The sequence below is a fragment of the Populus nigra genome, chromosome 17, assembly GCF_951802175.1.
Source record: "Populus nigra chromosome 17, ddPopNigr1.1, whole genome shotgun sequence".
Classification (NCBI taxonomy): Eukaryota; Viridiplantae; Streptophyta; class Magnoliopsida; order Malpighiales; family Salicaceae; genus Populus; species Populus nigra.
In genome coordinates, this window is record NC_084868.1 from 6,465,814 (window position 1) to 6,526,761 (window position 60,948).

At 35.0% G+C, this 60,948-nt stretch overlaps 1 pseudogene; it reads right to left on the bottom strand.

The window, feature by feature from the left end:
• Positions 1-49,434: 49,434 nt before the first annotated feature.
• Positions 49,435-55,339, bottom strand: LOC133676683 (uncharacterized; annotated as a pseudogene).
• Positions 55,340-60,948: the final 5,609 nt, after the last annotated feature.

Below are 60,948 nucleotides of genomic sequence, written 5' to 3' on the forward strand. Positions count from 1 at the left end.
TATTTGGAGTTCTATAACTCCAAATGGGGTCAAGTTTATTTCCTACAAAAGCTAACATCATTAACCACATTCTCCATGAGACATATACCCCAAAATTTCTTACTTGCTAATCTCAAATTTCAGTTGAAGGTTTGATGTAAATTATGTCCAGTAATTTCCAACCTGACCTGCTTTCAGGTTTTTATCTATATTTAGGGTTTTATAACTCTGATTTGGGCAAATGCAGTCTTATTAGAAAGTTAACACTCTTAACTACAACTTTCATGAAGGATAATATATATCAAATTTTGTCTTTAACTAGTTCAATTTCTGGCCACAATTTAGCTAATAACACTATCTAGATTTTTAGTTTATAGGTCTAACACACAACCAATCATTTTCATGCATTTCTTTCACTCTTTTTATCACCATTATATAAAAAACATGTCATTTCCATATAAATAATCATTCATGAGATTTTAAACACTCATAATTAAATTTCACTAGAGCATGTACTACATGAATTTATTTAGATGTTTAGATTTTAGTATATATAATTTCTTGCATGCTCATAAACACTTGTTCTTTTAACATACACACACAAATCAATATTAAAAAGTTTTTCCCTCTTCATTTTTCCTGTTTGGCTGAAGGTTTCAAGGCCTTGGTATTCATGTTTTTCTTTATTTTTTTTTAAACATCATCATGTCTCCTTCACTCCCATTACACACTTTATCCTTAATTTTCATTTACCCTAAAAATCCCTTTAAGAACCCTAATTTAAGAAATTGTATCTTTGTATAAAACTTACCTAAAAGTGTTAGAAATTGATTTAGGAAGGTGTTAGGTTTATTCCTAGTTGTGTTTTTGCTTTCGAAAGCTCCTTCTCCCTTAAAATTTTTTGTCTCTCTTTATCTTTTTTCTGTTACCGCTAGCTTCCTCTCCTATTCTCCCTACAATTTGTTTTGTTTTTTGTGCTAAATCTTCACTTAAACCCCCTAAAGACTCTTAAGTATTGGTTTGTATGTGTTCTCTCAACATGTTCTTTAACATAAAGTGTTAAAGAGAATAAATGGCTCCCTTTATTTTCCTCTTTCTTTTCTATCATCAACCTTTTTTTGTCTCTAGGGCTGATATGTTTTCTTTCTTTTTTTCCCCTCACTTATTCATGTCTTTTTAATTTAGTTCTCTAATTCCTTATTTTTCTCACATTATACTCTAATTCCATCCTTGTACACTTAATTTTTCACTTTTGACTTATGTTTATCTTCACATTTTAATTAAAATTCCATGCCTCACTAATGGGTTCTTCAATTACTTAAATTCATGGATTCATTTTTTGGGGGTTTACATTCTTCTCTCTTTATAAATTTCATCTTTGAAATTTTAAAAGACGTACATGTGATAGAGAACAATTTAGGATTCTTTCTCCTTATTTCTGACTCTCCCCCTATGTTTCTTTGAGTTTCTCCAAAGAACTTTTGCTAATGGGACTTTCTTGTTCCTTAGCTCCTTGTCGTTTCGATCTAAGATCCTCACTAGCTTCACTTGCAAAGTCCAATCTTCTTTTACCTCTATTGGAACTTGTGGTAGTAGTCGTGATGGCATGCATATATATATATATATATATATATATATATATATATATATATATATATATATATATATATATATATATATATATATATATATATATATCCAATAAATCTCACACTCATTTTCATCAACATTGAACATCCCTTTTTTAATGAAAATATTTTCAATATTTTAAGTATGATGGTCACAGTCGCGGGGTCACGCCGCGTCGTTCGGCGACGGTGGAACCTTTTATCGTGCCTCCTGATGAGGTGTGATGTGTTAGGAAGAGTTTTTGGATTTAATCATAAAATTATGGTTAATATACAGGAGTCGCCACCTAGTATTATGGTCACTAGGAACCTATGGTTTGCAAGAGTCTAGGAAAGAGACTGGTTGTGAAAGGAGAATATGCATGAACCCCCATTGCACCCTATCTAAGGTAAACTACATTGTTGTTTGATTTTTTTTTTAAGTCGGATTTCTATTCATTGGTCTTTTCTAAGGTTCAAGGTAGATCTCTTTTCGTGAGAAAGTCTATACCTTATTGGTTAAATCCTAACCATTCTAAAGCCTGAATTTTAGCATCGTATTTTTACACCTTGTATCTTTAATACCTGAGGGTGTACTTTATCATGTAATTTTACACCCCACAGATATTAAAGTCTACATCTTGACCCTAAAAAAAATTGAAGAAAGGATTTTTTATATTTTGGCCAAACTCTAATATAGATAATCATAAACTGGTTACAATATCTATTTTTTCTTTGATTTTGAAAACATGAGAAAGATGCAATTTTTTTATGAAAATATGCTTGGAAAATTTTAGGGTTTTAGCCGTATGCATGGAAACAAATATTTTTTTATTTTTGTTTTTGAAATGAGAAATTAATTTAAAAGTTTTGAGATTTTTTTTGAAATTTTGAGATTTTTTAGAAATGTTTAGGAGAAAATCAGGTATTTTAATACCAAATCTGTATCTTACAGTGTAAGTATACAAACCTGATATTATGCAAAATTGGTGGAAAAATATGTGAGAAAATCACAAATTTTTTCAAAGGATTTTTAATTTTTTTTTGGAAAAATTTTGTTTTTTTTAATATTATAATATATAATATAATATATATTAATTAAATATTATTAAAACATGTGGGCTAGGCTGGCCCAGATAACTGGGCCGAGCTCAGACCTAGAAAAGAGGGGGCCAATATTAGCCCAAGAGGACTTCTTTCTTTTTTTGGGAGGTTGGGTTGGACTCGGCCAAGCCATTTGGTCTTGACCAGAACTAGTCCGGCCCAATCATAGGGTGAATTATTTTGCACCCCGCGTGCAGAATGAATTCTCGTTCTGCACGTAGGGTGACGAAGACGAGGGAGGGGACAAGAAGAAGGAAGAGAAGGGGAAAGTTACCTGGCGTGGAAGCTTTTACTGCGAAGAGAGGGTCTGACCGGTGGCTGAGGAGGCTTTGGTTTTAGGGTGAGTGGTCAACGCTAGTTGTGGGGTGAAGGAGAGAGAAGAAACAAAAACTGCAGAAGAGAGGGGGGGAACAATGGTGTTATTGTTCACTGCGGTGGGATGGGTTGGAGGAGAAGGTCGTGCCGCTCCTGATCATGGCAGTGCTGAGGTGGTGTGGCTGAGATCAAGGTGTAAAGAGAGAGAGAGTGAAGAGACAGATGACAGAAAAGGAAAAATTCTGGGGAGGAAGGCTGGTTTTTTGCAGACTTTGGATCCGATTTTCTTCTAGTTTAGGCTATGAAATCTACCCTTATTTATAGGAGGTAGAAGAGGGTAATCTTTTCTACACATGAAAAACATTTCAGCCCTTGATTTGGTTGGTAAGGATCCTAACTTTTGGTTCAAAGTAGGCATTATGAATTGTCAAATCTAACAGTTCAAGGCTGCCTGACTTTGCCTCTTTAGGCCGACGTCGGGGCCGCTGTGATGTTAATAGGTTTGAAAGAGGCCAAGTCAGGCAGCCTTGAACTGTCAACACATGAACCAAAATGGTCACCTGACAGCCCTTGATTTGATTTAATTGCACCCCTAATTGACCCTATACTTTTGATTTAGTGCAATGTAGCCCCTGTCGAACTTGAATTTGAACCCCGGATTTACGCGCCTTTTGCACTTTGGTCCTTGGTCTCGAATTTATGCAATTTATCCCCTAATTGACCATTAAACTTTTAATTTCTTCAATTTCACCCCCAGTTTTTGTCAATTAAACCCCCAAAGTGTGATGCTTTTTACAAATTGGTCATTGGCTGCGAATTTCTTCAATTTGACCTTTAATTGACCCCAAAACTTCAATTTTCTTACGATTTTGCCCCTAATTTCAATCAATTAACTTGGTAAAAATTAAATTTGGTCTCTTAAAATTTCAATCTTCTTAATTAAGCCCAAATTGGGCTCCAAAACTTAATTTTTTACCAATTATACCCCAAATAAAACTTCAATTTTCTTGCAATTTTGCCCCTGATTTCAATCAATTAACTTGGTAAAAATTAAATTTGGTCTCTTAAAATTTCAATCTTCTCAATTAAGCCCAAATTAGGCCCCAAAACTTAATTTTTTTCCAATTAAGCCCTAAATAAAATTAATTTGGCCCGTTTAAAGTATAATTAAGTCCTTGCACTTAATTAAATCATTCAATTGGACCTCAATTAATTCTTAAACATAATTAAAATTTAATTTGGGACATAATCAAATTGGCCTATTATAAATTTAATTATATCTTTGGACTTAATTTTTAATGCAAATTCATCCAATAATCATTTAATTTGACCTTGAAGTTACATTGTTTCTCTATTTTTTGGCATAATAGGGTACAATTAGGTCTTGAATTTCTTCCAAAATTGCAGTTGTATTCCTTGGTTTATGTTCTCCATGTTGCCAGCCTTTATTTTATTTTATTTTATTTTTATATTAAAAAAATAGTGAATTTTAGGGAATAACCCAAAATTGAGTTATTACAATCACCACTTAAATAATACAGCACCATTAAGAGCCTTCTGCTTTTACAAGAGCTTGTTCATCTAAGAGTTCACTTCTCCTTTCCTCTCTCCTCTTCTAAACTAGGAGTTATGTGTTACACTCTATACCAATCTTCTATCCAAGAGTCCAACTAGCTCTTCATTTTATCTTGTAGACAATAATCATGAGAGTTCAACTAGCTCTTCATTTTGTCTTGTACACATCAACTATGAAAGTCAATTCACATTATCTATATGATTATCCTAGCCAATATTATGTAATTGGCTATGCAAACACTTGTCATATGTACTTATACCTAGTCCAACCAGTGGCTTTACTACCACTTATTAGAGAGATATGCATTAAAAAGTCATTTGGACTCGCACATGATTATGCATGTTTGAGAGCTTATATACATTTGAGAGCTTATATACATGAATAGATAATACATGTAACCCAAAACCTAGTATAGTGGGTTAGGGATCCATTTTATATATAAGCAAATCATTTTTTTTTAATATAAGATATTTATCACTCATTTATGCATTAAAAAATTAATAATTATTTTATTTATTGTGTACTCATTGAGTTATGTGTATGTATGCGTGTGTGTGTGAGAGAGAGAGAGAGAGAAAGAGAGAGAGATTGAATATCTACTAGTAGTTATGTTAGATGATTGTGTTATTTTCTTTATACTTGAATAAGTGAAGTACTTGTATATAACAAATTATTTAATATTATGAAGTACTTTTATTATGTTTATGTAATAGTCATTTAAGCATTCATACATTGTAATAATTTAATTGATTTATCTATTATTTATTTGTTTTTCTCTTTAACTTATAGAATCTTTCAATTATTAACTTTAAAATTTTTAGTTTTTTTTTTCTGATTTTCTTAATAGTATTATAGGATAAGCTGACAAGGATAAAAATATTTAAAATATTTCTAAAAACAGTTACTTAAAAATTTTACAAAGTTGTTATAATATATCAATCAATATATTCATACCAAACATCCATATACACTAGGATAAAACACACTAGGTTCCTGAATTATTAGTTGAAGTGCAAAGACTTCCTAAATAAATTATTAACATGATTTTACAATTAACCTATGAACTTATAAGTTACACATGTTAGAGAGTAAATTGAGAAACTTAGTCAAACAAGAAAAAACATTATATAATAGGTGTTCGAACAAATGTCATGCCAAGTAACTGATTCAAGCTTCAAAGATGAACTTGAAGGAAGGATTCGAATTGTTCGAATCCTTCCTTCAAGTTCATCTTTGAAGCTTGAATCAGTTACTTGGCATGACACTTGTTCGAATATATATATATATATATATATATATATATATATATATAGGTCATGAACAAAAAGCTTATGTAAAAATTGTCAAGACAAACTCCAATCTAAATTCCTATCATAATTGTGGATTCATTGGATGGTGTGGGCATATCAATCTAGGTTTTAATGATGGTAAGAGTTTTGATTTTGTATTGACAAGACTCGAAGATGTTATGAGAACTTTGAAGTGTTCAATCATTTTGTTCGTATGATTGAGGTTGTTTTAATAGTTTCAATGAAGAAAAATCATGGTAACAAAGTTAGGTTTGGTGATATGTATGTAGTATTGAAATTAGTCAAGGGTTAGTTATAATTGTGGTGATGAATGCAAGGGAAAAAAATGATTTTTGTTTTTGGTTTAAATTGAAATTAATGAAGGATTAGGTTGTGCATCATGGAGGCAATGAAAATATATGAATGTTTTTTCCTTATACTTTACTTATAAATATTGTGGCAATTCATTTTCTTGAATGAAAACAACCAAGTTGTTTAGCATTAACATTGGCCTAGTTTCCACCTGTCATTATGTTAGTTGTAATGCAAGTCTACATGAACTTGTAACTAAAAAAGTAAAAAAAAATGATCTATTACAAATTAGAACTCATTATAGATAGATAGGCTAGCATATATATATATATATATATATATATATATATATATATATATATATATATATAAGGTCATGTTTTTGCATTGTCATAAAGATTAAATAATAAATATGTTTCTAGATTAAAATAAAAACAAAATATCACATCATTGTTACATAACATATGGTGAACTTTTAAGGCTTTCAAATATTTGATGATTTATTTTTTGGTCTTGTCTGATTTTGTTTTCCAGCCTTCTTGTTTTCGCTCTTTTTGGTCACAATTGGTGTAGTTGTTTTTTACCTATTTTTTATTATTTGTTATTTAACATGACACCTTTTAATAGATACCATGAACCTAGATTGTTGATCACTTCCTTGTCGTTTGCCTTGGGTAGGCAAACTAGAAAATTTATGTAATAATGATTTCAAGTGGAGAGCCTCATATGTCATGGTAGTGGATGTCCTGGTGAGTTGTGGGCAAAGACGTTGGGTGCCTTTGGTAGGGATCATAGGTTATGTGAGTTATGCTCCTCCCTTTGTGATAAGACAACTTAGGGGCATACAATTCATTCCAAGAACTGTGGGAATTGCTTAATTCTTTGGGTTGTTTAAAGATCCCATTGCACAACTTGTTTTGGAGATCATCAAACAAGATTGGCAACATCTGGTTTTGGTTAATATGGAAGGTTTGAGGGATCCAATTGCAAGTGAAGTATATACAAGATGGAGAGACTTAGCTGTTTTAGCCATGCCTTATATAGGAGTTAGATCTTCCCAAACTGTGGAGGAGCCGATTAAAAGGAAAAGGATCAACAATGAAGAAGAATTGAGAGGACAAGTGGAAAAACTTCAGATAGAGTTGAGCAAAAGCAGAAAAGACAAGGTGATGTTAGAATAAATGGTGCTAGAAGGGGATAAAAGGAGAGCCTTTCTAGATGAGCAAATACAATCTAGAGATGCGAGAATAATAAAGCTTGAGTTAAAGTTGGGTAAGGAGAAAATTGCTAAGGAAGAAAGTGAGAAGGAGCTAGGAGGGATGAGTTTCGATTGGATGCAAAGTTGCTCTGAACTTGAAGCATTGAAGATTGACCTCAATGATTGTCAAAGAAGCGCAGAATATTACCAAGAGAAATTTGCACAAGTTCGGGCTGAGCTGATTGATAGAATTAGGAAGTATGAGGAGTTGAGCAAGAAATATGTGGAGGTGGAAAGCTAGTTAATTGAGATTGCAAAGGAGGAAAGTAAAAGAAAATGTGTTGAGGCTGTCGAAGCTGTTGAGGCTGAGTTAGCGGCTAAACTTCTCTTTCTTTATCAAGATTTAGTTGGTCTTCAGTTCGGTACAAGATCAAAAATCATGCATTCCATTCTATCGGCATCATTCTTCTTCACTTGCGCACTTGCATCAACATCAAAGAGCTTATGCCATCCTCATTCCCTTCCCTCACAACTCCAAGAGCGAGCGAGCTTCTGAGGTCCTTGGCTAGTTTAGAAGTCCCTGCCCTGCTTTGGCTCTCTCTTTCCATTCTTATAATCTCAGATGTCCATTCAAAAGGCATCATGAGAGACGTATTCTATGAATAGTTAATCTATCGCCCTTCCTCGATGACCCACAGCTGATACGAGAAAAGGGGACAATAGTAGCAGTTGATTCAATAGCCAGTCCTCCCGACTATAGAGGAATGAGATGAAAGTTCTGAGGATAAAGTTTGACAAAGAACGTGAGAAGGTGAAGTATTTGGACGAGAAGCTAGCAACAATGGAAAAACACAACGATCAAATCGACGCCAACAATGCTGCTTTAAACAAAACCAATATATTACTTATAGAAAAGATGACCAAGATGGATGAGCAAATGGATGAAGTTGTTGCACATGCTTGGATTGTTAGAATCAATGCTCAAAATATAAAAGGGGACATCATTTGCTATCGTTGAAGTTTAGCTGAAACCGATGCCTTTTTAGGAAAAATTGAGAACCGTGGCTTTGCCTTCTTACTTTTGTCTAGAGAGGTGGTAGAAGAAATAGATTAATGTATTTTGTATCTCCAAAAATGTAATGAACTTATCAAGCATTAATGAGAAGGGTATTGACCCATCTTTTGTGCAAAATCTATCTCTTGGTGAATATGATTCAAGCTTACCAAAGCAAATAACTCGAAAGGTATTACTCCTAATGATTAGTACTTAAAAGTGCATTTTTATCAAGGTTTTATATCATCATTTTGCACTTGAAGTATCACTAACTCCTTAACTAGAGCATGTTTTATAGTAACATGTCTAATAATATAAGATACCTTTAATTTATGGTAAATGTTCATCTTAAATGCAGGTCTATCACATAAATGAAATGATTGATTGATGAGTTTAACTAATGAAATTGAGACGACAAAGAGAGGGCTAAGCTTGGAAAATAGATGTTGGTTCATTCCAAACTGGAACACCATTTGGTTATTGGAGCATAACTGGAGCTGTAGAACTTGGATTTAGGCTTGGTTTATATGTATGGAAAGCTAAGATATAGGCCTAAAACTTTCATGAAGAGTCCAAGATTCAAAATGACCATTTTCAAGTTCAAATTATAGTAACAACGGAGAAGTCAGAATCTGTCCAGCAACCCAGACACTGTTCAGTGTTCAGCCCATATCTCAAGTTCTAGAAGTCCAAATGCACCAATTATTATTTTGTTGGAAAGCTAAGATAATTTCCTAGAACTTTGATGAGGACTATCTGTTCAAATTCTAATGTTAGCAATGACGTTTAGTTCAGACAAGAAGATAAGGATTGTCACCAAGTCATCAAATCAATAGTTCCAAAATTTTTCCTATAAAAGGATGCATTTGCCATGCATTTAGACATCTTGGTTTTCAGATCAAGATCATGTTTTTACTCGCTCTCTTTATATTTTTGTAATGCTTAAGTTTTGCTTTCATTAATGTATTGTTTATGCCTTTCATTTCCTTTATTATACTTATATAATCATGTTCTCCTCTTGTTTATCTATGTTTCTCTTATTCATAATGTTCAACGAAGTTTATTATGTCAAAGTGAAAAGGTTACACTAATGGTGTAAGAATAAATATAGTATAAACTCTGGAGGGTGTTGTTGCCGCTATTTAGCTTTGGCATTTGGTTTTATGGAGGTTGCCTCCTTGTTCTGGATCCCCTGCGTTCTAGTGGATGTTGTCTAGTAGTTTTCCTTCCTCAGGGTCGTGGGTATGCGCCTGCTGGCTTGTCTTGCCTGCTTCTGGGTTGCTGGATGCTACTGGTTTGTTGCAAAGGATCTCTTTACCTGCTACGGGGCATTGTTTGGGGTATGTTGGGTGAGGTTCTCTCCCTTTGTTCACAAATTCTGCCTCCTGTTCAATTTTGGTTCTTCTGTAGGGCTGATTCGGCTGGCCTACCTCGATTTGGCTATGGATCCCAATCCTTTGGGCGAGGCTCTCTCCCCTCATATTTGGGCTCCATCCACTGTGTGTAGGGATGGTCTACTAGAGATTGGACTATTGGTTGCTGCTCAAGGCAGCTTCGTCCGCTGCTATAAATAGCTTTGTATACTATGCTTCCAGCTTTGTTTGGTCTTCTGGTTACTGCTGATGTTCGCTTGACATCCACATATTGCAGGAGTGACTTGGGCGAAGCTCAGTACCTCCCTGCTTTATGTGTGCGATGCTGGCTGATGCGTGGTCCTTGGCCCCTTGTTGTGTCTCTGTTTTGATAGCTTCTTCCTGTTATTGCTGGATTGGGCTTAGTTGATGCTCTCCTTAGAGGGTGGCGGCTGGATTTTGCTTGTTTCTTCCGTGACTGCCTTCTGGACATGTCCCAGGATCACCATTTTGGTGCTGTTTATCTCTGTTGGTTTTTTTGAATGTTTGGTTACTGCCCCTGTATGAGGGATGTTCATGCTATTAGTCTGTGGGATGCTGTTCCCTTTCTTTTATTGTTTGCTGAATGTCATATGGCTTTTGTTACTAGTCCATGGGAGCCTGTTCCCGTTGATCTAGGTTACTGTTCTGCAAGCTTGTCTTGCTATGGTTTGTTCAAGGGAGCCTATTCCCTTTGACTGATTATTCCTTATGTACTGCTGGCTTCCAGCTTGTAACACAAGCTTGTCTTGCTATTTTTGATCTATATACTTCTTACATTTGATAAAAAAAAGTATAATATAAACTCAACATGGACTTTAATGTTTGATACTAACATGTTTTGTATTTGTTATCTTGTTAACTTTTAATACTTTGCTTGTTAGATGGTTAATCTAGATTTATGTTGTATAACTGTAACAACCCCAATTTTATTATTAGTTTATCCGTTAATCTTTTTCCTATTGATTGTGCATCAAAAGTATCATTAAGTCTCTTATTTTACATATGTATTTATTATTTTTATTTGGGTTTTTTATAATAATTGATGTGCTTTTTAGTAATGAAGTTCCTTTTAATGTCTCGATAGGTTTTTGGAGCTTAAATGAATTATTTCAGAAAATTCAACGTCAGAATTCAAAACAAAGAATTGAAGAGAAATTTAGTTGAAGATTGAAGCAAATCTTGGTTCAAATAAGTGCCCCAAATTTGCCCCAAAAATCAATTCTAGTCCAATTCTAGAAAAGAATATCATATGATCTATTTCAAGCCCAAACATACCTTATGTTGTGTGTAAACTTCAACCATCAAGCACTCAAGGTTTCAATGTCAATCTTAGCCCAAATAATAGGTACATTTGTATCCTTATTTGATGCTTAAATTCAGCCCCAAATCACCCTCCAAATCAGCCCAAACACAATCCATGATCCTACATGTCCACATAATAAATAACATTTGATTTATTTGGGTAATTCATTGATCCAAGAGGGCAAGCACATGGATGGAAAGCTGGAGGGGACATTGTGACATTATTTTGGGTCAAAAGAAGAAAGAGACAAGTCATAAAGGAGAAAGAAAAACGTGCACCAAAGTGTTCTCCAAGCTGGCCTGGTTTGATTTTCCAGAACACCTTTCGGTGTTTTGTTCATAACTTTTGACTCAGATGTCCAAATGAGTTGTTCTTTAATGATCTAGAAACCTAACAGAATGGCCTATAAATATGTCTCTAATAGCCATCTTCAAAAGGGGGGCTTCGAAGAGGGTCGAATTGCTGTTCAAAGTTAGAGTCAGATTTGTGTCCGAATTTTTACTGCAATTATGTTGTGTTCTTCTTTATAGATTTCGGTTCTTTAGATTGTAAAACTTATTATTTCAGTTTGATTTAAGTTATTTCATATTTATTAAAGTGTTATTACATATAATCATGGTTGGCTAATCTCCTTCTTGGATCCAAATCAAGGATGATGGTGGTTGAGGTGAGTTCTTTAAGATATGAATGAATCTTAATGTCTATCTTTTCATTTTCTTCATGAATGTTTATTATTGCAAAGAAATTTTAGAAATCATTTAGGTAATGTTATAATCTTGAATTTTTATGCACAAACCTTAGTTTTGGTATAGAGATTGCTTGATTCAATGTCTTACTTAATATGAAAGTACTTGTTCATTCTTAAGCAATAATCAATCTTCATCTTTTTAAACTTCATTGTAATATCTTCCGATCTAATATCACCATCGTTGATATTAGGTTGAGTTATCTTATATATGTTGAAGGAATCACCAATACATCACCATTAAAATTGATTTGGACCAAGACTTACTTTTTCTTGTCATTTAAAATCTATTTACACTTTTTCATCTTTGAAAACAAATCCATCAATCATTTTCAACCAAGTTATTGTTAATTTAATTTCTCTTGAGTTTTTTTTGTTACCTAGATTAATTTCCAGATCTAGCTCTCTGTGGATATGACATCGATCTTACCGAGTTAATTGCTACATCACACACTCGTGCACTTGCGAGTTAAAACAAGCCGAACATAAAAAGCGGTCAAGCACCTATACCGGGAGATCCCAAGTTATCGACAATGTACCCTACACGCATCCACAATCACATCTCATTCACAATCACATCCATGTTTAGTACAATCAACTGTATAATTCATTCCAGATTATGCTCATGACCATATTCATTCCTAAACTCCATCTTACATCACACGCATAAGTTAATAATTAAAAGAGCCATTTCAAGCATGAAGATACATTTAATATTTCAGAAACAAAATATTATGAATATAATATTCTATATAAGTTATATGTTTACTGCATGACAAAATTACACCATAAATCCCTAAGTTCCTAACTTATACAAAAAGGGATCAAAGAACTTAAAATCTATTCCTGAAATGAATGGGAGGGACCTGCAAAATATAAATTATCCATATAATTAAAAACAAATGATTAAAATACAAGCAATTTACAGAAGAAAAATTAAACAACATATCTATCTACTTAAATCATATGAGATTCTAAATACAACCATAAACCCCTTTTAAGGATTATAAAAAAATTTGTTTCTGTTGACTACTTCTCCCCCCTCCACATCGGAAAGACTATTGCCGACACTAGTGACCTCCATTAGTGTCTTTAGTTGCCCGTCCTGGGAACAACTAATTAGTTTCATGAAAATGTCGACACAAACATAACCGTTTGTGTCATTAACTATTTTTAAAACTAAAATAGTCAATCACTGTTCCATATTACCTTGGGAGGTTCTTAGGTATGCCGATGTCAAGAATTCTTGACATCATTAGCTTTCACTTTGGAAAGCTAATCAAGTCTATAAATTTTGCCGATATCGACATCACCTACTGATATCATTAACTATTCTGAAACTGAATAGTTAATCAAGTTTATAAATTTTACCGATATCGACATCACCCGCTGATATCATTAACTATTCTGAACTCGAATAGTTAATCAAGGTTTATATTTCTCCTCCCACGTACCGGTAATGCCAATGTTAACCAGCTTGGTTATCATTAGCCTCCCATGTTAACCAGCTTGGTTATCATTAGTCCTCCGTTTCTATTTTTTCCATCATTTAACCTTTCCTTTCTCCCTTTTCTTTTCCTCATCAATAAGCACCAAATTTTTATAATTCAATAATTAGTTAAAATAATTATTAACTAGAGGAGATATAGGTACCAAGTACCTACTTGTTGTAGACGCTCGACTTGCGTTCCCCTGTTGTTGCTGTACTCCTCCTGCAGTTCTTCTTGAAACCACAAACACCCATCATTATTCCATATTAGTCCACATATCACACATAACAACAATAATGGCAATAATATTCATATCTTTTTTACCAATCTTTTCTTTCTCACTTACATTCCTCATTATTATCCTTTAACTTTTCAGCTTATTAGTAGTCCAAGTGGACATCATGAATTCAATTTTGATCATAATTTATTCTTTTTTTTTTAAGATCAAGACACATTTTATGAAGGGCAAGAAAACAAATTCTACCCTTAATATGGCTAAATTTCGCCGTTTTATCAACTTGGCCGAATCTGCCAACAGGAGTGGCAGCTTGACCTCTCCTCATATTTTTATTTGTATCTGGAGTTCTAGGACTCCAAATTAGGTGAGGTCAGACTTGTTGGAAAGCTAACACTCCTGGCTACAACTTCTATGAAGGGACCCTCCCTAGATTCTGTAGTTTTCAGGTCCAAATTCCCCCAGAAAATAGGGCAACAAACCTGCCTTGTTTTGCTATTGGAGAAAGTGTCTCCAATTCATCTTCAATCCCTACTTCCTTATCAGTCACAACCATGCCTTCCCTTTATTCATGGCAACCTGTCTCATTTATGTCATCTTAAGGTCATTTGTACCAAGTTAATTAATTAAGCAAATCATATGTCATCTTAAGGTCATTTGTACCAAGTTAATTAATTAAGCAAATCATAGGTTCTTATTCCCTCTCTGCAGTATCTCAGCCGAGAACATGCCCAAGGGAACCAAGAGTTCCCTTCCTCTCTTTTATGCACTCATTTCTTCTTCTTCTTTAAGGCACTTAGATTATTCTAGTCCATTTAATCTCACTCATTTATGCATTTTCCCAACATTTTATGTTAAAGAACCCTAATTCCCAATTCAAGAAAATCATGAACTTCTAATCAAATTGAAGTTAATTTCATAGAAATTGGAATTAGAACTCCTTACTTGGATGGAATCTAAACTTTACTTCAAAAATTTTAGAAGAATCTTAACCTTCTTCTCCTTGTATATAGCCGGCCACTCTTCCCCCTCTTTTGTTCACCAATTCTTCACTTTTTTTCTTGTTAATTCTCCACCGGATTGTGTTCCTCCACTTAATAATTCCAAGGCTTATGTGGGTTTACTAATTTTAGGTGTTTACTCCTAGTTTTGATGAAGGAAAAATCTGAATTTGAGAAGGTTTGTAACACCTATAATGACTTAAATTGTAGCATGAACACCATCATATTAAAGTTTTTTCATTAAAAGATAAGCTAAAACATGACTAAAAAATCTTAGGTCAGGATCCATTCATTCTTAGGATGAAATGTAATAACAATTTTTAAAGAAGTTTTTTCCATCTCACTAAACAAGTTTTTCAAAAGACAAATCACCACTTTTACTCAGAAACCAGGAGAAACATTTTACCAATGATAGGATAGGTATCAAGACTTGCTTAATACTTGCCCTCATCATGGTCTTGAAACATGGAGATTGGTTTCACATTTTTATGAAGGGTTAACACCTAAAGATAGACAAATGGTGGAATTGATATGCAATGGAACTTTTGAAGATAAAGACCCTAATGAAGCAATGGAGTACCTAGACTTAACTGTAAATGCTCAAAATTAGGACACTACAGGCACTTATGAGGCACCAAGTAAAACTCCACCTCAAACATCTAGTAGAGGAATGCACAACCTTAGGGAAGATCATAACCTCTAAGCCAAGTTTGCATCTTTAGCTAGAAAAGTCGAGGCACTAGAATTGAAAAAGAGTTGGTCATTTAAAATATGTTCAAGATATTGTGTGTCAAATCTGTGAAATCAATGAACACTCAACCAATGACTGTCCAACTTTGCTTTCTTTCAAGGAATGCCTTCATGAACAAGCCCATGCTTTAAACAGTTTTCAAAGGCCAATCATTACCCATACTCGCAAACATATAACCCTGGTTGGAGAAATCACCCAAATTTCAGTTGGAAGAGTGATAACAATAATGCACAAACTTCACAGCCACCGTTTCAAGCACACCATAATTTCCAAAATTCTCATAGATATGCACCTCCTTATGCTGCACCTCCTAGAAGAAATCTTAAGGAAACATTGCATGCATTCATTGAAAAGAAAGAGACAATCAACACTCAACTTGCTCAAAGCATGATAGATTTTAAAGATACTCTTGCAAAATTCACATATGCTCTCAGTTTTCAAGAGAAAGGTAAGTAGTTCCAAAAGCCAACACATGGATCAAGTCAAATCAGTCATCAGTCTTCGCAGTGGTAAGGTTATTAAAAAACCCACTCTTAAACCTTGTGAGAAATATGATGACTCAATCTCTGAGGGTAAGGAAGGCGTTGAATCTAAACATTGTAAGGAAAAGACCGATTCCCATCCAGCACTTCTATTTCCTCATGCCATGAGCAAACAAAGGAAAGTCAATCACAACTCTGAAATCTTTGAAACTTTCAATCAGGTAAGGATCAATATACCTTTGTTGGATATTATTAAACAGGTACCTTCTTACGCTAAATTTTTGAAAGATCTATGCATTGTGAAGAGAAAACTGAATGTAAAAGAGAAAGCCTTTTTAGCCGAACAAGTAAGTGCCATTCTTCAGAACAATAATGCTTTGAAATATAAAGACCCTGGTTGTCCTACAATTTCATGCTTTATTGGAGAACATAAAATTGAAAAAACTTTACTTGATCTTAGAGCTAATGTGAATTTACTTCCATACTCGGTTTTTCAAAGTCTTAATCCAGGTGAGTTAAAACCAACTTCTGTAACTCTTGTACTTGCTGATAGATCTGTAAAAGTGCCTAGAGGAATAGTTAAAGATGTGTTAGTACAAGTTGATAAATTCATTTATCCTGTGGATTTTATTGTCTTGGACACACAACCTGTTGAAGCATGTAGTTCATTTCCTGTTATTTTAGGACGTTCGTTTCTTGCAACTTCTAATGCATTGATTAATTGTAGGAATGGACTAATGAAGCTATCTTTTGGAAACTTGACATTGGAGATGGATATTTTCAACATTTGCAAGCAACCTGGAGATGATAATGATTTACAGGAAGTGGACTTTATTGAAAAATTAGTTCATGATCAATTTCAAACAACTTTTAGTGAAACTGAGATTGATGAATCTGAGGATTTGCAAATGGTCTATTTTCAGGAAGAATCAAAAGCAAGTAATTAGAGACCAAAAATTGAGGAATTGCCACCATGATCAATTATGTCCATACCTTCAAGTGTTCAACCACCAAAACTTGATTTGAAGCCATTATCATTCAATCTCAAATACTTATTTTTTTAGAGAAAATAAAACTTTTCCGGTAATAATCTCTTCCAAACTTAATGCACATCAAGAAGGTAAGTTATTACAAACTCTGAAAATGCATAAAAATGCATTAGGATGGACCATAGCTGACATAAAAGGAATTAGTCCTTTGATTTGCACACACAAGATTTATTTGGAGGAAAATGCTAAACCTTCTAGAGAAATGCAACGAAGGCTTAATCCTAATATGAAAGTAGTGAAAATGAAGTCATTAAGCTTTTAGATAATGGAATCATTTATCCTATTTCTGACAGCAAATAGGTAAGTCCTACCCAAGTTGTACCCAAGAAGTCTGGAGTCACTGTGATAACAAATGAGAAAAATGAGTTAATTCCAACTAGGACTATTACTGGTTAGCGCATGTGTATTGACTATAGGAAACTTAATTTAATTACTAGAAAAGATCATTTTCCTTTACCTTTCATGGATCAAATCCTAGAAAGAGTTGCAGGTCGTGAATTTTATTGTTTCATAGATGGCTATTCAGGTTACAACCAAATTGAAATTGCATTGGAAGATCAAGAGAACACTACTTTCACATGTCCATTTGGTACTTTTGCATATCAAAGGCTGCCTTTTGGATTATGTAATGCACCAGCCACATTTCAAAGATACATGCTCAGTATATTTAGTAATATGGTGAACATTTTCTTGAAATTTTTATGGATGATTTTGCTGTTTTTGGCGATTCATTTGATGATTGTTTGACTAACTTAGAATAGTTATGCGAACCCTAGTGGAATTTAATGGTATTCATGACACGACCAAAAGATTGATGTCTTTTCCCAAGTGCAGGAGTGTCGAAGTAATAAATAACCCGGCAAGACCGGGGTCGAACCACAGGGAGGTTACTTGTATAAATTATAAGCAACAATAATACTACAACAATAGTAACAATAATAATAATAATAATAATAGTGAAGAAGAAGAGGAAGAAGTTGATGAGAACTTTGAGGTGAAAGATTAACGTAAGGATTAAACAATGATAACAACAAATGTCAAGGTTAGAGGATCCACTAATGGTACTTCAAACAAGTATAGTATAAACCCTTATTATTCAATTGGAAACCACACACAAAAGAGGTTCCAATCAGATTATAAATTGTTAACATGATTACATTAGTTATCTTATTCGAATAATGCTAATACTTGTAAATGTTGTCAGGCATTCATGATTATAACTTATGTTAACAACAAATCAAGTTCCTTTCATAGCTCAGGTGTCGGTTATACCATACAGTATGGGCTATGAAAGTACCAAGTATTTGTTGTACCAAATGTTATACAACATAAATCTAGATTAACCATTTAACAAGCAAAGTATTAAAAGTGAACAAGATAGCAAATATAAAGCATGTTAGTATCCAACATTAAGGTCCATGTTAAGTTTATATTATACTTATTCTTACACCATTAGTGTACCCTTTTCACCTTGACATAATAAACTTAGTTAAACATAATGAAAAAAAGAAACATAAATAAACAAGGAAAGGAAATGAAAAGCATAAGCAAGAGATTAATATAAGCAAAACTTAAGCATTACAAAATATAAAGAGAGAAAGCAAGAGCATGATCTTGATCTGAACACCAAGATGCCTAAATACATGGCAAATGCCTCCTTTTATAGGCCAAAATTCGGAACTATTGATTTGTTGACTAATTGATGAGTGGGTGGCCACATCTTGACTTGGTGACAATTCTTATCTTCTTGTCTGCCAAAAAGGTCATTGATGACGCCATAATTTGAACAAACTTGAATCATGAAAGTTCTAGGAAATTGTCTCATCTTTCCAGGGTAAAAATTTGAGATCATTTGGACTTCTAGAACTCGAGATATGGGCTGAACACTGAACAATGTCTGGGCTGCAGGACAGATTCGGACTTCTTCGTTGTTGCTACAATTTGGACTTGAAAACGGCCTTTTTAAATCTTGGGCTCCACATAAAAGTTGTAGGCCTATGTCTTATCTTTCCATCCATATAAAATGGACCTAAATCGAAGATCTACAGCTCTAGATATGACCCAATTACCGAACAGTGTTCCAGTTTGGACTACACCAGCATCTCTTTTCTAAGTTTGGCCATCTCTTTGTCCTTTCAATTTCAGTACTTCAACTCATCAATCAATTCTTTCATTTATGTGATAGGCCTGCATTTAAGATGAACATTTACCATAAATTAAAGGTATCTTATATAATTAGATATGTTATTATAAAACATGTTTTAGTTAAGGAGTTATTGATACTTTAAGTGCAAAATGATGATATAAAACCTTGATAAAAATGCACTTTTAAGTACTAATCAATTCACGACCCCAAGATCAATCTAACCCAAGTTTGTTGAGATTTGAATGAGCTTATCACAATGGAAGACTTGCTCCAAGGCAACAAGACTATAAACCAACTTGATAACAATGCCTACACCTGGAGACAAGCAAAGGAAGTATAAATTCACAACAAAGAATGGTCAATTCTTTGAAGAGTTGAATGTTCAATCAACAACCAAGATTGAGCAACCAAAAGTCTGCTACAATGCTAAAAATATCATCAAAAGTCTGACCTAAAAGTATTCCTAAAGAGTACTTAAACTCCAAGCCAAAACCCTAGTTTCCTTAATGGGTCTCACATAAACCCAATTTAAATAATAATCAACCCAAGCTAAAACTAGCCCAAACAAATTAAAATACATAAAATAAACAAGTCTAAAACTCAAATCAATTGTCTCCTCTCAAAATAAATAAAGTTTGATAGCCCAACTAATTAAACAAGACAAGTTCATTGTTTCCGCATTCTGTCTGGCAACAGTAAGGCCTAACTTAAAACGGATGGTTATCTCTCGTCTTAATGAATTAGAAGGCATGTCATATAACGTTGGAAAGGTATGGAAGTCTAGTTTCCATCCCAATTAGAATCACATCAAAATTCGATCTGTAGCTCCAGTTATGACCAAAAGAGTAATGGAAGGTCAAACTATCTAAATCTAGTCTTCTTCTACCAATCCTTGTGTAATGGTGTTGGTTCCACCAACAAGCCCCTCTTGAACATGAATCAGATTAATCAAGGCTTGCTCTTTATTATTACAAATCCTCTTAAAGTCCACCTTAGCCCATGTATCTTGAAGAAGTCCATTGAAAGCTTCTTTGAACTTCTTAGCCCTAAGCCTAGTAACTGGACCAACTGGAACCTCCAATGGATCCTTTGATGGTTGGATCGCATCATCCCCTCGCTCCTCAAAAGAATTCGACCTCGAATCATCAACTACATCAAATGAAGAAAGTTCAGAAACATTGAATGTAGCACTAGCACTATACTCACCTGGTAGATCCACTTTGTAGGCATTATCATTAATCCTTTCTATGATCTGATAAGGACCATCTCCTTGAGGCGTCAACTTTGATCTTCTTTGTTTAGGAAACCTTTCCTTCCTCATATGCACCCAAACCCAATCACCTGGTTCAAATCTCACTAATTTTCATCCCCTATTGGCTTTGTTTGCATATTGTTCATTATTCTTTTCTATTTGTTGCCAAATTTTTGCATGGAAATCTTTCATCACATGTGCTTTTTTATTACCATCAAGACTAACCCTTTCATCAACAGGAAAAGGAATCAAATCTAATGGTGTCAAAGGGTTAAAACCATAAACAATCTCAAATGGTGAATAATCAGTAGTGGAATGCACACTACGATTATATGTAAATTCAATGAATGGCAAACAATCTTCCTAATTTTTAAGATTCTTTCAAATGAGAGCCCTTAACATTTGAATCAAAGTCTGGTTAACAACTTCAGTTTGGCCATCTGTTTGTGGATGACAAGTAGTAGAATATAAAAGTTTAATTCCTAACTTACCCCACAAAACCTTCTAAAAGTAACTAAAAAACTTAACGTCTCAATCGGATACAATGCTCCTAGGAAGACCATATAGTCAAATGACCTCTCTAAAGAATAAGTCAACTATATTTATTGCATCATCTATTTTATGGCAAGCAATGACATGTGTTATCTTAGAAAATCCCACAACAACAAATATAGAATCTCTCCCTTTCATAGACCTAGGTAGACCCAAAATGAAATCCATAGAAATATCAACCTAAGGTTCCTTAGGAATAGGCAAAGGTATGTATAGTCTATGAGGCATTACCCTAAACGTAGCTTGTCTATATGTTATGCACCTATCACACATTCTTTGCACATCTCTTTTCATATTAGGCTAATAAAAGTGCTCATGCAGAACCTCCAAAGTTTTAGTAATTCCAAAATGCCCATTAAACCTCCCCCATGTGCTTCCCTCACAAGCAATTCATGTAAAGAACAATTAGGCACACTTAACTTATTTTCCTTAAACAAAAATCCATCATGCCTAAAATATTTACCCTTGGCCGAAACCTTGCATGTGTCATGTATAGCATCGAAATCATGATCATCAAGATACAATTCCTTAATATACTCAAATCCTAGCAATATAGTATTAAGAATATTAAGAGTATTAAGAAGAACACCTTCGCGACAAGGCATCGGCGATCAAATTTTCCTGACCTTGCTTGTATTTAATTACATATGAAAAAGTTTCAATAAACTCAACCCACTTAGCATGTTTCCTACTTAACTTACCTTGACCCTTCAAATGTTTCAATGATTGGTGATCAATATGTGTGACAAACTCTCGGGGCCACAGATAATGTTGTCAAGTCTCCAAAGCCCGCACGACTGCATACAACTCTTTATCATAAGTGGGATAGTTAAGAGTTGCACTCTTGAGTTTCTCACTAAAATAAGTGATGGGCTATTTTTCTTGCATTAAAACGACTCCAATACCTATTCTTGAAGCATCACATTCAATCTCAAAAACTTTATTAAAATCAGGTAAAGATAGTAAAGGTGTCGAAATCAACTTTGATTTTAACAAGGTAAAAGCATTTTCTTGTTCTTCTCCCCACTTGAAACCCATGACTTTCTTAACAATTTCAGTCAATGGAGAGGCTATCATACTAAAGTCTTTAACAAATCTCCTATAAAAACTAGCCAAACCATGAAAACTCCTAACATCTATTATGGATTTTGGTGTAGGCCATTCTTGAATAGCCTTAACCTTAGCCTCATCCATTTCTATACCTTTTGCACTAACCACATATCCAAGAAAAACAATCATATCCATGCAAAAGTCACACTTTTTCAAATTAGCATATAAAGACTCTTTTCTAAGCACATTAAGAACTTGTCTCAAATGACTTATATGCTAATTAATCTCTTTATTATAAATCAAGATATCATCAAAGTAAATGACTACAAACTTACCAATAAAAGCACGCAACACATGATTCATCATTCTCATAAAAGTACTAGGTGCATTAGTAAGTCTAAAAGGCATAACCAACCACTCATACAAACCATATTTAGTTTTAAAAGCACTTTCCCATTCATCCCCTTCTTCATCCTAATTTGATGATAACCACTTTTCAAATCAATTTTCAAAAATAATTTAGAACCATGTAATTCATCCAACATATCATCTAATCTAGTAATGGGATATCGATACTTTATAGTGATGTTATTGATAGCTCGACAATCCACACACTTTCGCCAAGTTTTGTCCTTTTTTGGAACAAGAAGCACGGGAACTACACAAGGACTCATGCTCTCTCGAATGTATCCTTTCGATATCAACTCCCCCACTTGCCTTTGAAGCTCCTTAGTCTCTTCAGGATTGCTCCTATAAGCTGGCCTATTTGGTATAGATGCTCCTGAAACAAAGTCAATTTGATGCTCAATACCTCTAATTGGCGACAAACCACTAAGAATTTCATCCGGAAAGACATCCTCAAATTCCTGCAAAAGAACTTTAACAACACTAGGAACACAAGAATCTAAATCATCTGAGTTAAAGAATGCCTCCTTATACACAAGTAAAATCATAGGCAAGTCAGAAAGATAGGCATGTTTAAGATCATTAGATTTTGCAAAAAAATTAAGGTGTTTCCCCACTTTTTCTACACGCTCTTCTTTTCTCACCCTTTCTTTCTTCTCTCCACTCATTTTCTCTCCACTCTCGGCCTTCTTTTCATTTTTTTGTTCTTGGTCGTGACCCTCTTCTAATGTCCTAAGGGCCGAAACTTTGTTCCTTTTTGTTTTCAACTCATGGCTCACTATGTTTTCTCTCTTCCTCACATCCTCACCATGTTATTGTGCTTGTTTTTCCATTTTGGCCAAATCTTTTTGTTCCTCCACTTTGGCCGAAACATGTTGCTTTTCCTCATAGCCCTTCTTCAATTGAATTTGATCTTCATACACTTGTTTTGGTGAGAGTGGCATAAGTGTATAAATTGTTCCATCCTTCTCTAATGAATACATGTTCTTAAACCCATCGTGCTTGGCTTTGCTATCAAATTGCCAAGGCCTCCCTAGTAACAGATGAGTAGCATGCATATGCACAACATCACATAACACTTCATCCTTATATTTTCCTACTGAAACAGAAATCATCACCTATCTATTCATCCTAACAACACCACATTCATTCAACCATTGAAGTTGATAAGGCTTCTCATGCTTTATGGTATTCAATCCCAACTTTCTAACCAAAGTAACACTAGCAACATTAGTACAACTACCACTATCAATGATCATACTACATACCTTATTATTGATTAGGCATCTAGTATGGAAGATGTTCTTCCTTTGTTACTACACATCATCCTCCTTAGTCTGAACACTAAGTGACCTTCTAATCACTAAAACTTTATCACCAACAACATACTCTAAATCACTAGTATCCTTAAGTGGGGGCATGTCATCACAATCAGACTCCTCACTAGTGAACACAATCTCTCCATCATCCCTTAGAATCATAACTCGATGATTTCCACATTCTGATGCATAGTGTCCCAATCCCTGACATTTGAAACACTTTATATCACGATTACGCTTCGGTTGAACTTCTCTCTTAAGTTTTTGATCATTGGCTGAAACCTGCTTCTTCATGGAGGTAGGTTTGCAACTTTAGAAGTCACCAAAGGCTTCGATGACACACTACCCTCTCTCCTATAATTCATCTTCCAACCCGAAGAAAACCCCATATAAGCTCCAAATCGTGTATTATGCTTCCTTTTCAACTTTCCTTCAACCTTAATGGCTAAGTGTACTAACTCCTCCAAATCAACATATGATTGCAACTCCACAACATTAGCTATGTCTCTATTCCAGCCATTCAAAAACCTAGACATAGTAACTTCCTCATCTTCATTAACATTAGCTCTAATCATAGCCACCTCTAATTCTTTCTGATACTCCTCTATACTCTTATTACCCAGTGTAATCATTTGTAAACGATTAAACAACTCCCGATAATAATGTTTAGGAACATACCTCTTCTTCATTATTGTCTTCACTCCTCCCATGTGCTAATTGGTCTTTCTCTATTCCTTCTTCTTTCTACCACCAATCTCTCCCACCAAACCATGGCATAATCAGTAAACTCCATTACAGTTAACTTAACCTTCTTTTCTTCAGAGTACCTATGGATGTCAAAAATCATCTCCACCTTTTTTTTCCAATCTAAATAAGCTTCCGGATCAGTTTTCCCTTGAAGGCTGGGATTTTTAACTTAATACTACCCAAATTTCGGTTTGTATCTCCCAAATCATCAAAATCCCCTTTATGCTCAAAATCCCTATGTGGCCGAATATGTCCCCTCATTGACCAATTCTCATACCTCTCTCCCCTATGTGTATGGAACCCATCACCACAGTTAAGATCATCCTCGGACCCCAAGATCAATCTAACCCAAGTTTGTTGAGATTTGAATGAGCTTATCACAATGGAAGACTTGCTCCAAGGCAACAAGACTATAAACCAACTCAATCACAACGCCAACACTTGGAGACGAGCAAAGGAAGTATAAATTCACAACAAAGAATGGTCAATTCTTTGAAGAGTTGAAAGTTCAATCAAGAACCAAGATTGAGCAACCCAAAGTCTTGTGAAAAATTAGTTGCAGTAGTATTTGCATGTGAAAAATTCAGATCTTATCTTGTTGGCTCACCTGTTGTTGTTTTTAGTGATCATGCAGCATTGAAATATCTTCTTTCTAAAAAGGATTCTAAGGCTAGATTGGTGCAGTGGATTTTATTACTTCAAGAATTTGATATCACAATCAAAGACAAGAAAGGCACTGAAAATGTTATCGCAGATCATTTGTCAAGATTGACAACAAATTCAATATCTAACATCACACCAATCGATGACCACTTTCCTGATGAATCTTTACTTTTTCTCTCTACAATGCCTTGATTTGCTAATATTGTTAATTTTCTTGTTTTAGGATAATTGCTAGCTCATTGGAGTACCGAAGACAAAAGAAAGTTCTTAAACGAAGTGAAGAACTTTTATTAGGATGACCCTTATTTATTCAAATATTGTCCTGATCAAATATTTTGAATATGCATTCCTAACAATGAGGTAAGCAGTGTCATTAAATTTTGTTATTCTGAGGCATGGAGGTCATTTCTCATGAAGAAAGACAACTGCAAAAATCTTACAAAGTGGATTTTACTGGCCCACCATATTCGAGGACTCAACATGCATTCTGCAAGACTTGTGAAAATTTTCAAAAGTTGGGATCTATTTCAAAACGTCACATGATGCCTTTAAATCCTATTCTTGTCATTGAGATCTATTTCAAAACGTCACATAATCATTTGGTTTCTTGTACATATTAGTCGTAGTAGATTATGTTTCAAAATGGATAGATGCAATTCCAAGTCGAAACAATGACCATAAAACAATGATAAAGTTTTTGAAAGAAAATATTTTGAGTCGATTTGGAATCCCTCGAGCCATGATAAGTGATGGTGGAACACATTTCTGCAACAAGCCATTTGAGTCTATAATGATGAAATATGGAATCACACACAAAGTTGCCACCCGTTACACCCTCAGACAAGTGGACAGGTAGAACTTGCTAATAGGGAGATCAAACAAATCTTGGAAAAAACAGTGAACCCTAATAGGAAGGACTGGTCTTTAAGACTTAATGATACACTTTGGTCTTATCGTACTGCTTTTAAAAACATCATTAGGTATGTCACCTTATAGGTTGGTCCATGGAAAACCTTGTCACTTGCTTGTGGAACTTGAACATAAAGCTTATTGGGCTATTAAAGCTTTTAATTCAAACCTTGATTATGCTACTCAACTGTGAAAATAACAAATAAATGAGCTTGAGGAAATAAGAAATGATGCATATGAAAATTCAAGAATTCATAAAGCAAGAATCAAAGAGTTTCATGATAAGAAAATACTGAGAAAAACATTCATTGTTGGTAAAAAAAAGTCTTGCTTTATAATTCTCTTCTCCATTTATTTCTTGGAAAACATAGAGCGGTCCTTTTATTGTGAAACATGTGTATCCATATGAGGCCTATGATATCGAGAATCCAAAGAATGACAATGTTTTCAAGGTAAATGGGGATTGTTTGAAAGTTTACTTTGACAATTTTTCAGTTGAAAATGACTATTGAATTGAGTAATCCTGTATATAAAGATTGATTATTTTTCTCACATTATTTTTGTGTTTTTTTTTGTGTGAATTTTGTTTTGCTAGTCTCTCTAACCCCGGTCAAATGGCGGATAACGGTACTCCATGACTCTTAAGTCGGTTCTTTTAGTTTCCCATAATAACTGATATATGTGTATATATTTGTGCAATTCTTTGCTCTTTCTCCTTTCTTTGCATCTCCTCTCCAATTCTCATTTAAAAATGGACACCACTCTTGAAAAATTGAAAAAGAATTTTCCCGCTGTAGAACAGAGGTTTAGGCTTAGATATAAGCCTAAGAAGGAGGATTACAAATGAGCTGCTGGTGCAAGAAGGGAGAAGAAAATGGCTAGGATTATAGGAAGGAAGCTTGAAAAAGAAAACTTAGTCATCCCTCCAAGCAGGGTTTCGTTCCCAAAGGCTGCATATATGATGCGACCTGATAAGGGAGATGAAAACTTTCTTCAGAAGCTTTCTTCTATGAACATAAACACTCTGGAGGAAGATAAAGTCAAAGGCATTGCTAGGAAGACTGAATCTGGAAGAAGGGATGAAGAGTTGCCGCAATTAACCATCTACACTCTGGAAAAAGTTACTGCCAGGACTTTCGTTCGAAAGCTAGTTGAAGGAGAGAAGTTTTAGAATTGTGAGACCCAAGAAGCTCCGTTAGTGTTCAAAATGTAATCAACAATGCTTGTTGGATTATGATATTATCGGTGTTGTGTTTCTTTTTTCTGTTTTTTTTTTAATTATTAACAATCGAGGCTAAAGATGTCAATTGGATTTTATCCTTGTTTTTTAGCCAACCTTTTCCTTTTAATGAGATCATGCATTTTCAAAGTTCATCCTGATGTTTTACTGTGCATTTACACATCACTTTCCGCTTTCAGGAACCCTGAAAGTGGATCTTCTACAACAACACCTACACTTTACACTGAGAATGAATGACCAAACTTTAAATAATATATAATAGTTGTAGAAGAGGAAGAATGGGATAAAAATAACATTAGAGAATTTAAAAAATTAATAGAATAGCATGAACAAGCATGGAAACCCGCTAAAGAGGAACTTGAAACCATAGATGTGGGCAAAGAAGAAATCAAGAGAGAGCTAAAGATAGGGACTCTGATCACCCTTAAAGAAAGAGAAGAGTTTATTGCACTGCTCCGAGATTACGTAGATTTTTTGCCTGGTCCTACGAGGATATTGCACTACTCCGAGATTACGTAGATCACATCTTAAAGCTCTCTTTATCTTTATTATTATTATTATTATTATTATTATTATTATTATTATCATCGTTGTTGTTGTTGTTGTTGTATTATTGTTATTTATAATTTATATAGTTAACCTCTATGTGGTTCGACCCCGGTCTTGCCGGGTTATTTATTACTTCGACACTCCTACACTTGGGAGAAAACATCAATCTTTTAGTCGTGTCAATTGTCAAGCTGGGGGGCAATCAAAAGTGCATGGTAGGGCTGGCTCCATGATTCCCTTTCTAAGAAGAATGCCGGGCAAAATTGGCAACCCTTGAGATAAACAATGGAGGACAAAGAGGTATGATGATATCAAGTCCTTCCTAAAGGTCAAGATCACAAGAGATGACTCGAGTAAGCAAGAGCGAAAAAGCCATCGAAGTTGACTACCAACACTCCAACTTTTAAGAAAAGAAAGACACCATGAAGAAATGGGGACCTATATTTCTCAGTTAAGTATACATGCATATTGATCATAATGCATTGCTTTCAACATTGTCAGATCAGTGCTACACCATCAACTTTTAGGTTGCGCATTTTCTAACCATACCTCATTTCGAGTGCGCCTTTGAGCCCTCACTTCCTTTCGAGTGCGCCTTTGTGCCCTAACTTATTAGGTAGTGCGTTTTCTAACCCTACCTCCTTTCGAGTGCACCTTTGAGCCCTCACTTCTCATGCAATGCGTTTTCTAACCCTACCTCCTTTCGAGTGCGCTTTTAAGCCCTCACCATCCTTTTTCTAGGTAGGTCACCCATTACAAAGCGACCAATTCTCCATGTTTTTTTATCTGGGTAGGTCACTCATTATAATGAGGCCATTCTTCCACTTGGGTAGGTCACCCATTACAATGAGACCACTCTTTCCTTTTTCATTCGGTAGGTCACCCATTACAATGAGACCAATATTTTTTCTAGGTAGGTCACCAATTACAACGCGACCAATTCTCCATGTTTTTTTTATCTGGGCAGGTCACCCATTACAATGAGGCCATTCTTCCACTTGGGTAGGTCACCCATTACAATGAGACCACTCTTTCCTTTTTCCTTGGGTAGGTCACCCATTACAATGCAACCAATTCTCCATGTTTTTTTTATCTGGGTAGGTCACCCATTACAATGAAGTCATTCTTCCACTTAGGTAGGTCACCTATTACAATGAGACCACTCTTTTCTTTTTTCCTTGGGTAGGTCACCCATTATAATAAGACCAATATTTTTTCTAGGTAGGTCACCAATTACAACGCGACCAATTCTCCATGTTTTTTTTTATCTAGGTAGGTCACCCATTACAATGAGACCATTCTTCCACTTGAGTAGGTCACCCATTACAATGAGACCACTCTTTCCTTTTTTCTTGGGTAGGTCACCCATTACAACGCGACCAATTCTCCATGTTTTTTTTATCTGGGTAGGTCACCCATTACAATGAGGCCATTCTTCTACCTAGGTAGGTCACCCATTACAATGAGACCACTCTTTCCTTTTTCCTTGGGCAGGTCACCCATTACAATGAGACCACTCTTTCCTTTTTCCTTGGGCAGGTCACCCATTACAATGAAACCACTCTTTCCTTTTTTCTTGGGTAGGTCACCCATTACAATCAGAACAATATTTTTTCTGGGTAGGTCACCTATTACAACGCGACAAATTCTCCATGTTTTTTTATCTAGGTAGATCACCCATTACTATGAGGTCATTCTTCCACCTGGGTAGGTCACCCATTACAATGAGACCAACATTTTTCTTGGTAGGTCACCCATTACAACGCGACCAATTCTCCATGTTTTTTTTATCTGGGTAGGTCACCCATTACAATGAGGCCATTCTTCCAATTGGATAGGTCACTCAATACAATAAGACCACTCTTCCTTTTTTCCACTTGGGCAGGTCGCCCACAAAATAGATCAGGGTAAGTGTGTGTGGGCAGGTCGCTCGTGAAAATAGAGCAGTGTGAGTTTGCGTGGGCAGGTCGCACGTGAAAATAGACCAGTGTGAGTAAGGGTGTTCAAAATAACCGATTAACCGAGAAAACCGATAAAACCGAAGAAAAATTAACTGAAAAAACCAAACCGAAATTAAAAACTGATTAAACCGATTTAAAAAACCATAAATGTTAACAGGTCCGGTTCAGTTTCGGTTTTGACCTAGAAACGGGGCCAAACCGAACCGGACCCATTAAACAATTAAAAAAAGGCAGTATAAATAGTTCAGTTAACCTAATCGGCCTCCCTCCCTAACCCTAACATCTCATTCTCATCTCAGTTCTCACAAAGCCGTCTCCTTCCTTCCCACCTCCAACAGAAATTCCCAATCTTCCTCGATAATTAATTCACAATCTTCCTCTCCCAGAAACCTTCTTTATTTAAGCAACGACAACAAGGTAAATTCCATCTTTGATTCTTTGTTTCATGGGTTTGAAAGTATATTCTGAGTCTATTCCATCTTCATCTTTCCCAGAAACCGTCTCCATCTTCATATTTCCCAGAAACCATCTCCATCTTTCAGGCGTCTTCATTTTAGCAATGACAACAAGGTAAATTTCATCTTCATCTTTGATTCTTTGTTTAGTGGGTTTGAAAGTTTATTCTAAGTCTATTCCATCTTCTTTCCCAGAAATCATCTCCATCTTTCCCAGAAATCATCTCCATCTTTCCCAGAAATCGTCTCCATCTTTCAGGCTTCATCGTTTAATTCCATCTGTTGACTGTTGAAAGGTAAATTTTTGTTACATACTTCTTTTATTCCATATATATTGCTTTAGATTTCAAATAATATGTTGAGTGTTGATTGTTGCTTTAGTTTGGGGCTCTGGATAACGTGATTTCAAATAAGCAACATGTTTTCCTTTGTTGAACATTCTACTACTATACAATTCTATATTGCTTGCATTCTGTGGGGATTTGGATGTTTCTCGTGAAAATGAGATTCTGTATTGCTTGCATTTTGTATTCCATATTATGGCCTCCATATTTTCCTTTGTTGAACATTCTGTATTTCTTGTATTCTGGATAACAATAAAGTTATTTTAGACTGTGCATATTAGATTCAGTGACTAATGAGTCAATTGGTTGGAAGTTGCTTAATTCCAATCTTGGTAATGTTGTCATTGGCTTGTTATGTGTCTTTTCTCTATGTATTATTTCTTGTAACATTTTCTAGAAATATACATGACAAGCACTAGCACCATATATTGTTATATATATCAGTTGTGAATTCTATACATGTCCTGAGAAAAAGCTGCAAGAGGTTTGCAGATGTTATTCTTCATTTGTGATAGTTTGTAAACACGTTATACCTAAGTATCAGAACATTTTTTGAATTACTCCATATAAACAATTGAATCCATTTATGATTTTTTGCTTAACATATAGATGGTTGTTACTCAAACTTAACGTGAGTGGGTTTATTCCAAGTATCTTTTGTTTACTGCTATGTATTGCAAAATATATCATAGGATTTTTTCTTGCTTTTGCATTAATTAGCAGAATAGTAAGCAAGGCAATCTTAAGCTATTTCTGCATGTATTGCATCTGCATGTATTGTAAATGTATCATAGGCTTTTTTCTTGCTTTTGCATTAACTGGCAGAATAGTAGGCAAGGCATAAATCAAGACATTTGAATTCCTAACTGTCACCTTTTAATCAATAAGTTACTTAACATCTACATAGCTGAAAATAATTGCTTGATTGATGTTGTTGTTGTTGTTTTCTTAATTTCAGATGGATAACAGGGAAGATCCTATATCAAATGAGTCAAATCCTTAAAGTTCGAAACCAAATTCTTTGCCTATTCCAGTTCCAGTTACTATGTAACATCCCCCATTTCTGGAATAAAACAACAATCTCATGTCAATAGAAAAACAAAGTAATTTTTTTTTGTATATACATATTCATGGTCTTCGTATTAACAACTACCGGAATTTTGACGGAGTCCCCCCTATACCGGAAGGTCCCAAGTTACCGACATTTAACCTGTTTACACTTCTAACAGTTCGCATCTCATAACTTAATTCCCGACCCAATCATCCTGGGTTTCAATTCCACAATTCTACTCACACCTATCAACCATAATATTTATGATATGCATTGTATAACAAAAATATCATTATGGATGGATAATTTAAATAAATATAAATATATAGACATGAAATATGGTTATATAAACTACAACGTTAAATTCATCCAATCAAGTTTAAACATTTATTATACAAATTACGTTATACAAACATTTTCATGTTTACAAAATACAAGGGTGTACTTCTTAGAACCTAGATTTCAAGAAGGGAACATAAGCTAGGATCTACTCCTGTCATGCATGCGATGATCCTAAAACAAAATACATATTATTGCAAGGTGAATATCACAATAAATATAACAATATGAATATCTAATAATTTCAACAGGGTAACATGCATTCATATTTCATTTACTTCTCCCTTCTAGTTTTTTTTTATTAAAATCTCTTCCTTATTCAAACTATTAATAATCGTTCCCTCTGCCATTATCAACCTTCATTCAAGACCTTATAAGATCAACGTGATTACTTTTGCTTATCACATTACCGATACCACTTTCACTGGTATCGTCATCACCACCCCATAGGAGTCAATATAAGGCGATCCCTTTACCTGGGATCCTAACATACACTAAATGTATGTTGGCCAATACATGGTGATCCCCTTACCCGGGATCCTAACATACACTGAATGTATGCTGGCCAATACATGGTGATCCCCTTACCCGGGATCCTAACAAACACTGAATGTATGCTAGCCAATACGTGGAGATCCCCTTACCCGGGATCCTAACATACACTAAATGTATGCTACCCAATACAGGGTGATCCCCTTACCCGAGATCCTAACATACACTCAATGTATGCTAGACAATACATGGTGATCCCCTTACCCGGGATCCTAACATACACTCAATGTATGCTAGTTTATGCCTCAAATCACACTTCTCATATTTCCTTTGTTAGTGATTATTTCGTCACTTGGCAATTCACATAACAACTTTTCACCTTGAATACACATACATTCAGTAATTCACATTTCACATCAAAAATATATTAAATCATGGAATTTAACTAGAAAGCATAGGTGTGAATCACCTACCTGCAATAGAAGCTCTACTCGTGCTCCCCTACTGCTGCTGTTGCACCACGTCTGTGGTCCCTCCTGCAAATCACAGGTTTATCTCATAAATTTTCCTCACTCAAGGATATGTTTTATAATAACCATATCAATAACCAATAAGTCCTTCTTTCAGTCATTTCTTAGTACTTTATATTTTTCTCATTTCACTCATTATTACTGTCGTTCTTTGTCCAATCCTAGTTATCATTCCTTTCTTTATATTTGGACTATCACTGTCCAACTGTTACTGCCTCGTTTTTGAACTGTTACTGTATGACCTCTCCTTAGATTTTTAACTATATCTGGAGTTATAGAACTCCGATTCAAGTGAAATTTTTGGCGTTGGAAAGGTAAGACGTGAGGCTACAAGTTCTATGTTTTGACTAGAACCCAGTTCTGCCTATAAAATAGTCAAAATCCCTCATTAACAAACACTTGGACTGTTACTGTCCAACTGTTACTGTCCATTTTTGAACTGTTACTGTCTGACCTCTCCTCAGATTTTTAACTATATCTGGAGTTATAGAACTCCAATTTAAGTGAAATTTATGACGTTGAAAAGGTAAGACATGAGGCTACAAGTTTTATGTTTTGAGGAGAACCCAGTTCGGCCTCGAAGATAGTCAAAATCACTCATCAAAAAACACTTGGACTGTTACTGTCCAACTGTTACTGTCCGTTTTTGAACTGTTACTGTCTGACTTATCCTCATATTTTTAACTATATCTAGAGTTATAGAACTCCGATTCAAGCGAAATTTGTGGAGTTAGAAAGGTAAGACATGAGGCTACAAGTTCTAAGTTTTGAGGAGAACCCAGTTCTACCTCTAAGATAGTCAAAATCACTCATCAGAAAACACTTGGACTGTTACTGTCCAACTGTTACTGTCTGACCTCTCCTCAGATTTTTAACTATATCTGGAGTTATAAAACTCTGATTCAAGCAAAATTTATGGTGTTGGAAAGGTAAGACATGAGGCTACAAGTTCTATGTTTTGAGGAGAACCCAGTTCTGCCTCTAAGATAGTCAAAATCACTCATCAGAAAACACTTGGACTATTACTGTCCAACTATTACTGTCTTGTTTTTGAACCGTTACTGTCTAGACATTGAACTGTTACTGCCTATACATTGAACTGTCACTGTCTTGTTTTTTAACCGTTACTGTCTAGACATTGAACTGTTACTGTCCAACTGTTACTGTCTAGACATCGAACTGTTACTGTCTTGTTTTTGAACTGTTACTGTCTGACCTCTCCTCAGATTTTTAACGATATCTGGAGTTATAGAACTCCGATTCACTGGCGTTGGAAAGGTAAGACATGAGGCTACAAGTTCTATGTTTTGAGGAGAACCCAGTTCTGCCTCTAAGATAGTCAAAATCACTCATCAGAAAACACTTGGACTATTACTGTCCAACTATTACTGTCTTGTTTTTGAACCGTTACTGTCTAGACATTGAACTGTTACTGCCTATACATTAAACTGTCACTGTCTTGTTTTTTAACCGTTACTGTCTAGACATTGAACTGTTACTGTCCAACTGTTACTGTCTAGACATCGAACTGTTACTGTCTTGTTTTTGAACTGTTACTGTCTGACCTCTCCTCAGATTTTTAACGATATCTGGAGTTATAGAACTCCGATTCACTGGCGTTGGAAAGGTAAGACATGAGGCTACAAGTTCTATGTTTTGAGGAGAACCCAGTTCTGCCTCTAAGATAGTCAAAATCACTCATCAGAAAACACTTGGACTATTACTGTCCAACTATTACTGTCTTGTTTTTGAACCGTTACTGTCTAGACATTGAACTGTTACTGCCTATACATTGAACTGTCACTGTCTTGTTTTTTAACCGTTACTGTCTAGACATTGAACTGTTACTGTCCAACTGTTACTGTCTAGACATCGAACTGTTACTGTCTTGTTTTTGAACTGTTACTGTCTGACCTCTCCTCAGATTTTTAACGATATCTGGAGTTATAGAACTCCAATTCAGTGGCGTTGGAAAGGTAAGACATGAGGCTACAAGTTCTATGTTTTGAGGAGAACCCAGTTCTGCCTCTAAGATAGTCAAAATCACTCATCAGAAAACACTTGGACTATTACTGTCCAACTATTACTGTCTTGTTTTTGAACCGTTACTGTCTAGACATTGAACTGTTACTGCCTATACATTGAACTGTCACTGTCTTGTTTTTTAACCGTTACTGTCTAGATATTGAATTGTTACTGTCCAACTGTTACTGTCTAGACATCGAACTGTTACTGTCTTGTTTTTGAACTGTTACTGTCTGACCTCTCCTCAGATTTTTAACGATATCTGGAGTTATAGAACTCCGATTCACTGGCGTTGGAAAGGTAAGACATGAGGCTACAAGTTCTATGTTTTGAGGAGAACCCAGTTCTGCCTCTAAGATAGTCAAAATCACTCATCAGAAAACACTTGGACTATTACTGTCCAACTATTACTGTCTTGTTTTTGAACCGTTACTGTCTAGACATTGAACTGTTACTGCCTATACATTGAACTGTCACTGTCTTGTTTTTTAACCGTTACTGTCTAGACATTGAACTGTTACTGTCCAACTGTTACTGTCTAGACATCGAACTGTTACTGTCTTGTTTTTGAACTGTTACTGTCTGACCTCTCCTCAGATTTTTAACGATATCTGGAGTTATAGAACTCCGATTCAGTGGCGTTGGAAAGGTAAGACATGAGGCTACAAGTTCTATGTTTTGAGGAGAACCCAGTTCTGCCTCTAAGATAGTCAAAATCACTCATCAGAAAACACTTGGACTATTACTTTCCAACTATTACTGTCTTGTTTTTGAACCGTTACTGTCTAGACATTGAACTGTTACTGCCTATACATTAAACTGTCACTGTCTTGTTTTTTAACCGTTACTGTCTAGACATTGAACTGTTACTGTCCAACTGTTACTGTCTAGACATCGAACTGTTACTGTCTTGTTTTTGAACTGTTACTGTCTGACCTCTCCTCAAATTTTTAACGATATCTGGAGTTATAGAACTCCGATTCAGTGGCGTTGGAAAGGTAAGACATGAGGCTACAAGTTCTATGTTTTGAGGAGAACCCAGTTCTGCCTCTAAGATAGTCAAAATCACTCATCAGAAAACACTTGGACTATTACTTTCCAACTATTACTGTCTTGTTTTTGAACCGTTACTGTCTAGACATTGAACTGTTACTGCCTATACATTAAACTGTCACTGTCTTGTTTTTTAACCGTTACTGTCTAGACATTGAACTGTTACTGTCCAACTGTTACTGTCTAGACATCGAACTGTTACTGTCTTGTTTTTGAACTGTTACTGTCTGACCTCTCCTCAAATTTTTAACGATATCTGGAGTTATAGAACTCCGATTCAGTGGCGTTGGAAAGGTAAGACATGAGGCTACAAGTTCTATGTTTTGAGGAGAACCCAGTTCTGCCTCTAAGATAGTCAAAATCACTCATCAGAAAACACTTGGACTATTACTGTCCAACTATTACTGTCTTGTTTTTGAACCGTTACTGTCTAGACATTGAACTGTTACTGCCTATACATTAAACTGTCACTGTCTTGTTTTTTAACCGTTACTGTCTAGACATTGAACTGTTACTGTCCAACTGTTACTGTCTAGACATCGAACTGTTACTGTCTTGTTTTTGAACTGTTACTGTCTGACCTCTCCTCAGATTTTTAACGATATCTGGAGTTATAGAACTCCGATTCAGTGGCGTTGGAAAGGTAAGACATGAGGCTACAAGTTCTATGTTTTGAGGAGAACCCAGTTCTGCCTCTAAGATAGTCAAAATCACTCATCAGAAAACACTTGGACTATTACTGTCCAACTATTACTGTCTTGTTTTTGAACCGTTACTGTCTAGACATTGAACTGTTACTGCCTATACATTGAACTGTCACTGTCTTGTTTTTTAACCGTTACTGTCTAGACATTGAACTGTTACTGTCCAACTGTTACTGTCTAGACATCGAACTGTTACTGTCTTGTTTTTGAACTGTTACTGTCTGACCTCTCCTCAGATTTTTAACGATATCTGGAGTTATAGAACTCCGATTCAGTGGCGTTGGAAAGGTAAGACATGAGGCTACAAGTTCTATGTTTTGAGGAGAACCCAGTTCTGCCTCTAAGATAGTCAAAATCACTCATCAGAAAACACTTGGACTATTACTTTCCAACTATTACTGTCTTGTTTTTGAACCGTTACTGTCTAGACATTGAACTGTTACTGCCTATACATTAAACTGTCACTGTCTTGTTTTTTAACCGTTACTGTCTAGACATTGAACTGTTACTGTCCAACTGTTACTGTCTAGACATCGAACTGTTACTGTCTTGTTTTTGAACTGTTACTGTCTGACCTCTCCTCAGATTTTTAACGATATCTGGAGTTATAGAACTCCGATTCAGTGGCGTTGGAAAGGTAAGACATGAGGCTACAAGTTCTATGTTTTGAGGAGAACCCAGTTCTGCCTCTAAGATAGTCAAAATCACTCATCAGAAAACACTTGGACTATTACTGTCCAACTATTACTGTCTTGTTTTTGAACCGTTACTGTCTAGACATTGAACTGTTACTGCCTATACATTAAACTGTCACTGTCTTGTTTTTTAACCGTTACTGTCTAGACATTGAACTGTTACTGTCCAACTGTTACTGTCTAGACATCGAACTGTTACTGTCTTGTTTTTGAACTGTTACTGTCTGACCTCTCCTCAGATTTTTAACGATATCTGGAGTTATAGAACTCCGATTCAGTGGCGTTGGAAAGGTAAGACATGAGGCTACAAGTTTTATGTTTTGAGAAGAACCCAGTTCTGCCTCTAAGACAGTCAAAATCGCTCATCAATGAACCAGACCTACTACCCTATAGGGTCTGTCATGACCCAGTCTCGGTTGGTGACCCATAACTGGAGTTCTATGACTGCAAATTGAGCAAGACCAATTTCATTAGTTAGTAAACATCCAAAACTACAATTTCTATGAAGGAACTTGATCCTAATTCCTTCATTCTCCTACCCAAAATCTCTTTGAAGGTCAAGAGACGAAACTGTCCAGATTCATCAACCTTTCCATTTACACACAACACACAAAGTTCTTTACTTTAACAACTCTTACTTTTTCCTCAATTCAAGTCTAAGAACTCAATATATAAATTAACATCCAGGCATCAATTCATAATCAACTTGAAATGACTCATAAGACCAGGTTTATAATATCTTACCTGGTGCGAATCAAGGCTTCGATCCCTCCTTTTCTTTCTAATGACAGCCGACCCTCCCCTCTTCTCTTCTTGTTTATTTTTTCTTGTTAATCCCTTTCCCACCAGGGTTTATTTTACCTATAACCCTCAATCTGGGATGGGTTCTTGAAATTTTGGTGTTTCTCTCTTGATTTGTACAAATAGATATAAAAACTCACTCTTTTCTTTCTTTACGTAGCTGTAGATCTGTTTTTGATGAGAATAGGAGTATTTATGCTCTATAATTATTCTTATTTGCATTTAGGCCCCATTTTCTTTAAGTGTATTCGTTCTTGCCCCTATTTCTTTTTAGTTTAGTTTATTTTCTTTAATTTAATCTAGCCTTGGTTTTTTCTCGGGATTTACATACCACCTCCAGTACAAATAGCAACACTGAAGAAGGTAATCTACCTTCTAGATGTAATAAAAGAAAAACATCCCAAATTTGGGATCACTTTAAAAAACTAGATGGTAATTCTAAAACTCCTAGGGCTGCATGTAAGTATTGTGGAAAAGACTATGCATGTCATACTATACTTAATGGGACTAGTAACATTTGGAGTCATCTAGGTGTATGCAAAAAATTTCCTTTTATCATTGATCGAAAACAAAAAAACTTTAGTTTTAGAACCTAAGCCTATGATAGAGAGGGGTGATAATCGAGAGGAAAGTTTGGTGACTATTAAGGCAGTGGGTTATAATTATGAAGAGTGTAGGAAAGCCCTTGGAAAAATAATTATACTTGATGAGCTACCTTTTAACTTTATAGAAAACCAAGGATTTAAATCATTTTGTAATGTAATGCAACCTAGATTTGATGTTCCTTCTCGTTTGACGATTTGGAGAGATTGTTTGAAGATTTATTTAGTTGAGAAGGAGAAATTAAAGAAAGCTCTTAAGGATCAACATTTATGTTTAACAACTGATACTTGGACATCAATCCAAAATATTAATTATACGTGTTTGACTGCTCATTGGATTGATGAAGGTTGGAACTTGAATAAAAGAATTCTAAACTTTTGTCAAGTTTCTAATCATAAAGGTGAAACAATTGGCCAAGGATTGAGAGTTTTTTATTGGAATGGGGAATTGATAAGATTTTAACAGTTACTGTAGACAATGCAAGTTCAAATAATTTGACAATAAAATATCTGAAAAGAGTAACAATTGGATGGCAACTAATATATTGTCAAATGACTTCATGCATGTTAGATCTTGTGCACATATTGTTAATCTTATTGTATGTACGGGATTGAAAGATATTGATGATTCATTGGTTAAAATTAGGAATGCAGCAAGGTTTGTTAGATCTTCTCCTTCTAGACAACTTGTTTTTAACCAATGTGCGAAGAGGTTGAAAATTAGGAGTAAAAAATCTGTTTGGTTGGATGTTGCAACTAGATGGAACTCTACATATATGATGCTAGATGCGGCTGATAAATTTGATGTGGTTTTTATGAGGTTAGAAGAAATCGATCCTAGGTATTTGAGTTACTTTGAGGTTGATTCAAACGGGAAACAAAAAACTTAGGTCCTCCTGCTTTAGAAGATTGGGAAAAGGCTAGATCTTTTATCAAGTTCTTGAAACTATTTTACATGGTGACATTGAAATTTTATGGCTCATTGTATGTGACATCTAATTCTTTCTTCCATGAAGTGAAGATGTTTATGTAAGCATATCTCAACTTTGTAGAAGTGAAGATGTTTATGTAAGTAACATGGCCAAGAATATGATGGCAAAGTATAAAAAATATTGGGGGGATCAAGATACACAATACTTTTTGTTGTATGTGGTTGTTGTGTTAGATCCACGTTTTAAATTGAAGTATGTGAGATTTTGTTTTGGAAGATTGTATGATGTTGAAGAGGCTGAAAATTTTACAATTAAGGTTAAAGATACTTTGTTAAGGTTGTTTGAGCATTATATGAATGTTGATGAGAATGTTGAGGTTGTTCCTAGTGTTGGAACTAGTATAAATGAAAATGTTAATGTTGATTTAACGGTGGTAAATGATGATATGTTGGATGACTTAGCTTCTCAATTCAAAAAACATTTAGAGGAAGAAGGTTGTGTCCAAAAAAAAATAAATGAGGTTGAGAGGTATTTGGGTGATGATTGTGAGGATCCTAATGATTTTAAATTAGATGTTTTGGGTTGGTGGAGGTGTAATGCTACAAAATACAAGATTCTTTCTAAGGTGGCACAACACGTGTTAGTTATCCCGGTATCTACAGTTGTTTCTGAAGCAGCATTCAGTATTGGTGGTCGTATATTAGATCCATTTCGAAGCTCTTTATCTCCATCGACAGTGCAAGCACTTGTTTGTTGTCAGAATTGGTTGAGTTTAGCACCAATTCCAATCAACATTAGAACCTTCATGGATTATATTGAAAATTCTGAGATAATTGAGTCAGGTAATTTCTCTTACAAATTTAAATATAGTTATTTTATAATATTGTTTATTTACATATATTTAATCTAACATTTTAATTTATGTTTTTGTAGAATTTGATGAAAGTTTAAAAATCTCAACTGATTGTTTGTAAGTAGTATTGGTGGCTTGGTGCAATCTTGGAATATAATTATTTTGGGTAATTAATTTACTTTACCTTGTTAATTCCCCTTAACATTTTCCATACTTAATTATGTCTATAGTTGAACTCTAATATATTGCTAATTTCCTATTGTTTTTTTTATAGCATTATTGTTGCTGGAATTTTTGGATACTGTCATTGCTGGAATTTTTTGATGTTGGTGTTGCTGGGTTTTTTTCTTCAAAATATGCCGGATGTTTATGATAATTTATTGCTGGTTGCTAATGTATTCGCTTGTTAATGTTAACTTTTCTAGTGCGAACAAACTTTTAATTTGAGATGTTCAAATTTAATCATGCATCTTGCATTGATTTATCACTTTGAGAAGCATATTAAAAGTCAGCCAATTTGCATTTGATTTAATTCATGTTGCTGTAAATTTTAATGTAAGGCTAAGCCAATTTTTTTTTTAAAAAAAAACCCATATATGATGAGATTAGGTTTCCTGGTTTTTTCCAAAAAAACGGGTTCAAACCGAACCGGAAAAAACAAAAAAAAAAACCCTATATATTAAGGGATTAGGTTTCCCGGTTTTTTCCAAAACAAACCGGATTTAATCGAACCGGACCGATTCGGTTTGAACCGGTTTCCGGTCTGGTTTGGTTAATATTTATCAAAAATACTAAAATTCGGTTCGGTTTGTTTTTTTAGTCTAAACCAAACCGAACTGAACCGTGAACACCCCTAAGTGTGAGTGTGTGGGCTGGTCGCCCCTAAAAATATACCACTTTTCTTCAAAAGAGGCAGGTTGCCCAAGATAATGAGATCATTTTCCTTTTCTTTTCTTTACAAAGCTTACTATGCAAAACATTGAGTAGTTTTGCTTCGTAAGCATTGTAAAGAGGGGCATCTCTTGTTACCTAATTTTTGACCCACCTATTTGATAAAATTTTTGAAAAATCCAAAAATAGTGAAAAACAACGAAAATCCAAAAAAATATGTTTTTAATATATTTGTATTATTTTTAGCATTTTCAACATCGTCTCAAAAAAATTTAATTTTTCAAAGGTCTTTTGAACGCATTCGACTTTTCACGTATAATTTTTAAAATCATTGATTTTCCTCATTGAGTCGACGTTGATATTGCTCGTTTTTTAAAAAATACAAAACAATTAAGAAAAATCAAATTTACAAAAAAAAAAGAAGTTGTGAGACCAAGTTTAGGGACCAAACAATATTTTGCCTATAAATAGTAGCCCTCAACACACACAAAAGAGGTGGGGGGCAATTTTGAAACATTAGAAAAAACACAAAAAAAAACCCTAACCCTACAAACCCATCTTTTTCAAAACACCCCATAGAAGTCAATGCTAGGTGATCCCCTTACTCGGGATGGATCCTAACATACACGAAATGTATGCTAGCCAATACATGATTGATCCCCTTATCCGGGATCCTAACATACACTAAATGTATGCTAGTCCAAACATGGCGATCCCCTTACCTGGGATCCTAACATACACTAAATGTATGCTAGTTCACACCCTAAATCACACTTCTTATATTTTCTTTGTCAATGATAATTTCATCACTTGGCAATTCACACAACAACCTTTGACCTTGAATACACATACATTCAGAATACTATCCAAAATATCAACATCATTACGCAAACTTTCCTCCTTTCACCTAATATCCAACATTCACTAATTCACATATCACATCAATAACATATTAAATCATAGAATTTAACTACAAAGTATAGGTGCAGATCACCTACCTGCAGTAGAAGCTCTACTCGTGCTCCCTTGCTGCTGCCGCTACATAACACCTATGGTCCCTCCTGGTAATCACAGGAATAATCTCATAAGTGATCCTTATTCAAGGATACATTTCCTACTAACCATATTAACAGCCAATACAGGTATTTCTTTCAATTATTCCTTTCTTTATATTTTATGTTCTCTTATTTCATCTATTTATATCATCATTCGTTGTCCAACCATGGTTATCATTCTTTTCTTTATATTTAAATGGTTACTGTTTAAACCTCGAACTGTTACTGTCTTACCTCTCCTCATATTTTTAACTATATCTAGAGTTATAGAACTCTGTTTCAAGCGAAATTGGTCTTATTAGAAAGCTAAGACACGAGGCTACAAGTTCTCTAAAGGAAGGAGAACCCAGTTCTGCCTTCAAGATAGTCAAAATTGCTCATCGACAAATATTTGGATTGTTACTGCCCAACTATTACTGTCTAGATATTGAACTGTTACTGTCTGATCTCTTCTTAGATTTTTAACTATATCTAGAGTTATAGAGCTCCATTTGAAGCGAGATTAGTCTCATTGAAAAGCTAAGACACGAGGCTATAAGTTCTCTAAAGGAAGGAGAACCTAGTTTTGCCTCTAAGACAGTCAAAATTGCTCATCAACAAACATTTGGATTGTTACTATCCAACTATTACTGTCTAGATATTGAACTATTACTGTCCGACCTCTCCTTAGATTTTTAACTATATCTAGAGTTATAGAACTCCGTTTCAAGCGAGATTGGTCTCGTTGGAAAGCTAAGACATGAGGCTACAAGTTCTTTGATAAAGAAGAACTCAGTTCTGCCTCTAAGACAGTCAAAATTGCTCATTAACAAATATTTGGACTATTACTGTTCAACTGTTACTATCTAGATATTGAACTGTTACAGTTCAATTATTGTCCAACCGTTACTTTCTAGAAATTGAACTATTACTATCTTGAACCATTACTGTCTAGACATTGAACTGTTACTGTCTTAAACCGTTACTGTCTAGACATTGAACTGTTACTATCCGACCTCTTCTTAGATTGTTAACTATATCTAGAGTTATAGAACTCCGTTTCAAGCAAGGTTGGTTGTGTTGGAAAGATAAGACATGGGGCTAGAAGTACCTTGAAGGAAGGAGAACCTAGTTCTGCCCGTAAGACAGTCAGAATTGCTCATCAACAAATCAGACTTACTGCCCTATAGGGTCTGTCATGACCCAATCTCAATTTATAACCCATAACTAGAGTTTTACAACTCCAAATTGAGCAAGACCAATTTTCTTAGTTAGATAACATCCAAAACTACAATCTCTATGAAGGAACCTGGTTCTAATTCCCTCATCCTCCTATCCGAAATCTTACCGAAAGTCAGGAGATGAGTTTCTCCAGATTCGTCACCCCCCTTCCCTTCACACATAACTTTCACAAACTACATTTTTTGAGTAAATTATCATGGTTTCACGTCTCTAATCACATACCACACATGAATTTACTTAATTTTAACAACAAATACTTTTTTTCCCAATTCAAGTCTAAGAACCCTAATCTATAATTCACATCAAGGCATTAATTCATTATCAAATTTGAAATGACTTATAAGATCATGTTTAGAACACCTTATTCAGTAGGAATTAAGGTTTTGATCTTCAACTAGTTGAAGATTTTCAACTCCCTCCTTTCTTATCTAATGACAGCGGGCCCTCCATCTTTTCTTCTTGTTCAATTTTCTTGTTAATCCCTTGCCCACAAGTGTTTATTCCATCTATAAACCTTTAATCTTGGATGGGTTCTTGAAATTTTGGTGTTTCTCTCTTGATTTTGTAAGAATGGATACAAAAACTCCCTCTTTTCTTTCCTTATGATTGCTGCAGATTTTTGGTGAGAAGAGGAGTATTTATACTTTATAATTTTTCTTATTTGCATTTAGGCCCCATATCTTTTTTTCTTCTTATAATTAAGTTCTACCTCTTTTAATTTTTTTAATAATTTCACCCCACAACTTTTAGTTTAGTTTATTTTCTTTAATTTAATCCAACCCTCAACATTTTCGGATTGATTTATAACGTCTCGAAATATTTCGTCCAGAAACTTATATCCAAAATTTTTTGAATTCTCCTTTTTATTTAACCATATGCATGAATTTCTTCACTTTTATTTCTCATGTAGTTAGTGTGCAATTTAAACAACCTTTATTTTTTCCAGGGTTTACATTCTCCCCTCCTAATAGAAATTTCATCCTCGAAATTCAAGTTACGTACCTATGTTGAAGAATAAATGCTGGAACTTGTGCTTCATCTCGGATTCCCTTTCCCATATTTCTTTTTTTATTCGAGAGTTTCTCCACAATACTCTCACCAGGGAAACTCTCTTATTCCTCAACACCCCCACATCTTAATCCAAGATCTTGATTGGCTTAGCTTCCATGGTTAGATCCCCTTTAATCTTTATAGGAACGTGTGGAAATACCCGTGAGGGGTCTATATTAGCCTTTCGCAGCAATGACACATGGAATACATTGTGAATCTTATCCAAATATACAGGCAACTCTAAACGATAGGCAACTGGTCTGATTCTTTCCTTAATCTCGAAAGGGTTAATATATCTTGAAGCTAATTTCCCTTTTACTCCAAATTGAATGATGCCTTTCCAAGGCGCCACCTTCAAAAATACCTTATCCCTCATTTGGAATTTTAAAGGCCTTCTTCGGTTATTTGCATAACTTTTTTGTCTGTCCTGGGCTTCCTTCATCCCCTTTTTGATCACCCTCACTTTGTCAGTTGTCAGTTGCACCATTTCAGGTCCCAAAAGCTTCCTTTTTCCTACTTCCTCCCAACAAATTGGGGTACGACATTTCCTCCCATACAATGCTTCATATGGAGCCTTACCATTAGTAGTTTGATGGCTATTATTATAAGTAAACTCCACCAATGGCAGGAGATCTTCCCAGTTCCCTCCAAACTCCAGCACACAGGACCTAGGAGATCCTTAAGAGTTTGAATGGTCCTTCCAGATTGACCATCCGTCTGAGGATGAAATGTTGTGCTTAGATTTAACTTTGTCCCCAATGCTCGTTGTAAGCTAGGCCATAATCCCGACGTGAACCTTGGATCTCGATCCGATATAATCGACACTGGCACTCCATGAAGTCTGATTACTTCATTTACATATAATTTTGCTAGCTTATCCACCGAATCAGTCATTTTCATAGGCAAAAACAAAGCAAATTTTTGTCAATCGATCCACAACCACTCATATGGCATCATTCCCATTCTTTACTCTAGGTAATCTAGTCACAAAATCCATAGAAATATCCTCCCATTTCCATTCTGAAATCGAAAATAACTATAAATCCCCTGCAGGTCTCTAGTGTTCTATCTTTACTTGTTGACAAATCCCACAGTTCGACACAAAATCTGTTATTTCCCTCTTTATATTTGGCCACCAGTAGTATTCCTTTAAATCTTTATTCATCTTCGTACTTCTAAGATGAGTAGCAAATCGGGATTCATGAGCTTCTTTTAATACTTCATCCTTCAAAGTCTTATGATCAGGCAAATAAAGTCGCCTACCCATAGCTATTAGCCCACAAGATAACATTTGGAATGCTTTCTCTATACCCTAGTTTACACTCTCTTTGATATCCTTTACTTTTTCATCTACATGTTGAGCCACCAAGACCTTGTCTCGAAGCACCGATTGGATCTTTAACTGAGCTAATAGTGATCCCTCAGGCCCTACACTTAGCCCCAAACCCATTTTCTCCAATTCCATTATACTTCCCTGTTCCTTAATCTCCATATCATTCATCATTGTTTTTCCCTTCCTACTCAATGCATCGCCTACTACATTAGCCTTACCAGGATGGTAGTCAATCACATAATCGTAATCTTTTATTAACTCTACCTATCTTCTTTGTCACATATTCAATTCCTTCTGTGACATCAAATACTTCAAACTTTTATGGTTTGTGATTGTGCATCAAAAGTATCATTAAGTCTCTTATTTTACATATGTATTTATTATTTTTATTTGGGTTTTTTATAATAATTGATGTGCTTTTTAGTAATGAAGTTTCTTTTAATGTCTCGATAGGTTTTTGGAGCTTAAATGAATTATTTCAGAAAATTCAACGTCGGAATTCGAAACAAAGAATTGAAGAGAAATTTAGTTGAAGATTGAAGCAAATCTTGGTTCAAATAAGTTCTTCAAATTTGCCCCAAAAAATCAATTCTAGTCCAATTCTAGAAAAGAATATCATATGATCTATTTCAAGCCCAAACATGCCTTATGTTGTGTGCAAACTTCAACCATCAAACACTCAAGGTTTCAATGTCAATCTTAGCCCAAACAATAGGTACATGTGTATCCTTATTTGATGCTTAAATTCAGCCCCAAATCAGCCCCAAATCACCATTCAAATCAGCCCAAACACAATCCATGATCCTACATGTCCACACAATAAATAACATTTGATTTATTTGGGTAATTCATTGATCCAAGAGGGCAAGCACATGGATGGAAAGCTGGAGGGGACATTGTAACATTATTTTAGGTCAAAAGAAGAAAGATACAACTCATAAAGGAGGAAGAAAAACGTGCACCAAAGTGTTCTCCAAGCTGGCCTGGTTATGAGTTGTCTCTTTCTTCTTTTGACCCAAAATAATGTCACAATGTCCCCTCCAGCTTTCCATCCATGTGCTTGCCCTCTTGGATCAATGAATTACCCAAATAAATCAAATGTTATTTATTGTGTGGACATGTAGGATCATGGATTGTGTTTGGGCTGATTTGGAGAGTGATTTGGGGCTGATTTGGGGCTGAATTTAAGCATCAAATAAGGATACAAATGTACCTATTGTTTGGGCTAAGATTGACATTGAAACCTTGAGTGTTTGATGGTTGAAGTTTGCACACAACATAAGGCATGTTTGGGCTTGAAATAGATCATATGATATTCTTTTCTAGAATTGGACTAGAATTGATTTTTTGGGGCAAATTTGGAGCACTTATTTGAACCAAGATTTGCTTCAATCTTCAACTAAATTTCTCTTCAATTCTTTGTTCCGAATTCCGACGTTGAATTTTCTGAAATAATTCATTTAAGCTCCAAAAACCTATCGAGACATTAAAAGAAACTTCATTACTAAAAAGCACATCAATTATTATAAAAAACCCAAATAAAAATAATAAATACATATGTAAAATAAGAGACTTAATGATACTTTTGATGCACAATCACACCCCCCAACTTAGATTTTGCTAGTCCTCAAGCAAAACAAAACATAAAACCTTTGAAATAAAAAGAATAATAATAACATAATTAGGCTTGACTCATCACACTTAAAGGACCTATCATGCAAACATTGGTATCTTTAACTTAGTGTACACAATAATGAATAAAGAAAAATAAGCATACTCACATTCTCTAAATCAAACATCCATACAAAATTCCAAATTCAATCGTATTTATCATGCAACCAACATTATTGATTCACGCGAAAACTCAACTTGTAATCTTCCCTTCTCCCTACTACAAACAAGGTAGCAAACTAGAGAAGTAACTATATATATATATATATATTGATGATATTATTTATTCTTTTTCTTTAAGTGGTCACTTCCCTTTTGACGCGAATACAAACATTTGTGATGAATGCACCCGGTTACTCACAAAGTCACAAACTTAAAGTGCTTTGCATACTCATATTTCAAGCTGCTGTTTGATGTAAAGATAAACATTTGTGATGAATACCCCTAGTTACTTAGCAACTCAAAACATTGGAGTAGATAGAACTTTGTACACATTTGTGTAATAATGATTACTCTATTTACTTAAACCTTGTTTAGGACTAGATCAAAAGGGATGATCACAAGTAAAGCATCACACTCATCTTTCTTGCATAATCACACAACTCACACAACTTTTACAAGGAAAGATGTACTTCAATAATCTTAAGAAAAAAGTATGTTATATCTTGCTTTATAAGATATTATCTATCCCAAATTAAAGCATGGAATGTTCAACACAATAATGAATCCAAAAAATGTAATGTTGATCCTAAACAAGACTCGTTCACATACGAATGTGATTTTTTTTTTCTAACAAGCATGGTCATCTCAAGCATTCAACATAATCAAATATCTAAAATTAAGTTTTACATTATCCTCAATGTAAAAAAAAAAGGAAAGAGAACAAAAGTATAAAGATTAGAAAACTGTTACTCCCCTTTTGTTCTCAAGGATGAATGTCTGATTGATTTGGACATGAGCTGACTTCTTGCTTGATTTTTTTTTACCTGCATATCACAACTAAAAGAAAACATTGATTTATTTTTTTGAAAATAAAGAACCTCACACCCCCCCCCAACTTAAAATAATGCATTGTCCCTAATGCATGAACAAGAAAATATAAGAGATGGAAGAAAGAGAAAATAAAAATAAAAATAAAAATGAAAAAAATAAAAATAAAAACTCATTACTTCTGACACCACAATGGTATTGGATCTTCAAGATCCAATGTCTCAACTTCAGCCACAAAGTTTTCAAGATAAGGTTTCAATCGATGACCATTTACTTTGAAAACATTTCCATTCTTAGGATTTTCTACCTCAAAAGCACCATGCTCAGATATGGATTTAATCACAAATGAACCAATCCATTTTGTCCTCAACTTCCCAGGAAAGAGATGTAATCGTGAATTATACAAGAGAACCTTTTGAAAAACATGAAAGGATTTTCTAAGAATATGTTTATCATGCAAGGTTTTCATCTTATGTTTTGAAATTTTTGCATTTTCAAATGCATCATTTCTCAGTTCATCTAATTCATCCAATTGAAGCTTTCTATTTTTGCCAACCTCGTTTTCATTATCATTGAATTGCTGGATGACCCAATATGCACGGTGCTCAATCTCAACAGGGAGATGACAAGGCTTTCCATAAACTAGCCTATAAGGAGACATTCCTAAAGAGGTCTTGTAAGCACTACGATATGCCCACAAAGCATCAACTAGTCGTAGGGACCAATCTTTACGGTTTGGATTGACTGTTTTCTCTAGAATGTTCTTGATCTCCTTATTTGCCAACTCAGCTTGGCCACTAGTTTGTGGGTGATAGGGGGTACTGACCTTGTGAATTACACCATATTTTCTCATCAAAATCCCAACGGGCTTGTTACAAAAATGCTTACCACCATCACTAATCATTGCTCGGGGCATGCCAAAACGAGAGAAAATGTTTTCTTTCAAGAATTTGACCACAACTCGATGGTCATTGGTTCGAGATGCAATGGCCTCCACCCATTTAGACACATAATCAACAGCTACAAGGATGAATTGGTAACCAAATGAACTTGGAAAAGGTCCCATGAAATCAATCCCCCAACAATCAAATATTTCCAAAACAAAAATGGGGTTTAAGGGCATCATGTTACGCCTAGTGAGGTTACCTAGTCGTTGGCATCGGTCACATGCAACACAGAAGGCATGGACATCTTTGAACATGGTGGGCCAATAAAAACCACACTGCAAGATCTTGGCAGTGGTTTTCATGGAAGAGAAATGCCCACCACAGGCTAATGCATGACAAAAATTAATTACACTTGGAATTTCATGATCAGGGATGCATCGCCTCACAATTTGGTCAGGGCAGTATTTAAATAGGTAGGGGTCATCCCAAAAAAAGGTACGCACGTTGCGCAAGAATTTTTGTTTGTCAAGTTTAGACCAATGAGAAGGAATCCGACTTGTGGCTAGGTAATTTGCTATGTCGACATACTATGGAGAGCCAATGTAGGAAACATCACCTACACAAAATAAATTTTCATCAGCAAAGAATTCATTTATTGGAGATTCATCAATTATGGTCTCATAGCTTGAAAGACGGGACAAATGATCAGCCACTACATTCTCTACTCCCTTTTTATCTCGAATTTCAAGGTTAAACTCTTGGAGTAGGAGGATCCATCGAATCAAACGTGGCTTGGCATCTTGTTTTGTGAGCAAGTATTTCAATGCTGCATGATCAGTGAAAACAATAACAAGAGATCCAACCAAATAAGACCGAAACTTGTCCAATGCAAAGACCACAACTAAAAGTTCTTTTTCAGTTGTAGTGTAATTCAATTGAGCATCATTCAAAGTCTTGCTAGCATAATAAATGACATGAGGTTTCTTATCTTTTCTTTGCCCTAAAATAGCCCCTACCGCAAAATCACTAGCATCACACATCAGTTCAAATGGTAAAGACCAATCAGGAGCTTGCATGATTGGTGCAGTGGTCAACAACCCCTTAAGCTTTTCAAAAGCTTCTTGACATTTTGATGTCCAATCAAATTGAACATCTTGTGACAACAAGTTACATAATGGTTTGGCAATGGTACTAAAAGAATGAATGAATCTTCGGTAAAAACCAGCGTGTCCTAAAAAGGATCTCACATCTTTCACACTCCGAGGGGTAGGTAATTTTTGAATGAATTCAACCTTTGACTTATCTACCTCTATCCCTTTTGAAGAGACAATATGACCTAAGACAATGCCATGTGTCACCATAAAATGACATTTCTCCCAATTAAGTACAAGGTTCCTCTCTTCATACCTTTCAAGAACTTTTTCTAAATGCATTAGACACAACTCATAAGAATCCCCATAAACTGAAAAATCATCCATGAAAACTTCCAAAAAAATTTCCACCATGTCACTAAAGATACTCATCATACACCTTTGAAAAGTGGCTGGTGCATTACACAAGCCAAAAGGCATTCTTCTATAAGCATAGGTACCAAAAGGATAAGTGAAAGTGGTTTTTTCTTGGTCTTCTAAAGAAATCTCAATTTGGTTGTAACCTGAGTATTCATCAAGAAAACAATAGAAAGCTCTTCCGGCTACTCTTTCAAGCACTTGGTCTAGAAATGGAAGTGGAAAATGGTCCTTCCTAGTCACCATGTTCAACTTACGATAATCAATGCACATACGCCATCCAGTTTGGATTCTAGTTGGTACTAGCTCATTATTTTCATTCTTCACTACCGTGACTCCAGATTTTTTAGGGACAACTTGGGTTGGACTAACCCATTTTGAGTTTGCAATGGGGTAAATGATACCCGCATCAAGTAGCTTAAGCACTTCACATCTTACTACTTCCTTCATGTTTGGGTTCAATCGTCTTTGCATTTGCCTCACAGTTTTAGCATCTTCTTCAAGATAGATTCTATGTGTACATAAAAGAGGGCTAATTCCTTTCAAGTCAGTAATAGTCCACCCAATTGCTTTTTTGTGTTTTCTCACCACTCTCAAAAGTTCTTGTTCCTGCTCTATGGTAAGTTTTGATGAAATCACAATAGGATATGATTCATCTTCCCCTAGAAATGCATACTTAAGATCACTCGGTAAAGGCTTCCTTTCTGGTTTATAAGGTTGGACAAGAGATGCCTCAGCTTTCACTTGGGGTGAAATCAAAGGCTCAAACGATGGGGTCCATTGACCTATTGACATAAGAGGCATTGGATCTAGATAAGTCTCGAGTTCTCTTACTTCCTCATCAACACATTCCAAAGAACAAAATCTTTCATCATGAATTAAAGTTCTCTCCAATGGATCCTTTATCCATTCTCTCTCAAAGTGTTCTTGACAAACTGTTTGGATCAAATCCACCTCTATAATGTCCTCATGTTCACCAATTTGTTTGGAGACATTGAATATGTTCATCTCCACAGTCATATTCCCAAAAGACAATTTCATCACCCCATTCCTACAGTTGATTAAAGCATTGGATGTAGCTAGGAAAGGTCTACCAATTTAGGGTATTAGGTGTTAAAACACCCCTTCGGGCTTAATTGCTTAGGTTAGGGAGGCTACGAAATCAAACTTATCTACATTTTTATTATCATCATTTTCTTTTTAATTTTTTTTGTTTTTTTTTGTTTTTTGTTTTTTTTTTTTTGCAAATTATAGACTATCCCTATCCCTTAGTTGTTACCTTTAACAAAAGAACATAAATAATGTAATAATCCAATGTGCAACCCACAATCATATGTTAAAGTGTGTGTGTGTGAAAATGAAGGTTTAAAAATATTTGTTAAATGAGTATATGAGCAGAACAAAGTGATAACAATGCGAGAGTTTGTAAACCTGAATATTTCAAGAAGTATTCTAATAGGCCTTGTTATGAATATTGCAAATAACCATTAGAAAATGTTTACTAAGATGCGTCTCAAGAGTCATTCCCCCTTACTCTGCCATCCTAGTAATAATAGTTTTGCCAAATGGTTTTTTAAAAACAAAAACAGTTAGTTGGTTGTTTTTTTTTAAATACTACTACTCTCCTCCCAATCAAAACAAGACATTGTCCTCAATATCCTAAGGTAAAAAGATAGAGTATAGAAGACATCACCTGAAACAACGAACACTGACAATCCTGAAACACACTTAAACAAATATAAGAGATAACAAAACAGAAAAAAAAATATTATGCTATTAATAAAACTAAAAGACATAATTTTTTACAAACTTAGACTCAAATCGTAGTTGTGATTGTGGCTCACATCTTCCCTTGGTTTTACGTCCAAGAACGGCTTAAACATCCTCTATGGGTTGGGGATAGGCTTCCCATCCAGTTTTCTTAAAAACTAGCAAACAGGGTCTTTTACAGTCAAATTCCCAAGACTAAGTCAATCACGTTCTTTATGGAAATGGGGTCATAAGTCTTGAAATGCACAATGCACATCTCCACCAGGATATGTCTCCAAAGTCAATAGAAGATTATCTAAAGATTCCTTATGTTTTGAAATAAATCCTGACTTTTGACAATTTTCACAAGTTTTGCAGAATGCATGCGTGTCCTTGAACATGGTGGGCCAATAAAATCCATTTTGAAAGAGTTTTGCAATGGTCTTTTTTGACGAGAAATGACTGCCATATACTTCAGAATGACAAAATTTAATGACATTACTTACCTTATTGTCAGGAATGCATCTTCGAAATATTTGATCAGGACAATATTCGAATAAGTAAGGGTCATCCCAATAAAATTTCTTCACTTCGTTCATAAACTCACCTTTGTCTTCGGTACTCCAATGAGTTGGCAAATCTCCTGAGGCAAGGAAATTGATATTTTTAGCAACCCAAGGCATTGAACTAAGAGAAAGTAAGGATTTATTAGGAAAGTAATCATCGGTTGGTGTGATGTCAGATATCGAATCTGTTGTCACTCTTGACAAAAGATTCGCATCAACATTTTCGGTGTCTTTTTCATCTGTGATTTCTTCCTGAGAATAAGTCATTTGCAAATCTTCAAATTCATCAAACTCAGTATTACTCAAAGTAGATTCAAATTGATCATAAACCAATTCTTCAATAAAATCTACTTCTTGTAAATCATTATCATCTCCAGGTTGCTTGCAAATGTTGAAAATATTCATCTCCAATGTCATGTTTCCAAAAGATAGCTTCATCAGTCCATTCCTACAATTAATCAATGCATTAAAAGTTGCAAGAAATGGACGCCCTAAAATAACATGAAATGAATTACATGCTTCAACAGGTTGTGTGTCCAAGACAATAAAATCCACAGGATAAATGAATTTATCAACTTGTACTAACACATCTTCAACTATTCCTCTAGGCACTTTTACAGATCTATCGGCAAGTAAAAGAGTCACAGAAGTTGGTTTTAACTCACCTAGATTGAGACTTTGAAAAACTGAATATGGAAGTAAATTCACACTAGCTTCAAGATCAAGTAAAGCTCTTTCAATTTTATGTTCTCCAATAAAGCATGAAATTGTAGGACAACCAGGGTCTTTATATTTCAATGCATTATTGTTCTGAAGAATGGCACTTACTTGTTCGGCTAAAAAGACTTTCTTTTTCACATTCAGTTTTCTCTTCACAGTGCACAGATCTTTCAAAAATTTAGCATAAGAAGGAACCTGTTTAATAGCATCCAACAAAGGTATATTGATCCTTACCTGTTTGAAAGTTTCAAAGATTTCAGAGTTGTGATTGACTTTCCTTTGTTTGGTCATGGCATGAGGAAATGGAAGTGCTGGCGGGGAATCAGTCTTTTCTTTGTAATGATCAAATTCAACCTCTTCCTTACCCTCAGAGATTGATTCATCATCATTCTCACAAGGTTCAAGAATGGGTTTTTCAATAACCTTACTACTACGAAGAGTGATGACTGATTTGACCTGATCCATGTGTTGGCTTCCCGAACTACTTGCATTCGCATTGTATTGCCCTTTGGGATTTTGTTGTGGTTGAGATGGAAACTTACCTTTCTCTTGGAAACTGAGAGCAGATGTCAATTTTGCAAGAGTATCTTTAAAATCTGTCATGCTTTGAGCAAGTTGAGTGTTAATTGCCTCTTGCTTTTCCATAAATGCATGCAATGTTTCCTCAAGATTTGTTCTAGGAGGTGGAGCATAAGGAGGTGCATATCCATGAGAATTTTGGAAATTATGATGTGCTTGAAACGGTGGCTATGAAGTTTGTGCATTATTGTTATCACTCTTCCAACTGAAATTTGGATGATTTCTCCAACCAGGGTTATATGTTTGCGAATATGGGTTATGATTGGGCCTTTGAAAACTGTTTAATGCATGGGCTTGTTCATGGAGACATTCTTTAAAAGAAGGTAAGGTTGGACAGTCATTGGTTGAATGTTCGTTGGTTTCACAGATTTGACATACAATGTCTTGAACAGATTTTAATTGACCACTCTTTTTCAATTCTAGCGCTTCGACTTTTTTAGCTAAAGATGCAAACTTGGCTTGGAGGTCATGATCATCCCTAAGGTTGTACATACCCCCACTAGATGTATGAGGTTGAGTTTTACTTGGTGCCTCATAAGTACCTGTGGTGTCCTAATTTTGTGCATTTTCAGCTAGCAAATCTAAGTACTCCATTGCTTCATTAGGGTCTTTATCCTCAAAAGTTCCATTGCACATCAATTCAACCATTTACCTATCTCTAGGAGTTAACCCTTCATAAAAATGTGAAACTAATCTCCATGTTTCAAAACCATGATGGGGGCAAGTATTAAGCAAGTCTCGATACCTATCCCAACATTGGTAAAATGTTTCTCCTGGTTTTCGAGAGAAAGTAATGATTTGTCTTTTGAAAGAGTTTGTTCTGTGGGATGGAAAAAACTTCTTTAAAAATTGTTGTTGCATTTCATCCCAAGCACGAATGGATCCATGCCTCAAATTTTGTAGCCATGTTTTAGCTTTATGAAAAAGGAAAAAGCTTCAATCTAATGGTGTTCATGCTACAATTTGAGTCATTATATGTGTTGCAAACCTCCTCAAATTCCCTTAAATGCAAGTATGGATTTTCTAAATCTAAGCCATGAAAAGATGGTAAAAGTTGACTAATGTATGTCTTAAAATTAAAATGAGATGCATCAAGAGGAAAAACTATGCATGAGGGTGCACTTGTTCTTGTGGGATTCATGTGGTCTCTAAGTGTTCTAACCCGAATATTCTCATTATTCTCATTATGAAGCGATTGGTTATCTTCTTCAGCCATATTTTCTGAAAATGATGAGGATACCCTACAAAGTCTACCACTTAATGTACGTGACCACACTCTCATGCACGTGTAAGAAGAGAATAAAAGGAAGAAGAAAATAAAAGAAAAAGAAACAAAACAAAAGAAACAAAGTTAGATACAAGAAAAGAGAAAAGAGAAAATAGAAAATAAAATAAATACTATAATTTGTACAAGAATTTACCTCCCCGACAACGGCGCCAAAAACTTGACACGACCAAAAGATTGTTGTCTTCTCCCAAGTGCAGGAGTGTCGAAGTAATAAATAACCCGGCAAGACCGGGGTCGAACCACAGGGAGGTTAATTGTATAAATTATAAACAACAACAACAATAATAATAAGTTAAAGAGAGCTTTGAGATGTGATATTGATGTAAGGATTAAACAAGGATAAAAATAATTGTCAAGGTTAGAGGATCCACTAATGGTATTTCAAACAAGTATAGTATAAACTCTTTTTATTACTCAACTGGAAACCACACACAAAGAAGGTTCCAATCGGATTATAAATTGTTAACATGATTACATTAGTTATCTTATTCGAATAATGCTAATACTTGTAAATTTTGTCAGGCATTCATGATTATAACTTATGTTAACAACAAATCAAGTTCCTTTCATAGCTCAGGTGTCGGTTATACCATACAGTATGGGCTATGAAAGTGCCAAGTATTTGTTGTACCAAATGTTATACAACATAAAACTAGATTAACCATTTAACAAGCAAAGTATTATAAGTGAACAAGATAGCAAATATAAAGCATGTTAGTATCCAACATTAAGGTCCATGTTAAGTTTATATTATACTTATTCTTACACCATTAGTGTACCCTTTTCAACTTAACATAATAAACTTAGTTAAACATAATGAAAGAAAGAAACATAAATAAACAAGGAAAGGAAATGAAAAGCATAAGCAAGAGATTAATACAAGCAAAACTTAAGCATTACAAAATATAAAGAGAGAAAGCAAGAGCATGATCTTGATCTGGAAACCAAGATGCCTAAATATATGACAAATGTCTCCTTTTATAGGCCAAAATTCGAAACTATTGATTTGTTGACTAATTGATGAGTGGGTGGCCACATCTTGACTTGGTGACAATTCTTATCTTCTTGTCTGCCAAAAACGTCATTGATGACGTCATAATTTGAACAAACTTCATGAAAGTTCTAGGAAATTGTCTCATCTTTCCAGGGTAAACATTTGAGATCATTTGGACTTCTAGAACTTGAGATATGGGCTGAACACTGAATAGTGTCTGGGCTGGAGGACAGATTCAGACTTCTTTGTTGTTGCTACAATTTGGACTTGAAAATGGCCTTTTTAAATCTTGGGCTGCACATGAAAGTTGTAGGCCTATGTCTTATCTTTCCATCCATATAAAATGGACCTAAATCCAAGATCTACAGCTCTAGATATGACCCAATTACCGAATAGTGTTCCAGTTTGGACTGCACCAGCATCTCTTTTCTAAGTTTGGCCATCTCTTTGTCCTTTCAATTTCAGTACTTCTACTCATCAATCAATTCTTTCATTTATGTGATAGGCCTGCATTTAAGATGAACATTTACCATAAATTAAAGGTATCTTATATAATTAGATATGTTTTTATAAAACATGCTTTAGTTAAGGAGTTATTGATACTTCAAGTGCAAAATGATGATATAAAACCTTGATAAAAATGCACTTTTAAGTACTAATCAACCATAATACTAGGTGGCGACTCCCTTTTTCACAAAACAAAGATCCCAACCTGATTCTCCGATCCGGGAAGGGTCGTTGCAACGTCGCGCTCTCTCGGAAGGGTATGACAAAACCAATCAATGCAGCTTAGGGTCGTCACAACGTCGCGCTCTCTCAGGAGGGTACGACAAAACCAACCAATGCAGCTTACCTCAGGTAGGGTGCGCAAGGGGTGCTAATATACTTTTTCTAGCCATAACTAGTCTTTTACCCTTGAATCTCTAATAAAACCAATATACTTGGGTTTCTTAATGACCCTAAACCAAACAATTAGATGGCGACTCCTGTGACCCCCCGACGTCGAGCGCCCATTGTGACAATTGGGATAAAAAATCATTGCATCATCAACATACTATAACAAAGTTGTTATTTGAGAAGACATTAAGATGAATATAGAATACCCTCCATTGCTCGACCAAAATGGACTACTAACCCTTGTACAACAATATTAAATAGAAATGGTAACAAAGGGTTCCCTTGTCTAATACCCTTATGCATATGAAACTCATTAGATGGTGAGCTATTAATTAATACATAAAGATAAGCTATAGATATACATTCCCGAATCTAAAAAATCCATTTACTATCGAAGAATCCATGACTTCAAAAATGAAACCCCAAGTCACTAAATCAAAAGCCTTTTGAAAACCCACTTTGAAAAGAAAGCCTTGGTTATGCTTTATTTGCATACTATCCCTAATCTCGTTAGGCAAAATAGAATGATCAAGAATTTGCCGCTTTGCGATGAAAGCAGAATGAGAGTCATTAATCACCTCATTAATAACTTTTCTAAGCCTCAAAGACAGAAGCTTGGCAATGATAACCTAATTTTTTACCACTAATTTTTGGCAATGTCTTTTATTTTTATTCAATAAACTATGCTGCTAATAAAAAACAAAACTTGTTTTGTTGTCAATAAAAAAAGAGTACATGAATTGCAAAAGAAAATTTTGACTAAAAAAATACATTTCTTCTCAGTAATTTTATTTGTTGTTTTTCTTACGAAAATCTATTTTTAGTGTATATTTAAATAAAAATAGATTCTAAAGAACAAAGTTATCAAACCTAGTCAAACTCATGACTTAGGTCATAGATAGGTTAAGTTAGTCCAAGTTGATTTGGGTCAATTCAAAAAACTATTGTCCTATTTGTGCGGTGTCGCGACAAATCTTCCACTTTATCTTGTTTTGGTATTCTGAAAAGGAGGGAGACAAGGAATTCTTGTTTTTTATTCGTGGAAAGCAATGATGAGAGTCGTCGCTTAGTATTTTGGTCACTAGAAACCCTAACTGCTCTTAAAGATCGGGCACGGGGACTGGTTGTATAAAGAAAATGTATTAGCATCCCAAATACGTCTTACCAAAGGTAGGCTGCATTGTTTAATTTTCTGATAAAAAACTAAAGTCTTGTCGTGTTTTCTAATTATTCATCTGTCTACAGGTTAAGAAAAGTCATTATCGGTAAGGAGGTCCTTATCTTATCGAGTAAAATTTAATCGTTCTAATGTCAATAAATAAATATATATATATATATATATATATACCTTTTTAATATCGGAAATAAGTTTTACGTATAAATTCATAATCTCAAATACTAAAAAAAACAAAACATTTTTTTGGGTATTTTTTAAAATATTGATCTAGTTCTCATGACTTTAATAAACTGGTTATTAACGCCAAAAATGCATGCTAATATTTATTTTTTAAAATTTTCTTTGTTGTATGAAAATATGAAATGATTTTTTTGAGAGAGCCGTATGCATGAAAACAATTTTTTTTTTGTTTTATAATTTTTATAATGTTTCGACAAAAATCAGGTATTTTAATATTAGATTTGTTTCTAATATAATCCAGTATTAGAGAAATACTCAGAAAAATCATAAATTTTCCAAAAGGATTTTTTTAAAAAATTTTATGGATTGGGCCGGACTAATGAAAAGTGGAGAAGCTCTTCACTGTTCACATGCAACGTGAACAATGGAGAATAAATTAATTCACTCTCCACTATTCACTTTGCATATGAACAGTGGAGACGACGGAGCAGAGAAAGAAGAAGGAAGAAGAAGGAAGAAGAGAGGGGCGGGGGGAAAGCAGACCGGGCGGTTCCTCGTGGTGGTGGTGCTGGTTTTGGGTTGTTGGACGACAGTTCTGCCCCTTTTCTGTTATGTGTTTTTTCCAATATTTCTTCTTCTTTCAATTTCTGTTCTTCCCCCCTTCTCTGTTTCTGTTTATGTGTTCTGCCCCTTCTTCTTTTAGTATTGTTTCTCTCCTTCTTTGTTTTCACCTGCCAGATTTGGATGTGGTGTTGGTGGTGCTGGTGGCGGAGTGGCGCTAGGGCAGACGGTGGTTATTCTTTTTCTGTGTTTTCCTTGTCCTCTGTTTCTACCCTCCCTCACGTTCGTTCTTATTCTCTCTCTCTCTCTCTCTCTCTCATTTGTTCTCCCCAGTTTTCCTTTCCCTTCAATCCATCTTTATCTTTCTTTCTCTTTATTCTCTCTCTGTTCTTTTTCCTTGTTTTTTGCCCCTTCTCTCAATTCTTTTCGTTGCCCTCCTATTTATAGACAGGAGGAAAGTGAGTCCCCCCTGCCTTGTCCCATCGTGGTGCATGGGGGAACGGGGCTACCTTACCCCTGTAGGGTAAGGTGACCGGCCATTTGCAAGGCATGGTCCTCCTGGACTCTTCGTCATGGTGGTATGCCAAGTGGGGCTATGGGTTGTGTTAGTGAGGGGTCAAGTCGAGGGAGAGAAAGAGAGAGTGGGAATTTTTTTTTTTAAAAAAAAAACAGCTTCTCCTTCCTCTGCTGCACGTTAGGGGAAGGAGAAGAAGAATAATGTCGTTTAAAACGACACTGTTTTGTGTTACTTTTTTTTTTGATTTTTTGAAAAAAAAAGAATTTGAGAATAACCAAAAATTGGGTTATGGAAAATGTTATTTCATTATATTTTACTAAAAAAAGTTAAATTTGTGTTGTTTTAATTTTTTTTAAAAAAAATCAAATTAAATTTTATTAAATTATAGATACACCCATTAGGTTGACTAAGTCACCCACAACGGGATATATATTTATCCAGCGGTCCAATAGTGTACAGAAAGAAAGAAACAACCATTTTTTTAGCATAATATGGGCAAAAGATTCCCCACTTCCAAAAAATGCTATAAAGATTTATAAAAGATTCCCCTACTTTCAAAGA